The 72,089-nt window shown below is 32.8% G+C and overlaps 6 protein-coding genes and 1 non-coding gene across 7 annotated transcripts; 4 read left to right on the top strand and 3 right to left on the bottom strand.

Annotated features, from left to right (window-relative positions):
- Positions 1-2,511: 2,511 nt before the first annotated feature.
- Positions 2,512-3,427, bottom strand: LOC133795619 (uncharacterized). The gene is made up of 2 exons (XM_062233072.1): positions 3,302-3,427; positions 2,512-3,087 (listed from the first exon to the last, which is right to left on the bottom strand). Exons 1-2 carry the CDS (start codon positions 3,425-3,427, stop codon positions 2,512-2,514), a joined length of 702 nt encoding a protein of 233 aa, XP_062089056.1.
- A 14,695-nt stretch (positions 3,428-18,122) lies between these two features.
- On the top strand, positions 18,123-27,967 carry LOC133793881 (uncharacterized). Its single transcript, XM_062231126.1, has 8 exons — positions 18,123-18,179; positions 18,303-18,349; positions 22,962-23,034; positions 25,681-25,725; positions 26,506-26,598; positions 26,691-26,938; positions 27,018-27,233; positions 27,306-27,967. Exons 5-8 carry the CDS (start codon positions 26,508-26,510, stop codon positions 27,486-27,488), a joined length of 738 nt encoding a protein of 245 aa, XP_062087110.1. The 5' UTR covers positions 18,123-18,179; positions 18,303-18,349; positions 22,962-23,034; positions 25,681-25,725; positions 26,506-26,507; the 3' UTR covers positions 27,489-27,967.
- A 3,153-nt stretch (positions 27,968-31,120) lies between these two features.
- LOC133795618 (uncharacterized) lies at positions 31,121-32,449 on the top strand. Its single transcript, XM_062233071.1, has 5 exons — positions 31,121-31,463; positions 31,566-31,661; positions 31,746-31,987; positions 32,067-32,282; positions 32,348-32,449. Exons 2-5 carry the CDS (start codon positions 31,568-31,570, stop codon positions 32,447-32,449), a joined length of 654 nt encoding a protein of 217 aa, XP_062089055.1. The 5' UTR covers positions 31,121-31,463; positions 31,566-31,567.
- A 75-nt stretch (positions 32,450-32,524) lies between these two features.
- Positions 32,525-33,177, top strand: LOC133797793 (uncharacterized). Its single transcript, XM_062235845.1, has 2 exons — positions 32,525-32,627; positions 32,706-33,177. The coding sequence occupies exons 1-2, from the start codon at positions 32,568-32,570 to the stop codon at positions 33,048-33,050; spliced, it is 405 nt and encodes a 134-aa protein (XP_062091829.1). The 5' UTR covers positions 32,525-32,567; the 3' UTR covers positions 33,051-33,177.
- A 115-nt stretch (positions 33,178-33,292) lies between these two features.
- On the bottom strand, positions 33,293-37,096 carry LOC133797792 (uncharacterized). The gene is made up of 4 exons (XM_062235844.1): positions 36,943-37,096; positions 34,773-35,445; positions 33,956-34,681; positions 33,293-33,843 (listed from the first exon to the last, which is right to left on the bottom strand). The coding sequence occupies exons 1-4, from the start codon at positions 37,023-37,025 to the stop codon at positions 33,730-33,732; spliced, it is 1,596 nt and encodes a 531-aa protein (XP_062091828.1). The 5' UTR covers positions 37,026-37,096; the 3' UTR covers positions 33,293-33,729.
- Positions 37,097-41,740: 4,644 nt separating this feature from the next.
- Positions 41,741-41,847, bottom strand: LOC133799002 (small nucleolar RNA R71). Its single transcript, XR_009876212.1, has one exon. It is a non-coding gene; the product is annotated as a small nucleolar RNA R71 (small nucleolar RNA).
- Positions 41,848-43,148: 1,301 nt separating this feature from the next.
- On the top strand, positions 43,149-44,018 carry LOC133795617 (uncharacterized). Its single transcript, XM_062233070.1, has one exon. It carries the CDS (start codon positions 43,149-43,151, stop codon positions 44,016-44,018), a length of 870 nt encoding a protein of 289 aa, XP_062089054.1.
- Positions 44,019-72,089: the final 28,071 nt, after the last annotated feature.

The following is a 72,089-nucleotide window of genomic DNA, read 5'->3' as shown; positions in this document are numbered from 1 at the left end:
ATATTTAGCTACCAAAAACATATTATATATACATTTCAGTGTTATTAATGAAAATTCACAATTTAAATTTGCATATAATTTAGATTTTTAATTAAAATATTTAATTCTATTTAAAAAAAATTAATATATTTAATAATTAATATAATGAAAATAATTATTTAATTATTTTTTATTTAAAAAAATATAGAAACCAATGATGACTCGTGATATGAGATATCGAATGTATACAAAGTCTTCCCACGGGAGACATTGTAGGTACCCTATGATGACTCCCAGGGGGAGATGTGGAATGTCTACAATGTCTCCCCTAGGGGGAGACATTAAATGTCTACAATGTCTCCCCCATTTAGCCATTAAATGTCTATTTTGTTGTAGTGGTGGAGCAATTGAAAGCTTTGTTGAGTTTGCACACTTTGTGTGGAGAAAAAGAGTCAACAAAGCGAGATGGTTGAGGCATGTAAATTTCCTCTTGCGAGTCACCATTCAAGAAGGCATTATTGACATCAAGCTGCCATATCTTCCACCTTTTGGTAACAACAATAGTGAGAACAACTCTGATGGTAACCGGCTTGACCACAAGACTAAAAGTTTCATTACAGTTGAAACTAGTCTGTTGATGGTATCCTTTAGCAACAACACGAGCTTTGAACTTAGAAATAGAGCCATCATGATTCTCTTTAACCTTGTAGACCCATTTGCAACCAATTGGAGATCAGTCTTGAGGAAGATCAACTAATGAACAGGTGTTGTTTTCTTGAAAAGCCAACCCATTGTTGATTCTTTAAGGCAAACTTAATCGAAGATGGTTGTAGAGAAGCTATTAGAACCCGATGCTTGTGAATACCAGACTTGGCACGTGTTTGCATTGGATGAGCATTGGTAGCTGTAGGAAAAACATTAGTAACAACTGTTGCATTATCATGTTAAACAGTTGAACCAACCTCTTCACTCAAATGAGACACTATGGGAGAAAAAAAAGACAAAGACACAGAAGTTTCAGGCAATGGACTTGACTCAACTATGGAAGGAGGATGAGAAGAGGAAATAGAAAGAGATGAAGAAATACCTATTGTGGGAATAATAAGTGGCCTAGCTAAATTGGAAAACAAAGCAGACTAGACAAAATTTGGTTATGTTGGATCATTATGAGAAAATGGAAGAACAAATTCGTCAAACACGACAACACGAGAGATATACAACCAACCATCCTTAGCTAAGCATTTATACCATTTGTGAGATAGGCTACAACCAAGAAAGACACAAGGGACATACCTATATTGAAGCTTTACACAATTTTAAGATCTAAGATTAGGATAACACAAGCAACTAAAGACCCTTAACATTGTATAATCTGGCTTTGTATAAAACCAAAACCTCAAGAGGAGAACTGAAATGTAACTGAGGCATGGGCATTATATTGATTAAGAACATAGTAATACGGTATACTTCATCCCAGTATTTGTGAGGTAAAAAGGCTTGAGCTAATAGGGTTAGACCACTCTTAACAATATGTCTATGCTTTCTCTCATCCACCCCATTTCGCCCACTAGAGGAAGGTACAAGAGCAGTGCCTCACAAGTCAGAGCTATAATGGCTTAGTGTAAATAGTAGTAGAAATTGGAAATGGTAACTTGTGATGCTTACCATGACAACAAGTTGCACACAAATCATGATTTTTTTTATTACTAACTTTGATATTACAAGAGGACAATTTGTGCAGACGGATGACCAAGCCTATTGTGCCATAAAGAAAATGGAGACCTAGGTACAAACACGACATGAGTAAAGCAATTTTTATTACTTAAAGTACTGACAATAGGTACATCTACCATACTAGAACCATGGCAGGTCTTATTGCTTGCTAGACTTTGTACCAGAGTGGAGTCAAATTCGTAGAGCCCTTTATCAAGCTTCCAAACCAACAAAGTCTTCCGAGTATATCCTGAGCCTTGACACAACAATATGTTGGGTGAAATTCTAAGAAAAAATTATTGTTATTAGGAAACTAAGACACACCAAGTAAATTTTTTGTAATAACAGAGACATGGAACAAGTTATTTAAAACAAGTTGCTGAGATTGACAAGAAGAAGAGAAAAAAGATTGGAAAATGTTTTGGATATGCAAATCTGTGCCATTTCCCATATGTATTTGCTGATCTCCATTATACTCAGTGATGTGATTCAAATTATAGGCATCAGGAGTGAGGTGGTGTGTTGCCCCAGAGTCTAGATACCAACTCAAATCCATGAATATATCTGGTGAAACATGAAAAGCTTGAAGTTCGGCCACAACAGCACTTAGAGAAAAAGCTTGAAAGGATTCAGGACCAGTAAATGATTTATCAAATTGGTAGAAACATTGTTTGACTGTATGACCAACTTTGTGACACAGCTGGCATTGAGGTTTGTTACCCCACACATTGAATTGGCCACGTGAAGCTACTTTGTTGACCATGGTTGGCACTAGGTTGTCCACCACGTGAAGAAGGCTGAAAAGGATGCGGTCCATAGTTATATCCATAGGCGTGTGCCATAAGAAGGTTGACCAAAACCTGGTGGTCCATATCCAACTCCATAGATGGCATAACTTGGGTAAGGAGCTCTGCCCAAAGCTGATGGAGGTGTGTTAGAATGACCACTGGAAGAGCCAATACTGTAGCCACCACGAGATCCCGTCAAAGCTTTTGATTGAGAAATGTTAGTTTCACTTTTGAGAATGTCGAGCTCTTTGGCACCTTTCTCCATCTGAACTTCATGAGACATAAGAAGAGCTTCAATCTCTGCCACTGTATACGCATCAAATTTGGTGTTCACATAAGTGATGAAGACTTCATAATCTTTGGACAAACCATTGATGATGGCTTCAATGTGATCTTGAGCAAAAAGAAGATGACCAATAGAGGCTAAGGTATCAACTATTAATTTGATTTTGAGAAGATAATCATCAAGAGATCTGGTCATGCGAGTATTGCATAACATAGTCTTGTATTGCATGTTCTTAGCTTTATTTTGAGCTGTGTAGTATTCACAAAGAGAGTTCCAGATCTGAGCAGTGGTCTCAGATCCGACCATTCGAGTGAGTCTTTTCTAACATGGATGAAAGTAACCAAGTAACAAGGATACTATCTTGTTGATCCCAATATTCAAACTCAGTACTGATGCGATTTGCTTCACGATCAGCATAAGTGAGGTACTTTGGTGGTGCAAGCATCGGTTCAAGAAATTTTTGTAGTTGACTACCTTTCATTGCATGGAGCACTTGATGCTTTCATGGGAGGTAGTTTCGTTCATCAAGTCTCACAAAAAGAGAGTGCGTAAATGTAACACGAGAAGATTTAGGTAAAAGATTTGTGTTTTGAGGTTGAGCATAGATGGACGAATTAGGTTGAGACGGACTACCATTGTTAGCATTGAAAGAAGCCGCCATTGTTGGATCTTGAACGAGAAAGCTTTGATACCATATAAGAATAGAGAAAATCTAAATATAAACTTGTATCAGAATTGTATTATTTGGAATAATGAAATACGCGAGTTTAAATACAAGTAACAGAATCAGTTGCTGAAATAACAGAATTGCTACAAACTCTCTAACTAACTCTATACAACTCCAAACACAATATTACAATTAAGTATAAAGATCTAAGAACACAAAAGAGAACAAAAGGAGAATTACAAGACAAAACTGGAAAAAAAAAACAATTAAACAAACACAAAAAAGGAGGATGAATAAGGATTGAACAAGTACCAATAATTTCCAAAAGAAATTATTTCCACGCTCACAAGAACTCTAAGTATCTCTCATGGAAATGCTCTTTGGGATTAAACATGCCTAACACATTCTAAGCACATATATAAAAAAGACAAGAATGTAAAGTGTCTCACATGAACAAGTGGCCACTATTTATAGAGTTCAAAATTCATTTAAATGAAATCATCCAATGACAACCCTAGTTGTGACAAGCATGTTTTTATGAGTTGTTTATGGACATAAAAATGAGATTTGGGGTTTAGAACATCTCTAATGAGAGATGTAAATATTGTGCTATATTTGACAAAAAAAATCAACATATGATATATTTGGCACAATTTTAAGCACTATGCACAATTGTAAAAGTTGTGCAAAAATCAATATTTCGTTAATGCTCATTTGATATTTATTGAAACTATACAAAAAGTAATAATTTTTCTTGATATTTTATTACTGGCAGTTAAAAATTATATAAAAAAATAATAAGATAAAAAACATAGCATTTAATGCTAATAGATAAGAAAAGTTTACATAAATATGAGAAAAATAAATATATTTTATATATTAATGGGAAAAAAGAAATTATACAAAATATGGTAAGTTTTGAAAAGTTTAAAATATGACAATTCCATGAAATATAAAAATAGATTACCATTAACATAATTACATAAAACTTTCTCTCACTCTCTCCTTTCTCCCTCACGATGTCTCTCCCTCTTTTCTCCTTTCTTCCTCTCTCCTCCCCTATTTGGTTCTCTCATCTCAGTCCTCTGCCCCCTCCCCCGCACTTGATGGCGACGCACCTCCGCCCCTCTGGTTCTTCTACTTTTTCTTTTCTTTTCCAGATACGGTATTATTCTTATTCTTTTTGTTGTTGTTGTTGTTGTTATTCTTTTTCACATAAGATTTTGCCATTTCAAATGTGATTTTGCACATCATATTTGATTTTTTTTTCTTCTCGACCTAACTGTAACCGATTACTGTCATGTTTTATTTAATTTTTTTCGTTCAAATTTGGTTTTTTTTTTTCAGATCTGTTTAAATAATCAGGTACCATGACGACTGATTCTTTTTATTCATATTTGATTTTTTTTAGACCTAGTTGTAACCAATTACGATAACGATCAATTTAGATTTTATTTGTTTAGTTCTTATTTTGTTTTTACACCTAACTAAATAACTAGGTACTATGGCGATTGGTTTGTTTAGATCTGATTTATTTTTAAAACCTAGCTATAATTAGTTATGATTATGATTAGTTTAGATTTTCGCTTGGATATATTTTTCTAGGTCTGACTAAGTAACTGGTTACCATCACAACTGGTTCCTTTTTTTTCAGATCTATTTTTTTTTCTTCAGACCAAGCTGTAACCAGTTACCTTCACGATCAATTTAGTTTACTTTTTTCATATTAGTTTTTTTTTCCAAATCTCACTAATAGCCAGTTACAATTCAGTAGGTATTTTGATAAAGTAAATTACTAAAAAAATCAAAATTATTTTTATAGTTGTAACCAGTTACTACAACACCACTTCAAAATAAAACTAATTTTTATAGTTGTAACCAGTTACTACACATCACTAAAAAAAATTAACAGTGGCATACGATTACTACCACAAAAAAAATTCAAAATTGTTTTGATAGTGGTAACTGGTTACAACTACAGAGAAAAATGTTGATTGAAGAAGATAAAAAGAAAATTGAAGAAAAGGGAATAAAAAGCATGGTTACGAAGGACTCAATTTTTTTCGGAAGAAATAATGTAAAAAAAAAATGTTTTATAAAATATAAATGATAACAAATATTACAAATATATTAAAATTATAAAAATAACTTCAAAACATATTAAAACTAGCTACTAAAACTGTATAAAAATAAATTTTGGTACATAAATAAAATATTACAAATATATGGGAAAAAATTCCCATAAAAATGTAAACAAAAAAATATGCCATAAAACAAAATAATGCACATTTTTGGTTACTTATAATATCAATAAGATATATACCGATTGGTTAATTTTTCATAAAAGCTTAATTTTTAAACCATATTAATTCATATACATTTTAGTTATCTCCAAATCTTATATGTAGACATCTTAAGGTACCGATTAGCTATTTGTAAGTTATTATTTAAGATATAGTTCGGTAACCTTTAAACCTATTTTACAAACTAATTAGTTAACATATAGTATACCAAGTTGTCATATTTAGTAAATGGTTATACTTAGTACACTACATAGTAACCTATTTTTTTTCTTAAATATAATACATGCTTTAGTGACTCATGTTTTTTACATATGAATTATAGAGATATACTCATTAATTGAGAAAAAAAACTTACAAGTTACTTTAAAATCATAGCAAATAATGCATATGTTTGGGACTCTTTGATTTAACTTTTATTTAAATAAATTAAAAAGCATCTACAAAATTAGTTTTCATATATAATAGAAACTATCAACCAAATTTCAAAAATAAGCACGTAGTTAATTAACTAAAATAAAAAAAAAATTATAGAAGAGTAACTAATTAGTATCTAATTGGTATCATAAGCAACCAAATGGTTGCTTTTGATTTCGGCGACGACAATAAAATATATGTCTCCTACATATCAAAATGATCACCTTGAAGAGTAGGTCATAATTGTACCACTTAAGTCCAAACGACCAACGATGTAGTGAGAATTTTATTTTAAAATTGTGGAGAAGAGAGGGAGAGAAAGAAGTAATATAATGTTATATTGTTTGCAAAAAATGGTAAGAACAACAATATTTTTAGAATTAAGATGGGTCAAGACATTTTTAGAATTAAGATTATAGAAAAGGAGCCAAATGTAAATTTCTCTATATTATTATTTGCATGTCCAAAAAATGAAGATAAATGTAGTGTCAAAATTTCAATCCCATATATATATTATTAACCGGAAAAAGTTTAAAAATTAAATAATAAGTTTTAATTTTGAATATTTTCCTTCATCTTTTGACATATATAGGTATTTAATTCAAATATATTAAGAAAGATTTATCATTATTTTTTGTATTTTTTATGAATTTTAAAAGAAAAAAACATAGGGACTTAATTACAATTTGAAAAGATTGGGGATCCAACTCATAAATAATCAACCTTTGAGATCTAACTGAAATGATTTAGAAAGGTTGTGGATCCAATTGATAAAAAATAAACTTTTGGAATCTAAGAGCCTAATTATCTATTTCAGATACAATCTTTTGTTTTGGAATACTTAAATTATGTGGGGCACATCATAATTTTTGATTGGTTGACTGTTTTTTAGAATAAAATTCAAAATTATATCCTAATTTTACGAAGGAAAACTTAAAGTGAAAAAATCATGTTTTCTTACTTTTTAAATTTCTTTTCTAAAAACCCTAAAACCATGTTTTCTTACTTTTTCTAAAAACCCTAAAACTAAATTCTCATTATTTTCTTCTCTTTCTTTTTGCTCTCCTTCTCATCGTATTGGTTGCTTCCCAGATCTACTTCTCCTATGCCTATAACAACCCCCTAAGCTTTACTAGTTTTACTAGTGATTCTTCTCTTCTAAGTTCTACTACTAATTCTTCTCTACTCAACTTTAGTTTCGTTACTCGATCTTAAATCTGCACTCTAACTAGGTATTTTTAACTCTTCTTCGTCTGATCTCACTCTCTTTTGTGCTTTTTCTACATCTTATTTGATTTTTACTCATTATAAGCATGGTACTGTGATTGCTCATTTAGTTCATCTCCCTCTCTTTTAGAACATTTTAAATATGATTATTTTGTTTTGGATATGAAATTTTTGAGCTTCTTCTCTGTTTTGGGTCTTGGTATCTCATTATCTGTTAAATGTTTATTGTTAATTTATCTTCATCTTGTTGAAAGTTTTTTTACTAGTATTTGCAAAAATGAAAGAAACAATATATAAAAATAGTGAGAACTAGCCCACCTTTAAATATATGAATATGAGTTTTGTGTCAGTTTATTGTAAATATTAATTTCTTATTCGACCATGTTATGGGCTCTTCATAACATTTATTAAAAATTCCAGATTTGTCATCTTTATTGCTAAGTTCTGCAAGCTTGTCATACTGAAATTGAAGCTTTGTTACCAAGTGACATTATTCTTGGTTAATGTTCCCCATGCTTAGGATATAAAATTAATTCTAATAAATCAATTTATTATTTAATTTTCAATTGAGAATCAATTATATTAACAATTTTTTTTTTCAAATTTTTTTTATTTTAAATGAATTATGTTCGAGATTTGAGTACAGAACTACTAATTAACGATTGCCATTAGTCCAGAGTATAGATGCTACAGTCTTTAATGACTTCCATGCATGTCAACCTCCTTAGTTAATTTTGTTTGATTATACACCCTGTTAGTCTTTCATGTTTATTGTTTTTGTGCTAGTAGCCTTTCCTGTTCTAAGACTACGAGTAGTTTTTTTATATTGTTGTTGCTTTTTCAAAAAAATGTTGTCATTAGTCTGAGTTGGACACATTGCATACACGCACATGGAACTTAAATCCATATAACTATATAATATATTACCTGATACTTTTGTATTAAATAATACTGTTTAGTTGGAGACATTTGTATTTAATAAAGTTGTTTAAGAATATATACATTTTTTGCTACCAGTATCATTGCACACACACACACATATATATATATATATATATATAAACATTTGGAAAGGGACAACCAACTAACTTTATTCACATGGACTTTAAATTCATATAAAATATTAGTTGAAGACATTGATGTGTTGTTTCTATTTTAGTGTTGTTTTAGACTTTGTTTTGGGTATGTTTTTAGTCTTTTATTTTGTTTTGTGCAATGTTATGCTTGTTTTATTTATGTTTTCAGACTTAAGCAACGAATATGTGGTTTGGCATGGAATTGGTGAAAAGCAAGCTAAAATGATGATAAATATGACTATTTCTATCAAAGTTATCGTGCCAAAAAATCTCGGGAATTTTAGGAGATGGTGAAATGCAATTTGACATTGAAAAATGTTGAATTATGTGAAAAAAGTATTTTGAGCCACGACGCTTGCATAATGAACCGCGATGCGAGGACAAGTAGAGACAACCATTTTCTAGAAATGGTGGAGCCGCGACCCTTGGAGGTGCGCCGCGGCGCTGGAAAAAAAGTACCATTTTAAGCCGCGGCTCTTAAATGTCGAGTCATGCCGCTGTCGAAGTTAGGGGCAAATTGGTTTTGGGCATATCGCAGGGGCATCGCGATGCTTGAGCCCGTAGAAACCACGAAACCCTATTTTTACGAGGGCAAAGTGGTCTTTTCACAAGGAATAGCTAGAGTTATCATACAAGCATAATTATGAGCGATTCAAATCACTTCTAGCCGCTGGAGAACAAGAGGAACTTAGAGATCAAGAATGAGAAATTCATCGAGAGTTCTTTTTCTTTTCTTTTTTAATTTCTTTTTCTATGTTATTTTCTGAATCAATGAATGTTATGAATTTAATTATGAACTAGTTTTATTTCTAGGGTTTTAATGTAGTCTCTTGATACTTTATTATTAGTTAGTGCAATGTAATGCCCTAAACTCTAGGGACCGTTACGGTGTGCCTTATAAACAGTGCTAAACTCGCTAATCGAGTCATTTGGCTAAAATCGTGTAACTAAGTATGATTAGCGGTTTAGGGATTAAAATTTTTGGTTAAGATATAACGTTTCATTAGAACGTTTATTATATACATTGGGATCCTAAAAATATAATTTAAAGGTCTATTACAAGAAAATATTTACAACCAGCCGATCTAAGCGGCAAAACAGGGTTTAACCCTAGTTCCTCTTCAAACCTCGGCCGTGGTGGTCGGGCAGCTGCATATGTACACATCATCACCTAAGCTCTCCAACTCAAGGATGATCCAACTTTCTTTTGCCTTTACCTGCACCACAAAGCACCCGTGAGTCGAAGCCCAGCAAGAAAACTCAATATGCTCATGAACAGTAATAACATGTCATCAAATCATAAGGCACACGTCTAGCAGATATAGCCCTAATCAAGCAGGCAAATGAGTCCACGTAATGTTGAGTATAACACATCAACCAATGGTCATAATAATCATCCAAGGATTTTAGCCCAAAATAGAAGAGTGACAGTTGTAATAGTCACTAAGGTGGGTTTATTCCCAATAACCATGTGACGATAGGGTCACCGGGGCTTTATAGATAAGTGAACATTTCACTAGCTTAAACAAGATAGGTGCATGATGACTAGCCACCAACATAGGCTACCTCATGACCATAGAGTCATAACCTTATAGATAAGTGATCATTTCACTAGCTTAAACAGGATAGGTGCATGATGACTAGTCACCAACATAACCTTCCTCATGACCATAGAGTCATAACCATGGAACGTTGTTCCCTAGCCATGTGACAAGCAGTCACCTAGGCCTTAGGCTTTGGCTCTGAGTAACTAGCTTAGACTAGTCAAGCGCTTATAAGATTCATCGACCTTAGGGTCGGTCCAGCATTAATGCCCTAGAGTCATTCAACGCTGATATCGATTAGATCTAATCTTTAAATCGGTCCTGCGCTCAGGACGCTATGCCGTTCTCGGCTCTTATGTCTATGATACTCGACCAGTGCCGACGTTGACTAGTCAGTGTCATACACAAGTAAGAAATGCTACCAAACATATACCATATGTCAAATATCCGAATACAGGGCATTCAACATGCTTACTCAATAATTACTAGCACAATTAGGGTCATGCATAAACATAGAGGCTCAAGGTCTGAACAATCTCATATTTAATATACATAGCATGTCCTAATCACATGTTTCTTGTGCATTACATGCATCACATTTGGACATCCAACATGCATCAAGAATAACCATGCATGTCACATATATACAGGGTGCAGTTTTCTTACCTTTGGTCCAAGCACAGGTTACCAATAAACGAGCCACAAGCACGATCCTGATTCCAAGCTCCTAGTGATAACCTAGTCACAACCATAAACGGTGATCCATTAAGTTCAAGTTCTAAAACCATTCCCGGAACCAAGACCTAGCCTCCGAGACATCAAATCCCACTAAACCGGGTATTAGGAATGATCTCGAGGCCTAAGGTTTGAGTTCCCATGACTAAAAACCCACTTTGGTCACTTTTCCTCTTTTGAGCCGCGACCCCAACCATTAGAGCCGCAGCCCCACTCAAGTCAGGCCCAAAAACTCATCGCTGGCAGCAATTAGAGCCGCAGCTCAAATAGCCCATCAGCCCCAAACCACCAGCTTCTTGAAGCTTGAGCCGCATTGCCCAAGAACAGACCCGCGGCTCAACCTCGAACCCAGCCAAAAAAACTCCATTTCTTCATCTAAAAACCTTTCAAAAACATATCCAAACATCTCCAAACTCAAAAATCAAAGTTCCCAAACATACCCATTATCCAAAACCCATAAAACCCAACCTTCAAATCTAACAAAAACACATCAAAACACAACATCCAATTCAAGCTTAAAAACTTTAAAAACTTAAAACTTAGAACTTAAAACTTGAATTACCTCCGATTGAGTTGTTTCCCAACTAAATCCTCCGGCTAATAAGCTTCTAATCTTCCCTAGGATCGCTATGCCTCAACCCTCGTTTGAATCCGAGTCCTAGAACTCAAGTTTCCATCGAAAATACAATCGGGAGACGAAAATGGAACTTAGAGGGAGAGAGAACGTACAGAATGTTCTTTTTATTTCTTTAAAAGGTTACTTCAAGCTTAAGTAGTCTCAAACAAATCCTAACGCTCGGGGCCCTGAAAACACTCCCGGGGACAAAATAGTCAAAACCTCCAGAATTTCCCCCTGATCTTACTAACTCCCAATCTATCACCAAATATTTATTCCCATTACCCAATAACCAGGTAATGCTCTAAATACCCCTTGACTTACTCCAAATCAAGCTTAAATCTCGTTGCGAATTTCCCACTAGCTTATCCTCTCTTGTGCTGAGTAACCCTAGCATAACCAAACAATAATAAAACGCCACACACATATATCACATATATACCAAATATGCCCGAAATGGCCAAAATATGAGAATCACCCAATTACTCAGAAATGGGTTCACATGCATATTTAATACACCGAAACATGCATATTATCATTTAATCACATAATAAATCAATTATGGCCCTCCCGGCCTCCTAATCAAGGTCCTAAACCTTATTAGGAAATTTGGAGCATTACATGCAATCTCTATGATTTCTTTTTCATCATTGTGATCTATTCAATTTTGTGCTTAATGAATGTGAATAATTTGACGTCATTTGTAACGCCCTGGATAGCCAAGACCGCTACACTGTGTATTTATAAAGGTGCAGGACTTGCTAATCAAGTCATTTAGTTAAAAACGTGTCACTGAAATCATTAATGAACTCTGGTTAAAAGGTTTTTGTCACAAAGACACATTTCATATAATTAAACATTTTGAACAAGGGATCCCAAAAGAAGCAGTGTTTGAAAGTCAGTTTACAAAATTTCCAGAGTACAAACAACCACTAGCCACTCTAAGGGAAAAACAGACATTTGTGGTCCTCTTGTTCGTGTCTCCCCTCAACTGTGGTAGCCGAACAGCTGATCATGTACATTCTACCTTTAGAGCTCTCCGAATCAGGGCTGATCAAGCTTGCCCTTGCCTTTACCTGCACCACGTAGCACCCGTGAGCCAAGGCCCAACAAGAAAACATAACGTTATGAATAATCTTTTAAAGCACATTCATACACTTAGCATACCACATCGATCATATAGTCCATAGACACAACCAGAGAATCAACAAACCAATACTCAGCTATTCAACATGACAAGTCCATCAATCAATGATAATAATCAAATCACATGATAATCAGGGTCGACACCCTTAGGTCACACCCTCTGTTTACTCCACTGACTCCGATCCGCTTAAACCGAGCTCAATGCATAATAAGCTGTCCTCAGCTACTAGTGGCTAAGCCGTGCCCTGTGCGCTATTGTAAACTCCGACACTCTTAGACCATTTGTTTATTATTTACATGGCATAATACCATCCTTTATAAAGCATACAAAATAGGGAACCCTTAGTCCCATTATAAATCCACAACCGGGTGCAGTTCTCTTACCTTTAATTTCCAAGTGTATTGACTACGAGAGATGCCTCTTGAGCACGATCCGTTTCCCGAGCCCTAGCTTAGTACCTAGTCACAACCAACATAAGGGACAACATTAATAATTGTAAAAAGGCTTCAGGTTTAGGTTTTAGCCTCCGGAAGATCGAATTCCACCAAACACGATAGTAGAATCGATCCCGAGCACCCTAGGTTAAATTCCCATGCTTAAAATCCCAAAAACACAAATTTCCTTAAGGGCTGCAACTCAAGTTCCCTATGACACGAGCCGCGGCCCTACATGCCCCATGCTGCGGCCCGCCCTCCATCTTCAGCACCCATCAACTTTAGAGGGCCACGACACACCAAGAACTATGCCGCGGCCCAACCCCTTCGAACCCAGAAAAACCACCATTTTTAACACTTAAACCTCACTCAAAACCACCCAAAACCATCCCAATTCCACAACTCAATTATCACAAAACTTCTAACCTGTTTCCAGCAACACAATCCAGCAAAAACTTAGCCTAGAAACTCATCAAAATCCCACTTCAATCTCTGAAACCCAAAAGCTTAAAAACATCAAAACCAGTCAAGAAAACACTAAGATTCAGACATTAGATCATAAATTCGAGCTTACCTTCACTGATGAACCCATTCTCTAAGAAATTTCTGAGCTAACTCCCAAGTTCCAAGCTTCAATTCAGTCCTTCAATGTCAAAACCCATAAACACCTCAAAACTCAGCCATAACCACAAAATTTAACCACCATGCATAAAACTTATGGCTTACCTTAATTATTGAGTGAATCTTTAGCTAATCTCCTAAATCACAGCTCCAATTCTCTTAATTCCAGCCAAGTTCTTCTTGGTTCCTTGTGGTTTCCTTTGAGAGAAAAAGAGAAGAGGAGGGAAGGTCGGTTTGGCTTTTTGTTCCACCGTGTTCTATATTTTACTTAGTCTATCCTTAAGCAATTAAATCAATCTCGAGGCTCGGGATACCGAAAACGTCCCCGAGGGCAAAATGGTAAAATTCCCTAGTATTACTACCTAAGCTTCCTAACCTCAAACATATCTCCAATTGTTTATTTCCATAATCCGATAACCCAAATAACCATCTAATACATGAAATACCCCTTGACTTACCCCAAGTCAAGTATTAGGTCATGTTGTGACTCTCTCGCTAACTAGCTCCCTAGGATCGCCTCAAGTCGCATGCTGCAAATTTACCCACATAATAACGTGGTCCTCACAATTATAGCATATAATCACATTTACATTCATATAACCATACAAGGATGCTTATCACAAAATCATGCATTAAGCTAATAAATTCACACATAAACCAATTATGCCCTCCCGACACACTAATCAAGGCCCTTAAGCCTTATTAGTGATTTTGGGTTGTTACAACTATCCTCTCCTACTGAGAATTTCGTCCTCAAAATTTACCTGAATAGCTCGGGATACTGATCCCGCATCACCGTCTCAAGCTCTCCTAATGCTTGCCTTATGTTTGGAATTTATCTCAGAAATGTAGAAAATTCACATATAGGTTGAGAAATTTATATATCTTAATAAAAATATAGATTACTTTAGTAAATTTTCTATCACAATAAGAGAAAGAATAATGGAAATTGTATTGATGAAGTAATAAAGTGGATAGATGATGAAATTAAATGCCCTAGCTTTACATCCATTTGAATTAATTCGCCTATATTTTGTTTTATTATTTGTTAATTGTTAGTTTTGTTCATTTTTACTTTTGTTCTTGTTATTCTTGAATTCAAGATTTATTAGCCAAAAAGAATTAGGAAATTAATTATTGGTAGTTAATAAACAATCTTTGTGGGACGATATTCTACTTAACTCTATTATTACTTGTCTACGATTGTGTACTTGCACATTGTAATTATCACAACATGATGCTATCTATTGAATTTGAATTAGAATACTACGAGTATTATTGATTCCATGCTAACTTTATAAGTTCCAATCATTCCATGCAAATTTTTTTGTTGAAGGCAGAAGTATTTTTAGACTATAAAGACATATTTTGTGGTTATTAATATTATGATTAGATGGTTATTAATATTATGATTCCATGCTAACTTTATAAGTTCCAATCATTCCATGCAAATTTTTTTGTTGAAGGCAGAAGTATTTTTAGACTATAAAGACATATTTTGTGGTTATTAATATTATGATTAGATGGATACAAAGAATTTAGACATTGAGGGTCATGATTCTTGGCCCGAGGCTATTAAATCACATTTTATTGGTCTCTTGTATGAAGAGGCCAAAAAGGATTACAAACAACAACTCTGGACAAAAAAAGGGTAGCTAAAGATAGAAAATGACATATTTAACACTTTTGGAAAGAGATACAAAACCAATAATTAAGTAGAGTTAGGCAAACAAATACTATTACAGGAAGTGATGAAGTATGAGTTACTTATCTAAATGTAATAAACTTATATTATATTTGCATTGTTCATTACTTGATTATTTTGAATTCATGTTACATACTAATTCTGTGTGTTTTTAGATTTTGTAGAAGCATTCAAATGCAAAGAGGAATCGAAAAAGAAAGGATTGCAACATTATGAGATTCTTGGAGAAATATTTAATAACACAACATCCACTAGTGGGATGAGGTATGCATCCACTAAACTTCCGCCTACTTCAGCTGAGGAACGCCAACAAGATCGTCATTTTGTTGGCACTGGAGCACATGTTGATGTTGGTATTGAATGCGATGATGAAAATTTTGGAGAGGAAAAAGAAGTTATTGATGTACATCGTCGAGCTACTTTTGCTCCACCTGATGCACCAAGACCAAAAGAGAAAAAGAACAAATGGGTTGATTATGCCTTCGACCATGTGATGGAGGAACTTTCAAAAAGTATCAGTGCTAAGACCGAGGCCTCATTAGCACGGAGTGAGAGTATGCGTAAGTATATTGAATCAAGAGAAAAACAAATCAACGCAGAAGCTAACAATGTTACTGATTCATTTAGTGTGGAAGATTGTCAAAACATACTAGATGGTATTCCAGATTACTACATGCTCTTTTAATATGATGTTTACTTATGTCTACGCTGGATGGGAAGGAACAACCAATGATTCCCGAGTGCTTCTTGATGCAATGAGAAAAGATGATAACTTTCCTATGCCACCACAAGGTATTAAAATACACTTATCTTGATACATTATAATTTTATTTCAAATGATCTTATATTAATAATTTCTTTTAATATAGGAAAATGTCATGTTGTTGATTCTGGCTATCCAAATATGCCTGGGTTTCTAGTCCTATATCGTGGTGAACGTTATCATCTGCGTTATTTTAGAGGAAGAGGGAATCATCCCAGAGGTGCGATAGAGTTATTTAATTATAGACACTCATCATTGCATGATGTGATTGAACGTTGTTTTGGACTTTTGAAAGCTAGGTTCCCAATTTTGAAGTCAATGCCTCCATATATGCTCGGAAAGCAACGTTGAATACCAATAGCATATGTTGTGCTACCCACAACTGGAATAGAATGCACTCTATTAGTGATAGAATGTTTGAACCAATCATATTTTCATAAACATATTTGTAGTCACTAAATTCAAAATTTTCATTTTAGAATCATAGTTTTTAAAATTACAGTTTTTCAATCATGAACCAATCAACTCCTAAGTGTTACCAAGTGTAAAAATAAACACGATAGTTAAAAAGAAAAAAACCCTTGTTATATTTTGAATGGTCTTGCCTATTTGTTTATTGTCTCCAATGTGATTGGGCTTCGAATGGAATGGGGTCTCCAACATAAATGAACTTCAAATAAGGTTCGGGTAGCCAGCTGGATTGGGGCTTCTTTCTCGTTGTTCTTTCATGTTTTTCATGTTCACCCATTATTTAATTTTAAACTAAATTTGTGTTAACTTAAAACTAAATTTGAAAAAAAAAAACTTTAAAAAGTCATACAAAACTTGCAATAAAGTTAAAATCTAAAAAGAATAACATTAATTTGAATTGATGAACAAAAATTAAATATTTAGTTTAAATTTGTTTTATGATTTAAGTTTTAAAAAATATTATATATAATTTCTTATGTTTTTATGTTGGGATTATATATATATTTTACCTTGTGTTTTGTCTTATTATCTGATTGTATCCTATATTTTAATAAATTACTTTTTGGACTTTGTGTTTTGCAAAATGGTTCAAATAAACCCTTAAACCCAATTTTAATCAAATTTTTTTGAACTAACATAAAAAATAATTCACCAAACTAACAACTCTATACAAAATCACAACCATTTTTCCTAACAGCTGTGTTGTTATATTTAATTTTTTATTCATCAAATTGAATTTAAGGGTCTATTTGAACTATTTTATAAAACACGAGGTCCAAAAAAATAATTTTTCAAAATAACGTATCCAAATAGGTAATGGAATAAAACATAGGATCCAAAAACGTATAAACTTTTTCAAGTTTTATAATTTTATATGGAATTTGGGTTTATTTTTTGATTAATTATTTTTTTGTGCTACAAATTTTTTATTTTGTTATTTAGGCTACAAATTCAATTGCTTAAGAGAGTTTTGCTCTTAAATACCTTTTTGGGTCAACTAATAATTAAATTTGTATAATTATTGGCAATAATTAAAAAAAATTCATCAAATAATTCCATTCTTATATACACACAAATTAGATCATCTCCAATGGATGATGTATAATTTGTGCCAAATTTGGCACAAAATATGTATCAATGATATATTTGACTTACCTTTTGCATTTGTACTCACTACAGGAAAATTGGGTTCTAGCGACGACACATCTAGCGACGACATTCTGATTTTCGTCGCTAGATGTACTTTTAGACTTACTCCCCACCTCTACCCTATTTACCGCGAACCCAAATAAAAAAGCCCACCAAATTTTTGTTTTCCCCACCAAATTTTTTGTTTTCCCCAGTTTTTTTTCCCTTAGACCCATATATACCCCAAACCCCTTTCTCTCCCCTCTCAGACCGAAGCCCTTCTCTCAGACCTCAACCCCAAACCCCTTTCTCTCCCCTCTCAGACCGAAGCCCTTCTCTCAGACCTCAACCCCAAACCGTGAGAACCCCCATCCTCTCGAGCATCCTCCATCTGTGGCTCTTCCAAGCTCTGCCGGAGACGATCGTGAGAACCATCAGAGACGGAGACGACTGTGAGAACCCCCATCCTCTCGAGCATCCTCCATCTGTGGCTCTTCCAAGCTCTGCCGGAGACAACCGTGAGAACCATCAGAGACGGAGACGGTTCCTCTGAGCTCCATGGGTACATATATTTATATATATATAAATATTTAGTTTTTTATTATTAGTATTGTTCAGTTAATTTATATATATATATATTCTTTTGTGACTGAAGGTATCTCTCGACTCCTTCTCTGTTTTGCAGGTATCTCTCTATTTCAATGTTTCAAAACCTGTATTTGACTTGTTTGGGTAATGTCTTGACTCCCCTCATTTGTTCTTTTTTCCTTTTTACACTGATTTCTCTGTTACTATTAGAAAATTAGCTGTTACTATTACATATATATAGATAAAGTATATTCTTATCAGAATATTATATATGTTGCTTTACTTCTTTCTTTCTTATGGACCACTCTGATCGTTAAGCAGTGTACTGAAAATAAAATTATGATAATTTAACATGTCATGGAAGTAATTGACCAAATCAATCAATTTTATACAAAAAAAAATTGTAAATAATGGTCTTTATACAAAAGTCAGTAATAAATGACCAAGTTGCTTCGAATGGAATTTAAAGGTCGGTTCCCATACATGACATCCTTTGTGGTTTTTACCTCTGATAGGTTGAGAGTTTTTTATATTATATTACAATTCTTACCTTGATTAAGAATATTTGTCCCTTTTTCATGGGAATTAAGCTTTGTACTTATATGAGGTTAATTAGTTTACCAAAGTTGAAAAATTGTTCAATAGGTTGTGCTTGGGTCATCATTAATGGTTTGTAGCTCTTTCAACATCATTTTAGCCACATCAACTCACTAGTGCCTTGAGCATGTGCTCTCAAGGCAGCTCCTGCTTTACTGCTAGACACCATATACTGCTTCTTCACATTACAAGTTTTTTCCAAACAAAAGAACAATGTACTGATGTAGTTCTTCTATCTTCAATCGAACCAGCCCAATCTACATCTTTTTACCCTGCCACCTTTTTATTTCTATTTTTCTTATAACCAATCTAGAGGCAGTCTTCAAGTATCTCAAAAATTTTGTATACAACATCATGATGTTATTTACAAGGAGCATGCATATATTGATTGACAGCACCTCAACATATGCAATATCAGTGGACCCCTTTTACAACTTACCGTACTCTTTTTGCTTTATCCTTAAACCCATTGTTTGGTAATCATTTTGCTGCGTTAAAGATGTTTTGTGTTCTGAATATGAAAATTAATGGGAAGAAAGTAAAAGTTCATTTAAAAAAATAACTATGCTTCATTTTTTTTTGTTAGCAAAACTGCAGTATTATTGTTGATGTTAAAATATGAAATTTAAATCTTGTTCTCTTTATGTTGATGGTTTATGGAAGTTCCAGCAAATGCTTTAGGAAGCCAATGGCAAGCAAATTGAACTGTTTGCCCCTCTCTCCCTAATTTAATTAATCATGCAAAGCAGTTGTTTTCAATTTAAAGTATGGTTTGTGAGCATTAATAATTTAAACCCGTTACACATACAAACAAACTATTATAAAGGGTTGGAATAGATTGGCCAAATTTGGATGATTTAACCATTGACATATGCTTTTATGTTTTACCCCTGTGTTGGTAAATCAGGGAAAGAGAACCAAATTTTAACAGAAACCCAGTTTGAAAGGATTCACTATTTTTACTAAGATTGGATGCCCAGTAGTAAAGACTCACTCAATGCTATTCTTTTTTTTTTTTGTCTAAGTTAAACAACACTAAACAATAAAATAACAAGCCTTTCTTTAGGTCTAGCTATGTGTGTGTTATTTGAGAATAATATCCTCTTTTATCTATGAAAAATAACAAGTTTGGGCCCCTCAGTCCTCATCTGACAGACACCAAATTATCTTGTCAAATAGTCACTGTGAAATAGTGAGTTTCATTGAATTACTTCCACTCTTGCATACAGGATCACCAGAGAACAGAGGCCAAATGAAGCAAGTTGATATAATAATCTCTCACATTAACTTTTGCTTTGTAACGCCCTACTTCCTTAGAGCCGTTACTAAGTGAGTTTTAAGACAAAACAGTGTGCAATGAACTCGCTAACCGAGGTTTTGAAACAAAAGTGTGCTTAATTAAAAGTTAGGGCTGTAATCTTTGAAAATGCGTTGACTCAATAAAAAAACTTCTAGTATTAAACACTTGGGATCCCAAAATAAGGTTTGAAAACTATTTACATATTGAAATAAGTTTACAGTTGTTTAATCATAAAATCATAGATTATTACAGCCATTTTGGAATAAACCCCCAACCAAAGCAGTCGGGCAGGCCAAACATGTACGCGTCGCTTCACGCTCTCCGTACTCATGGTTGGTTGACTCAGTCTTTGCCTTACCTGCAACACAGAGCACCTGTGAGCCGAAGCCCAGCAAGAAAACTCATGCAGAACATAACATATGCCAATATATATAGTTAACCATATCAGATAGCCCACAGATAAACAAGTCAATCATTAGACTAAGCAAACACGGCCAAGCTTCCCCAGAGCCTTACCGAAGCCTGGGGTATCGGTTCTCACCGCGAGGATAACTCATGTATCCCTTGGGTCCCACCCTGAATATAGCATAACACATGTATCCACCGGGCCCCGCCCTGACTATAGCATCCCATGTGCTAGGTGTTACTTTCGGCCCCACGGCCGCCCCGGCCTACGCCGTACTCGGCCCCACGGCCGCCCCGGCCTACGCCGTACTCGGCCCTTGCCGTTCATTTCATCATAATCACACATATAGTACATTCGAAATGAACATTCACACACATCACGGTTCATTTAAGGTTAAACATTTTCACATAATACAATCCGGGGCCATGCCCTATTAACGGGTGTTACGGTTTTCTTACCTTTCCAATCAATAGCTTAGATCACCTGACTCCTTGAGCACGATCCCACTCGAGCCTTAGCGCACACCTAGGCACAAACATAGGTCAAAGTCAACACTGAACCCCAAGTCCGAATACCTAGCCTCGGGACCAATCCCGAGCCCCTGGGAAGTCCCAAATCCCCAAAACAAAGTGGCGGAAACAAGCCCCGAACCCTAGGTCAAAATCCCTCATCAAAACTCAAAAATTCCCCTCTGTGAACAGTGCAGCGCTACAGCGCTCTAAAGAGGGCGCTGTAGCGCTACAAGCATAATGCACCCCCCAGAAACAGGGACTAGCGCTACAACGCCCACTGACTAGCGCTGTAGCGCTAGTTGCAGCCCAGAAAACCCAAAATCGCATTTCTGCGATTTCTTTCACCCAATCTCAAACCAAACTTCCCCAAATCTTTACCAAACTCAAAATCAAGCTTATGAACACTCTTCATTCATCCCAAGCATCCCAAATCCTCAAATCCCAAGATCATTTATCCCAAATCTCAAAATCTACCATGAACAACCCTAAACCAGAAATTCATGCAAACCGCAGAGATAGAGTCTTAGAAATCTTACCATTGCTGCAAATTTCGACCTTGATTCAACCCTAAGCCTCCTTAGCTTGCTCTCCCTCAAAGCTTGCCCAGAAATCCCTAAAATTCCCATCAACTCAGCTCAAAACACAGCTTAAACCATCAAAACCCTTAAAACCGAAAATCTCTAAAACTTACCTCAAACATTGATGTGTTCTTGCCAAATCTTCAAGTCTAACCCAAGATCCTTGATGCTCAGCCTATCCTTGCTCTCCACTAAGCTTTGCCCCAAGAAAAATGGAGTGGAATGGTGTAAAAATGCACAAACCGACCCTTTGGAAAACCCACCTGTTTTTCCCTCTTTTCTTTCTTTCCTTTTCCTTCTTTTCTTTCTTTCCTTTTCCTTCTTTTCTTTCTTTCTCTCCACAGCCAACACTCTCTATAAATCCCACTAAGTGTAAAGCCTCATAAATCAATTTCTAAAAGCCAAATGACCAAAATGCCCTTCCTATTAATTCTCAATCCTTTTTGTCCAAATAGGGCCATTTTAGTCATTTTACCCAATTCCCGCTAATCCTCAAGTGTCTTTAATATTTTCCCGTTGCTTTCCAACACCCGATAAACCACCAAATAAATATCCCCCATCATCAAAATAAATCTCAATCTATTATCTGAATTCCTGCTTATACCCCCAGGCTCGCCCCGAGCCGGGTATAAATTCCTGTCATCACTTTCCGCTAGCCTGCTCACTGGGATCGCCTCGAGTCACAAAGCACAGATACATCCACATACCACTGTGGCCTCAACAATCAACACATATCAATACAGTTACGCCCAATCATGGCCAAAATTACAATTATACCCTTCTAACACGATCCGGGCCTACATGCATACTAACATACATAGTCATGCATCTCAGATAAACAAATAGTCATATAACATGCTTTAAATCATAACCATGCATTTAAATCATTAAAATCACACATAAATCCCATCATGCCCTCCTGGCACGCTAATCAAGGCCCTTAAGCCTTATTAGCGAATTTGGGTCGTTACATGCTTTCTGTGTTTTTTTATCACCCGTGATTTAAAAACATGTACAAATTTTTTGGGCAATAAAAAATATTAGGCACCACAATAAGGAGAATAGTGGTGGTTGGTCCCTATCAACTTAAGGGGGCTGTTAGTACATATGGTTAGGCTTCTATTTAACTGCAAATTAGTTTATTTCAACTGTATTTTCAGCTGTCTTAACAGCCTCTTTCTTGGACATATATATATTCTGTTGGTTTATAACAGAACTCAGTTGTATCTATTCTATATAAATAATACAAGTTCTATTCAGTCTTTTTCACTGATTTAGAACTCTTTTTCACTAAAACACTTTTGTATTCACACCCAGAAGCTCAACAACTTCATTATTTTTCTCTGCCTTTCCTTTAATCCAGGTTCTTCTGGTACATGCACCAAACAACACATTAACTGCAAGACAGTGTACTCATTATGAATTCCGGGCAAAAGGTTTGTCTTATTAACTCAACGACTTTTTTCTTCACTATATTATAAAATGCTTATTTTCACTTTTAAAAATAAAAACAAAAACCTTATTTTTAGTCACAACAAATTTAAGTTTGTAAAACTCACACTTATTCTGTATCTTGAACATTTCTTTTGCATAATTATAGCTATTTTGAATCCTTCTAGAAAGACAAAATAAATTAGCTTAGAGTATATAGTTCGCTTTGATTTCAGCTGCATCTTTTTTTTTTATCACAGATAGATAACTGAGAATTGAGTTAAACTGCTTTAGGATTCTGTATATAGTCTAGTAGATTCGTAGTAGGTTAAGAAGGGCTATCTATTACTATAAAATTATATTACTGAAAAAATAAAAGTGCATATGAGCTATTATAATAATGCTTTTAAGAATGTAAAACATACCAAAAATCTTCATGATTAAAATCAAAGATAGTTCATTGACATAGAAATTATATATTGGTATACCTTCTGTTGACTGCGTTTTTAGCCAACGACGTGAGCACGTCAATAACGACAAGCCTTCAAGAGAAATCAAAACGCAACAAACGGTATAAACAAGAAAAGTAAAGAACACATGAGATTTTTATAGTGGTTCAGCCTCGATTGTCGGTAATAGCCTAATCCACTTAGAGTTGTGATTTATAAATCTATACTCAAGATCAGATGGACTGTGCCAACTGAGTTTCTTCAGTACAGATTGTGAAAATACAAGAATTCTCTCTAATTTCAGCACTTTCTCTCTCTAGAATAGACAGACCCAATTTTATCTCTCTAGAAAGAAGAAGCAGAAGGAACCCCTTCTCTCATCCCATAAACTCTCTATTTATAGGCATGGGATCCTTAACTGATATCCCCTTATAATAGGGATATTTTATTATATTTATTACATTTATATTACAAATAAACATTCAAAATTCGAAATGTAACAAACTCCCCATTTGTGGGAAGAATGAGAGATTCCCGCGTATGTTGTTGGAGTTGTGTCTGACTTAGTCTCCTCTAGCTAGTTGGTCCACCTCCTACCCACTACCCATGCAAGTGCTGGTTGAACATGCATGGTGGTAGGACATATTTTTGGTGTGTTGAACGTGCATGGTGGTAGGAGATGCACTTCTCTCCTCTAACATGCACTCTCCTCTAGCATGCCATGTTCCTCCTTGAACCAATCTCCTTGGCTTCTCCTCGGACCAAGGTGGTCCGAGGCAACCTCCTTGGCACCTCACCTTGAACAACATTGAGGCAACCTCACCTTGAACAACATTGAGGGAACCTCACCTTGGACAACATTGAGGGAACCTCACCTTGGACAACATTGAGGCAACCTCCTTTAGCATCTCCCAAACATGTCCGATCGAACATTGTATAGACTTTCCTTATGAAAGTCTAAGTCTCCATTCTCTTGCATGAGACTCCTCCTCCTTAGCTATTTACCTTGGACACGTTCGAGCCAACACTTAGAAAACCTTGGGAGGCTTACCTCCAACACACCCTTGGGGTCTCCTAGGACCACACCCTCCTTGGGGTCTCCTAGGACCATTCCCCTTAACTCTCCTAGAATGCACCTTCCTATTTTTTGGGTATAACACCTTCTGTTCCCATGATTTTCTTGACTTGGTGTCTGTTCTTAGAATTTCATGCAACAGCCCTAACAATTATTATATCACCGAGTTGGATATAAATCAGTGAAACATATAATCATAACATATATAAGAACAACATTATATACATATATATATTATTACGGTTAAGGGTGATTTTCTTGAAATTCGTATGGATGCCGCCATGTGACTGAGATGATGTTACAGAGGCCATAATAGTTGTTTGAAAAGAAAAAATCTGTAACAGAAAGTGAAAGAAATAAAAAAAAATCAGTAAAAAGTAGTTTTTTTTATTTAGATTTTAAATATGTATTACAACTATCTATTAGTTTCTGGTTTTTTGCACCAATACCCTCTATCCATGAACACTCATTTTAGTCCCTGAGCTTTTGTTTTTGAGCAACAATGGTTGAATTTGTTAAATTGGGTTCAGTAGCAAAGAAGACAGTACAGACAAAAAGAAAGATAACGATTACCTCAGCGACTAGTCCAGTATGGGTGTTGTATCCATTTTTAGAAAGAAACCCAGTGGAGCATTTTAGTGAACAAATCATGAACTAAAAATCCAAGCTAAATAAAAGTCATAGTTACAGAGTACTTACTGGCTAGAGATAGAGATTCCAGTGGTGCAGTTAAACTAGGACGAAGATCAAACCCATATATACATATACATATACATATATATATATGACTGAAGAATCTTAAGGATCAGTGGGCACACGGGTACCCCTGAATTTTTTTAGAAAAAATAATCATCTATGACTATACATGCATGGACAATAGATTTTTCTATTAATTTGGAAACTACATGGAAATGTCCAAGCCAATTATCTCCAAGTAATTGAAAAGTAACAATATCGTGCCCAAGTTTACCAAGTTATGTCATTTTCACTTGTAATTGTTGTCAAAAATAAATCACTATTGCATTACTCTTCTTTTTATTAATTTGTACTCTCTTGACTAACCACGACATTTTTAATTTTCAGGATTAATTGTTGATTGTAATTTGAGCAGGAGCTTGGTTTTGCAGGATTTTCTATAATAAAAGACTTTGGATTTTGATTGATTTATTGAGGTATTTACTCTTCAAATGTGTTTATTCTCTATATTTAGTATTGTTTATTTTGGTTTTTTTTTTCATTATGTGCTATAAGTTGAAGAGAATACATGTTTCAACTGAATTTTTGTAAAACTTTAATGTATGTAGAAAAATATATGTTGTTCTAAGAGAACCCAATATAGAGTCAAGTGGAGGTTAATCCAATTCCATGTAATTAATACAATATGTTTAAGATATAGCTACCTATAACTAGATTGATATTTACACATATTTAGTCCTATTTAAAATAGTATATTTGTTTTTTATCAAGAAAAAGAAGTCTTACCATTTTTACAAGTTTTGAGTTTCTCATAATAATATGTATATTTGTTGCTCTTTGTGATGTTATTTTTCTTTAATTACTTCCCATCCTTTTGTAATAGTCTATCAATTTTCTTGATGCAACTATTTTTCCTCAAGAAATATGGAGTCAGGTTTACCCAAGAAAAAATATGATATATTTCTAATTAAGATGTATGGTACATGTGTGTGTTTTTTTAGGGAAATTTATGTATATATGTACCATACATCAACTCTGAGCAAGCAATTTGCGTTCATTAAAAAAAATAGAAAGAAAAAAGTAGTAATGAGTGAATCAATAAAATTATACAATAAATAATAACCATAAGATTTATGTTATTCATTTTGTGGTTTTCTCTTTCATAAATATTTTATAAATGGTCAATATGAAATTTTATAATATTTAAATTTGATTGTACAAATTTATCAATGCATATATATCATCAATTTTTTTAGATATGTCTTCTGCGGTTATGCAACATCACGGAGGGGATGGTGGGGCAAATCCTCCTCCAGATCCAACGCAGATACAGGCTGATTGTGAGAGAGGTAACACATGCAATTATTTTTTTTGGATGAATATATTGAATTAATTTATTTATGTGTATATAATAATTATATGTATTTGCGAGAAATAATAGTGACGACTAAAACGAAAAGGCGCGGCATCAACAAGGGGTTTTCAACTCGAGAAGCTAGAGTTGCATTAGGTAGACCACTACCACTGGAGTGGGATGTTCGAGGGAAGACTTACAAAGAAATTGGTAATTATTCCCAACATTTCTCTAGAGAGATCGGCATTCTCATTCGACAATATGCCGATCCTGACTACGACCGATGGGATAAAGTACCCAGCGAAGTTAGAGATCGCATACTTCCTCGTCTAGAGGTAATTTATTTCTATAATTTTTTTATTGGGTTCACTTTAATATTAAATCTAGCTAATTTATTTTATATTTTTGATTCAGGATGATTTATTCGACATTGGTCGAAGTCGATATGCCTCAGAGAACCTCCCCGGCATTCTTTTGGGCACTCAACGGTCGTGCGCTGATCGTTACTCGGAGTGGAAGAATGACTTGTCCACTCATTTAAAAAAGAATGGTCGAGCACATCCTCCTGATGGTTTGGTGGTGGAGAAATGGCAGAAGGCGCTCCAGTATTTTGATCGCCCTGAAGTGAAGGTATTCACAAAAATATTATTTTTTAATTTATTTTTGTTAATTTAACATATGGTTAACACAAGTTCTTTGCAGAGGCGTTCTGAGACTAACTCTGCGAACCGTGCAAAACAAAAACAGAGAAGCGTGCAGGGTTCACAGTCTACGCCAGCCCTTCTTTACAAGAAGGTACTTTCTTTTTTACATAATTTTTATTTATGTTTTTTTATAATGATTTTTTTTCTTAATTTTTTTCAAACTTCTTGTATTGTAGCGTGATTTACAAACTGGGTGTCTTGCTGGGGTTCCAGAGATTTGGATGGCGACTAAGTATATAGACGGGGAAGGTTGGGTGAGCAAGGCAGCAAAAGATAACTATGTAAGTAAATTTATATTTTATGATGTTCTTACTTTATTGTGTTGTAAATTCTAATATTCTTGAAAATTGTGTGATACAGGAAAAGATGATAGAGAAACGTGACACTCTGCAGTCACAATCATCTACGAGCGCCTCTGCCTCGAGTACTATCCCGAGAGAAGATGATGACATTATTCTTGTTGAGACGATCTTTGGACGTCGTCGAGGCTATCAGCCGGGTCTTGGTCGTAGGATTCGCACGAGGGCGAATTGTGAAGCGGCTGAGGTACCTCTACCAGCCCAACCACCTCCTACCGCACAAGACATGCAAGAGGTGAGGGAGCGACTCCAAGCCATAGAGGAGCACTTGGCTAGGATTGGTGGAGTCTCGGGATCTGGATCTTCTCAGCAAGGTCCTGGTGCCGAGTACAAGTTCTCGGTATAGATCTTTTACACACCTGCCTCCTTCACGCGGTTCTTTTCATTCTAGTATGTGTACCGATGACCCTATACCGAGAACATATTCTCGGTATAGGGTCTTTACCGAGGTCTTTACCGAGGACGTGTACTCGGTATAGTTAATTCAGACTCCCGCCTTTTTTACGCGGTTATTTCATTTAGTGTGTGTACCGAGGACCCTATACCGAGAACATGTTCTCGGTATAGGGTCTTTATAATCTTCATCTTCCCCAAACAGAGAGCTCATTTCTCTGAAACGGAAAACCTTCAAACCCCGTTTTCTCCGCCCCCCATTTCTGTTTTGCTGAATTTCGGCCCCCACAAACTTTGTTTTTGGTCAAATTTTCCCTTCCAAAGGTGATTTATGTGGCTATAAGGCTTATTGAGGTAATGATTTACAAATATTTCAGTTTTTTTTTTTTTGTATAAATTGTTAAAAAAATTTCAGTTTTGATTTTTTATAATGAGTTTTTCGTGGTATTTTTTCAGGTTTTGCATTGTATACCAGCGGTTTTAGAGGTATTTCACATTTTCTTTGTAATTTTTTGGTTTTATTTATATTTTTTGCATAAATATATTTAGGGTTTTATTTATAATTTGTTTAATATTGTTAATATATTGTTATTTGTTATATTATATATATAATTTCTGATTATGTAATTAAAATAGGTAAAAATAATAATTTGTGATGAAAATTAGTTAAAAATTTAGTGATATCCAATTTAGAGGAAATAATATATTGTGTAGTATTTTTGTAAAATACATATATAGTTTTAAGATTTAGTTAGTTTAATCCTATAATAAATAATTAATTTATTAGTATGAAAATTTATTAATTTAATAATTTATTTTTTAGGTATATAATTTGACTTTTAGTTATAAATATATGTTTATATGAAAATTTAATATTTGATTGTTTGTTTTTTAGATTGAGTTAAATAATTTTAGTTTTAGATTATTAGATTTGGTTAATAAATTTTGATTATTAGAGTGAGTTTTGTTTATTTAATTTGAATTTTGTTGTTGTTGTTAATTTTTTTATTCTTAGTGTTGATGAATATTGATGCTTTGTTTTTGTTGTTAATTTTTAGTAGAATTATGATATTTTAAATAGAAAATTGAATAATTAATAAAATTTAGAGTAATAATTATAAATTATATAGTCATTTACAATGTATTTGTATTACTTTGTGTATGTTCTGCGACTGGATATTTTTTTATGTATTATTTACAGGTTTTTAAATTTTGGGATATATGAAAATACAGCCGTTATGCTGCCCAATTTTTTTTAGAATTAAAAATACTCAATAAAATTTATAATTTAAGAAATAGTGAATTGATAAGTTGTATAATATATTATTAATCATGATTAAATCAAATTAGCAATAACATTATGTAACCAAATTTTAATAAAAATAAACATTAATCCTGAAATTTTATTTAAATAAGTAATAAATCTTAAAGTAATTCTAACGATTTATTCATTTTATATATATATATATATTTATGAAATTGTATAATGATATTTTGTAATTTTTGTTTGAAGGTTGGGTATTCGGTTTTTGTTGGACTAAAGAGATTGCTAGCAAGATATTGAAGGCATTGGTAAGTTTTTTTTTTTATTTTTCTGTATTTTTTTAATTTTTTTTTCAATTTTTGAATAATTTATGTTTTTTTATATAAATAATATAATTTTAATTTTAATAAAAGTATGAAATTATTATATTAGATAGAATGTATTTATTTTTAGGTTTTCAAAATATGTATTAGTAAAAATGATATTAGGAATTGGAAAATTGTTATATGATTGATTAGTATTTTTTTAAAATTAAATTCTATGTTGTTTTGGTGAATTTTATGTGTATTAAACATATTAGTAAACATATTTAATATTTTTTTAGAATTGTAAAATTTAGAGATATTGTGAATATTAGTAGAAGTACTCAATAAAATTTCTAATTTAATAAATAGTGAATTGATAAGTAAAATAATATATTTTAAAATTAACATTAAAAAAATTAACATTAACATTATGCAACTAAATTTTAATAAAAATAAACATTAATTAAATAATTTAAGTAATAATTAAATCCTAAAGTAGTTAAATAAATTTTAAACAAATCTTAGAATTTTTTTTTAAATTAATCAAACTATTCAATAAAGCATAAGTAAAATATGTAATTTAATAAATACTAAATTAATATGTAAAAAAATAATATGTGTTAGTTCTGATTAAATAAAATTAACAAATATATTATTAGAAAACCATTATTAAAATTAAAATTAAAATTAAAATTAAAATTAAAAAAATTAAATTTAATATTTGTTAGTTTTAATCATTATTAAAATTAAAATTAAAAAAATATGTTTTTAATATTATTTGTTAGTTGTTTTTAATTTTTCTGTATTTTTTTTAATATTTTTTTTCAATTTTTGAATAATTTATGTTTTTTATATAAATAATATATTTTAAAATTAAGAATAAAAAAAATTAACATTAACATTATGCAACTAAATTTTAATAAAAATAAAAATTAATCCTAAAGTAGTTAAATAAATTTTAAACAAATTTTAGAAATTTTGTTTAAATTAATCAAACTATTCAATAAAGCATAAGTAAAATATGTAATTTAATAAATACTAAATTAATATGTCAAATTTAAATAAGTTTAATAATATTTACACTGAAATATATTATAGTTAGATATCATAAAACAACATAATTAACTTCAAAAAGCATAAGATATTAAAAAAACATATTTAATTATATTTGCTTTTTTCTTTGGTAATAAGAAATTATTACCAAAGATATGATAGTATTATTATCACATAGTGATAATATTATATTTTTTTAGTGTTCATCACAAGAAGCCTTAGACCTGTTTAGAGAGGGTGAGTCATTGAAGACTCTTACATTTGCCTCTCTCTGAATTAGGACACACATAAATTGATTGTAAGTTTGATGATTAGTGTTCCGTGCAGTGCTACATTCATACAATGTCGATAAATTTATCTTAGCAACTCAGGCTAACCAAGTTTTCTACATTGAAGACCTTAAAAATAAATCTCATTGGAAAGTCGTCCAAGAAGTGCATCACAGAAATGTGTGGGACATCCCACTAGTTGAAGAACAAGCGGAGGATGTAGAAGTAGATGTTATGCACGACACTAGTTCCTCTAATTTCCAATTATTCGTTGATCTTGGACCGTTGCCACAAATCAGCTTTGAACGTACGGGGGCTCCATTACAATTTGTTGAGATAGATAATGTTGCAATTGAGGAGGAGAGGGAGGAGGAAATGGAAGAAGAAGAGGAGGAGGAGGAAGAGGAAGTGGAGGAGGAGGAGGAGGAGGTTGAATATGAAGATGATGAAGAGGAAGATGAACACATAGAAACCGATGATGATAGTGAAGATTATTATAGTGATAATTAAGTGGTAATTTTATAATATGTTGAAGTAATTATTTTTAACAATAAATAATTTTATATTGTCATTTTTAACTGATAAATGTAATTTTAATATCGATTAATTTGACAGATATGGCTGATGTTATTGCTCAATCTCACGGGGGTGATGGTGGAGGATGCGATCCTCCACGTGGACCGGCAGATATCCCAGCTGATTGTGAACGAGGTAATATTTTACACATTGATATACTCCTTAAAATTTAACAATTAATCCATATTAATTTTAAAATATTGAATTTGCATACAATAGCGCCTCCAAGTAAACGTGGACGCCATAAGGGATTGAACACGCGGGAAAAGAGGGAACAGTTGGGGCGTCCTCTCCCTCTCGAGTGGGATGTGCGGGGGAGAACATATAAAGAGATCGGAGAGTACAGCTCAAATTTCTCAAGAGAGCTCGGATTACTTGTTCGACAGTACACAGATCCGGACTGTCCTCAATGGTCAAAAGTACCAAATGCCTCGAAAGAAAGAATACTTGCACATTTGGAAGTAAGTAGTTTATGTATTTTTATGTTAATTCTCATTTTATGTTATATATGATATTTACTAATAAATGTTTGTAAATTAGGATGATTTGTTTGATATTGGGCGTACTAGATATGGAGAAGGGCATATGCCTGGGATCTTGAGAGGCATTGATACTTCGTGTGCTAAAAAGTATTCTGACTGGAAGTACGATATTAAAGAGCACTTAACGATTAATGGGCCACAAAATCGTTATGGTGGTTGCACGGATACGCAGTGGCAAAAAGCAATTGATTTTTTCCGTCGCCCAGAAATTACGGTATTAATTTCTTGCTAAACTTAACTATCTTAATTAAATATATTACTAACGATAACTTTTTGCAGAAACGTTCTGTGGTCAACAAGGAAAATAGAAAGAAATTGAAAGAGCTTAGCTATGGAGGTTCTCAGTCAATCTCAGCCTTACGCTATAAAAAGGTTAGTTAATTAATTATTTTTTAGTTTATTTTTCTTATTTACGTTTAATTATTAATTTTATAAAAATATATGTACGTGACAGCGCAATTTAGAGACTGGGCAACTTGAGTCCATCCCGGATAGCTGGATGGATACTCACCATAAATCAGGCACAGGGTGGGTGACAGAGACAGCAAAAAATACTTGGGTACGTTAAGTTTTTTTAAACATTTTTCAAATTTTTAATTGTTTCAAAATTTTAATTACATTATACATTGTATCACAGGAGGAATTGCGTGCATACCGCGACACACAGCAGACACAGGCAACTGATACTGAGAGTTCCACACCAGTTTCGAGTGCGCCTGAAGATGAAGACATATCTTTGGTACAAAATGTCTTCGGAAAACGACGGGGCCACCAGAAAGGATATGGACGTATCCTTAACATAAGGGACCGAACTCCATTTGATTTTCGTCCTTCACAAACTAGAGATGAAGAGTTGTCTGAGATGAGAGAGCGTCTTCGACAGTTAGAGGAGCATGTCCGGACTCATTGTATCACCCCGGGATCTCAATCTGCCCCACCACCACCACCCGATGATCCTGATGTTGGAGCACCGACTCAGTAGGACTTATGTATGAATTTTATTACAATTGACTATTACATTATCATGTTTAAGACAAGTCTTTATTTTAATTCAACGAATACACTCTTATGTTTTTATTTATATCTTTAATATAAGTGTTTTAATTTTATTCTATTTTCTTATATTTAATTCAAAATAAATAAATAAATAAGGGAATAACAAATATAAAAAAAAATTGGGGACAAGTCTATACCGAGGACATTGTCCTCGGTATATACCACCAAGATGTCGGTATATACCAGTACGATGAGAAATTGAGGTTTGTTGTACCGAGGACATTTGTCACTTTCTACCGAGGACATTATCCTCGGTAAAACGTATACCGAGAACATTTTGAATGTCGTCGGTAGACGTTTTGTTTTACCGACGCGGCTGTACCGACAACTTTATACCGACGACATTGTCTCGGTATAAGATATACCGAGGACATTTCGGCTTATACCGAGGACATTTGTTCTCGGTATAGGCCCTGATTTTTGTAGTGGTAACATTTTCTACTTAACTACAAAACATATACCTATCATGTTAATTAGCTTTTTTTTTAAAAATAGCCATATAAACTTAAATAGACATAGTATTGGCAACGCCGAACAAGCAAATAAACTCTATTAGTCGTCGCTCCAAACAAGTCAATCCAGAACCGAGTATTTACTGGACACAATCACACCCTCGAATAATTATTCAAATACAGATTACTGAAGTTGTTCACTATTGGGCTAAAAGCTTGAGTGAGAACACTTCGAGTGGTCATAGCTGCTTTGAGAATAGCTAAAGCCTGCACAATGTGAGAGTTTCTCAATTAGTGACAGCTTCAAAAAAAGTTGGATAGCACCACTCACTTTTGTTATATAAGACATCACAAAGAAAAAATTAATAGTTGACTATACCTCTTCTCTTCCAACTGCTATGGGCAGCTCCTCCAAGTCTGAAAAGGGAATCTCAAGTCTGCTCATGCCAGATGCTGGTGAAAGGAGTTCTACTTCAAGACTATCAGTGACCAAATAGCACCCTTGTTCTCTAACGAAACCACCACCCGTTTTTGTACTGCCTGGACATTTGGGGTTCATTATTTTCAATCTCTGATTTTGAGTGTGACAGCATGCAGTTTTGTTTTGCAAACAACAAGCATAGCACTTGTTGTAAGCAAACTCCGCTGGAGTCACCTCTTCATTCACTTCAAGCAATTGGCTTTCACAACCAAACATGCGTTCAATCTTAGGACTAAGAAGCATCTCCTTACATCTTGTGGATATAGCATTACTTTCTTGTACACTCTTGTACAAGTTATCTATGCTTCCCAATAAGGAATTCCCTTTGAATAGCTTGATGACAGAACCTAAGGGAATGGTGAGGAAGGAGAACAGAAAATCTACGAAATCTTCTTCTGCTTCAATGCATATTACCCTCTTGGTTGACTTGCTAAACCATAGTTTCACATTCATCTCCTGTTGAGAGCTGGAACTATTGTTCAGCAGCAGATATTGGTAAAGCCAAGACGTGTGAAGTGATGAGTTCGGCGAGAGAATGATATCCATGTTCTGATGAGCCTTTGGTAGAAAAGCATCTGTGAAGGGTGTCTTGGAGAGTAGTGACCGATGAAGTAGCTGCAAAACCTGACCAAACGAAGATAGTTGAGAATGTAAAGGCAAGTATCTATAACTTAATTCACTTGTACATGACTATATTTCAATACAAATGACTCACCTCTTGGATACCAACATTAATCTTCCACTCATCGACACTGTTATTGTCTGTGATTCCTTGTCTTAGAAACAACAAACGAGCATTAGATATTGATGCTGGTAGTACTTGCAAATCATCACTTATAATAAACCTTTTTGCTCTACTAATGAAACTCCCATAATCATTTCCATCTGCATACTTCATTCGAAGGTAATTGTCCATTGTTTTTCCACAAGCACAAATTGAGTTCCTTAAAAAACTAACAAAAGCCAAGGACTCGTAGTTCAAGCATGGAGTTTTTGAGCAAGTGTAGAATTTTGTGTAATCTATTCCATCAATCTTTACAGCTAAGTTATTCAAACGCAACCCATAAGCGCTTCTAGGTTCAAGCAACATGCTCTTGCAAGCTTTGGTCCAAAAACACTTTCGATTCATAGCCTCTACACTCTTATACAATTTATCCATAGATCCAATTCCAGATTTCTTATTATCAGCAACCCTTATAATTGTTCCCATTGGTAATGTTAGAAAGCTAAGCAGCACATCCACAAATTCATTGTCGCACTCCACAAACACAACTTGTTTCCTATTCTTATCTATAACAAGCTTCAATATTATTTGTGTTTGAGTTTCATGTTGAGAAGGCCTGTTTTCAGGTTGGGATCTTGAGCCAAAGTCAACGGAGTCCCACAACCTGACAATGATCAAGTTATTACTTAGGGCATGTTTGGCATGCGATAATGTAGTGTATTGTATGGTATTATTTTTATACAACACTTTGTTTGGTTTCACTTATATGAAGATATTATATTATACTTAGTATGCAATTATATTGTGTTAATTAAAACTAAATAAAATAAATATCTTCAATCGATATCCTTTGTGATACTACCCCCACCCCAACCCCGACCCCTAACCTTGAACCCTGACCCCTAACCCCGATCCCAACCCCAGCCCCAGCCCCGACCCTGACCTCGACCTCAGCCCCGACTCCTGACCTCGACCCCTGACCACGACCCTCTGCCCCGATTGTGACCCCACGACCTCGACCATGACACAAACCCAACCCCCAGCCCGAACATGGACCTATGACCCTAGCCTCGCGCCCGGCCCTAGCCCTGACCCCAGCTCCTACTTCGACCCCATGACCCTGATGTCGGCCCTAACCCGGCCCTGACCCAGACCTCGAACCCCGTCCCTCGACTCCCGACCCCGTCCCCCGACCTTGATCCCTTCCTTGGTCTCAGCCCCGGAACCAAACCCCGACCCCGACCTCAGCCCCCGCACCGAACGTCAATCCCTGACTCTGGATCCCGGACTGTGACCACCCGACTACGACCCCAACCTTGACCACAACCCTAACCCCACGACCTCGATCCTCGATCCTGGCCCCGGCCCGGCCCCAATCCCAACCCTGACCCTGATCTCGATTCCAATCCTGACCTGGACCTTACGTACCACAATACAACCTAATTTAAAAAATATTACAATGCAAGCTAACATATACTATTTCTTATATATTGAATAAAGAGTTGATATTATATTAAAATTTGTCATTGTAATAATTAATACAATACAAACATAATGTTCTACTTTTTTAATTCAATACAACCTCGCATGCTAAAAACATGCCCTTAGATGTTAATAATCCACCAATCTTTTTTATTATTGAGCTAATCAAGAAATGAGAAAATTGAATATTTCATTTACATATAAAAATAAAAGTAATTTGGAAATTTTGCTAATTAGACTCCATTACTCAAGTTGACCTGATCGATCATTTAAACAAGTTGTTAAAATATATTAAAAAAATAATTAAATAGTTTTTATATTCCTTTTTCACATAAATAAAATAAAAAAAAATTAATTTAATAAACAAACTTAACTTATATATTACAACTACACAATGAAATCTATAACTAATAATTAGTTAGTTATTATATTTTATAACAATTAATGACTATTTTATTAAATAGATCATAAATAAATTACAGAATTACTATTCTAAATTGCCGCACATCCAAGAAAAACAATAAACATAAAGAACATATATACTGTATACATATGAAGATGACTAAAACCAGTTTTTTTATAATACGTTTGTTATAGTGTTTAAGACTTTATGCATATATATAGAGGAAAAAAAACACACACTACACACATATAACTACTGTATTATGTACGTATGTACCTTCGAAGTTGGTTGAGAAGTAAGATTAATGGTAAGAAAGAGATAATGATTGCTACTACCACAGCACTGATGTTGTTCGACATATATATATTAAGGTTGCAGAAGAAAAGGAAGCAATAAACGAAGCTGTCTTTATATTCAAAAACATAATCTATCGATCTTTATATAGAGAGGCCATAAAAGTGTGTTGTGACCGGGGATATAACAAAGAAGTTGCGCAACAATTGCAGAGGTTAATGGCGTTGTATTTGACCAAAGGATATGATTATAGATGCAAATAGTCAAATGCAATGATGTTAATGAGAGTTCTTTTTTATGGTTTTGTTGCATTAATAGTTTTAAATAAGACTGAAAATGATTAGCCAACGCGTATGCAAACAAAACACGTAGTGTTAAGTTAATTAAATAAAATATACAACGTTATTATTAATTATAAGCTTTGACTATATAATCTCTAAACATACATTAGCATATATAATACGTAGTTTTCATACGCGTTAGTGGACGAGTATATATATTACCGGGAAAGTCCATGATCATAACAAATAATAATAGCTTAGCTTTCAAGATTTTGGTTTTGTAACTATTTTTTCAAACGATATCAATTGAGGCATTATTATAAACGAAAAATAACTATTATTATAGTTGACACATTCAAAGAGATGACTTGATTATTTGGATTAGTTACACAAATGAAATACAAACGCCACGAAATCTCCTATATATGTTTTGTTTCATTCTAGTCGGCAGTACTATAATCTGATCTATGTATGTACTCATCCAAACACGCACCGACCTAGCTAGCTAATTTGTAAACTTTCTTTTAGAAACAAATCCCTAATATTAAGAAAATTACATCCAAGCCCCTCTAATGACAGACTTTAAACAGCAAGTCTAAACACAATATATATGATTGTAACTTCCAGTTAGTTGTGCCCAACTAACTTGCTGATGTGGAACATAACTAATCTTGGACTGACCATGGTGTGCATGAGTATATGTTCAACTACCCATAGAACACGAAAGTATATATATATATATATATATATATATATGGCCAATAGATTAGGTGAATGTAACCAGCAGACAAATTAAGATGAAATTACATGAGTATATGCCTCGAATATTATGCCCTTATGGCATTTTTACCAACAAAAAAAAAAAGAGCATATAGCAAAGGAAATTGCATCCAAATAACTTCAACAATTTTATTTGTATATGTTAGTCTTTCAAATGCTTTAAACTCAAATAGTTTTGTGGTTATTAATATATAAAAATATATGTATTTATTTATTTATTGCGAGAGATTTGACTGATAATTCCTTATAGTAGTGTAGCCATATGTATTCCAATATACTTAATATAAAGAATTTCATCATGTTCTATCATATTATGCCAGCCTCATAAGTAGTGATGACGATGGATTCTCATTTATATCCATTTGGCATGTGCAAAGGCATATATTTTAGTTGTATATTTATGATTGGGACTTAATATATATAATATCAAAAAAATATATATATATCCATATTTTCAATAACTTAAAGAAAATTTAATTAAACTTAAACTTAATATTATATTAAACATCTTTTCTATAAAAAAAAAAAAAAAAAAAGTGTGTAGATAAGGGAAATTTTTTATTTTAATAGTTTTTTATTTTTTTCACTTAACTTTGACTTAATATTTTTATATTTAACATAATATTCTTATATTTAACAGTAGATTATAAATCTAACTTAAACTTAAATAAATTAAATAAATAAACAAATTAAAATATGATATTTTTTAGATATTTTACAATGATAATTATTTAAAAATAATAAAACCATACATTTTATAACTTAAATAAAATTTAATTAAACCTAAACTTAATATTATATTAAACATATAATATATAATATTTTGTTGTCACTACCAAATTTAAAAACTATAACAAACATAAACTTAAACAAAAATTAATTAATTAAAATAGAATATTTTGATGATATTTTATGATAATTTTTAGGCTAGTTTTAGCCTACTTTTTAAGTGTTTCAATCATTGTTTTCTTCTTTGGTTTGCACGATTTTGGAGCGGACTTATGCTTGTTTTTCTTGATTTCAAGTTTATGCATAGTTTTTGGGAAATTGGAGTGAAAAGTGGAGATTGAGTGCCAAACTGGAACCAAAAACGTGTTAACCTGAATTTCAAATTAGGGCTGCGGTGTTACTGATGGCGCCGTGGCGCTGGTATCCATTACAGCCGCAGCGAGGTAAAAATTCCAGTTTGAGTCGATTCCCAGGAGGAATTAGGGCCGCAGCACGGCCTTTGGAGCTACGACGCTAAGGTGTATTACGGCTGCGGTGAGCCCCTTTACAGAAAGTTTGAAATTTCTCAATCATGCTATAGCGCCACGGCGCTGCTGTCCATACGTGTCAGAATTTTTAAGGGTAATTTCGTCATTTTTAGGAGAGAAAGGAGGAGGTTTTCGTTTTTAATAGGGGAAATCGAAATTTGAAGAGATTCAGACTTCTCTAACCTTAGAAAAAGAAGCAAAAGAAGATTGGAGTAGACATTGGCGGATCGTGACAATCCCAAACTAGTTCTTCTCTTCTCTATTTATTTTTCTGCCTTTGATTATGTTTGTTTGTGAATCAATTAAGAACATGTTAATGGAGATTATGAGCTAGCTAAACTCCAATTTAGGGATTTTAATGGAGATTGTTTGAAATTATCTATGGATTAATGCAATTTCGATATCTTTCTTTCTTCTATTGATATGTGATTTATTCATATTTGAGCTCAATACATGTTTTAGATTGGTCATCTTTTACATGATCTATGATTCTAATATGAAATCTGAAAAGTGAATATTAGGAATGCTCTAATTGAATAAACATAAGTTTTGATGCAAAACGAAAGTATTTGTGTAGCTTTTGTGGCTTTAGATTATTGCTTAATGTTGATTGCTCGTGTAATTTATCTCAGAAATGCAGTATTTTACCTTGCAATTTAGTACATTTATGTCTTAATTGGAATATTGGTAATTTTATAATCTGCCGTCACATTAGAAGAAGAAGGAAAATTATTTTGCATTATTGAAATAGATAATTGTAGCAATTGAAATTATTTTTCCCTAATTTTCATCTCTTGATTGAATATTGTTATTTGTCTAGTTTTATTTCCTTGCTTAATTAAATTAGTCTCAAAACAAATTTGTATTTGCCAAATAGAACTATAGATTCAATTTAATTGGTAATTAGCTACAGTCCTTGTGGGAACGATCTCACTCACGTGAGTTATTACTTGGGAAACGATACGTATACTTGTGTGTTGAATTTTCACAACAAGCTTTTGGCGCCATTGCCGGGGGACTGTTTTTAACTAATATTAATATAGTTGAATTTTATTCTAATTTGGTATTTTATTCTCAATTTTACTAATTCTGTCATTATCTCAATTTTTCTCATCTCAGGTTACAGGTAGTTTATGCGACGCCAAGGCCCTGCTATTCGAGTGCCTATTGATCCTGAAATAGAGAAGACTTGTAGACTGAATCGACGGAATAAGAGGTTGGAAAGAAGGGTTGACACCACCATGGCTGATCCAGTGAATAACAACAATGGGTTGAACGAGGGTGTTGTTGAGGATCAAGCTTAGCAAGGTAATGGTCAGAACCTAGCAGCCAGAAGCTTGAGAGATTATGTGTTGCCTACTGAGACAGGGGTTCAGTCTTTTATCAGACCGCTCGCTGTCGATGCTAACAATTTTGAAATCAAGTCTGCCATACTCCAAATGGTTCAATCCACTGTTCAATTTGGGGGATTGCCAACAGAAGACCCCAACATGCATCTTGCTAACTTCGTTGAGCTCTGCCAGACATTTAAAATGAATGGAGTTTGTAAGGACCAATATTTTCAGTATGAAAAATTAGGTCCAGTCGTGTCTGGAATGGTCTTATGTTGTGTCTGGAGTTTGTTCGTTTTAGTAAGTGTCCACATCAGCATGTGTGTACAGCAAGGTTGTTAGTGATTAACAATTGTTGGTTGTTTCTCGGTTATACCTAATTTTAGCTAAGTATATATACTGACCTGGTTTATTAGTTACATCTAACATCTCAAATTGGACAGTCGTATATTGTGCTTTATATTACTTTTTTCTTTGTTCTGTTGATTTTTTGCAGGTTCTTGCAAGAAACTCCATTGATGGTGATTCAAGGTTTCTGTGCAAGCTCTGAAATCAAGCTGTGACAGTTGAAGGGATTTCAGCTAAGTCTTGGCGCCATAGATCTGAAGGTTTTCAGATCTGAAATATTGTTGAAGGGAGTTCAACATTGAAGCAAGGGGATCTTGCATTCATAAGCATGGGATTTGGTTATTTAGGGTAAAAAGCTTCACTGTATGTCAAGAAAGATTGTATAGTTTACAGGTTTAATCTTGAACTGGTTATTGTAAAGTTACATCTTGATATAGTAAGAGTTATTACCCTGGTTCAGGGAACCCAAGCACTAGTCGGCTGGAATATGTTTTCAGTGCAGACGAAGCTTGTAATTTCGTGTGTTGATTCTTATGATTTAGTTTTTGATGTTCAAGCATAAATCAAGATAAAATCAATATGAATATTGTAAAATTGGAAAGACAGGTAAAAACATAGGTTTTTCAGCGTTAGATATGATGCCATCAGATTAAGGTTATTTCCATTTTCTTTGAGGGACCAAGCTAAGAGTTGGTTGGTATCTTTGCCACCCAATTTGATCACTACATGGAATGACCTCGCTCAGAAATTTCTCTCAAAGTTTTTCCCTCCTGCGAAGGCAGCTAAGTTGAGAGGAGAGATCAACATTTTTTATCAGTTGGAGGGTGAGTCTCTTTATGATGCTTGGGAGAGATTTAAAGACTTGTTGAGAAAGTGTCCCCACCATGGTATTGAGAAGTGGATGCTAGTCCACAATTTCTATAATTTTTTGTGCGGTACTACTCGTACCATTATTGATGCAGCAGCAGGGGCGCTTTTATGAGCAAGAGTGCCAATGAGGCATACGAACTGTTGGAAGAAATGGACATGAACAATTATCAGTGGCCTAGTGAGAGGGGAAATCCAAAGAGAATGGCTGGAATGCATGAGATTGATGCCATCTCTATGCTTAGTGCTCAGGTAGTTGCTCTTACAAAACAGCTACAAAACAATATTGTGGCAGCCCCGCTAATGCAAGCTCAAGTGATGTGTGAACTATGTGGGGGATCCTATTCTTTTGAACAGTGCTGTTGACCCACGATTTGGCCAACTGACACGGAGTCGAAACGTGATTGATATGAACGATTGTATAGAGAAGAACGTAATGACAAAAGTAAAGAAAACACAGCAATTTATAGTGGTTCGGCCCCAAGATCTGGTAACGACCTACGTCCACTTAGACTGATATTGATATAAGAATCAGAAGGGTGATCAAAGAACCAGGGTTCAATGAGTTTCACTAACCTCTAAAGAACAATACAAGTTTACTTGGAGAATTACTATAGTTTCGAATGATTCAAAAGCCAAAAGCCCCTTCCTTTGAGCTATCTCTTGCTATTTATAGGCTCAAGGAGGGTTACAAAAGATTGTTACATATATTCTTTCCTGAATAATCGGATACCCAGAAGATTGTATGAGATAAATTCAGGATTCATAAAGATCTTCCCATAAATGTTGCCTTGTATACGGAACCATCGACCAGACTGATCGCGGGTAAGACTGGGTTACCCTGCTTCTACGGTGTCTTCTGGTCGATGCTCTAGCAGACGCTTCCTGATGTCAGCCACGTGTCCAGAGATTACTGGCACGTCACCAATGCTAATTTATTGGATAACAAGTGCCAATTTGGGGATGTGAACAATTTGCCATTAGAACAAGCACAAGCTATTGGGAATTTTCCAAGACAGCCTAATAATCTGTACTCTAATTTCTATAATCAAGGATGGCGGAATCACCCAAACTTTTCTTGGAAGAATGACCAACAACCCCAATCATCAATTCAACAACTACAACAGTCATTTTAGCAACCACCTCCGGGGTTTTATCAACAAAGATTCAAGCCTCAACAACAACCACCTTAGCCGCCTATACAACAACAACAGAATCCTATGAGACAGCCTGATACTGAGTCTGATGTTCTTAATCAATTCATGACTGAAATGCGTTCTTCTATTAGAAACTTGGAGACCTAAATAGGGAAATTGGCTACTCATATGGCCAACAGAGCTCAAGGTAATTTGCCTAGCACCACTGAAGTCAATCCAAAAGAACATTGCCAGGCTATTACTCTGAGTAGTGGGAAGAAGTATGAAGGGCCAAGCATAGAGCAGTCAGTTGAAGACAAGGATCAGGATCAACAGGCACATGGCACAGTGGATCAGAAGCAAAGTGAAGACAAGGTTACTGAAGACCTCCCAACCAAAGCAGCTACACCACAAGTGAGCATTGACCATCACATCAAGATTCCCTACCCTCAAAGGCTCTGCAAGAACAACTTGGATAAGCAATTTTCTAAGTTCCTTGAAGTATTCAAGAAACTGCATATCAACATCTCATTTGCGGAGGCCTGGGAGCAAATGCCAAGTTATGTTAAATTCATGAAGGACATCCTATCTAAGAAGAGAAAGATGGGAGAGTATGAAACTGTGGCATTGACAGAAGAGTGTAGCGCCATTCTGCAAAGGAAGCTTCCTCAGAAACTGAGAGATCCTAGGAGTTTCACAATACCCTGCACTATTGAGAATTTTGAGAGCATGAATACTCTATGTGATATGGGGGCGAGCATTAATCTAATGTCGCATTCTGTTTTCAGAAGATTGAAGCTTGGGGAAGCAAGACCCACAACAGTGACTCTTCAGTTGGCAGATAGATCAATAGCACATCCTCGGGGTATTATTAAACATGTTCTGGTAAAAGTGGACAAGTTCATCTTCCCGGCAGACTTTATTGTACTTGATATGGAGGAGGATGCCAACATCCCAATCATTCTTGGACGGCCATTTTTAGCAATTGGTAGGGCCTTTAATAGATGTGCAAAAAGGCGAGTTGAAGTTGCGAGTGCAAAAAGAAGAGGTAACATTTAATGTTTTTGCAGCAACGGAGGTTCCAACTTGTTGTAGAGTTGATGTGGTGGAAAGTGAGGGTAATAAGCTTGAAGTTACAAAGAAGAAATCTATGGTTGAAGGTGGAAAGCAAATAGTTCGTCAAAAAGTGAAAAGGATGTTTAGTGAGAAAGTTCGATTGATTTATGAGCGGTGGAAAGTTAAAAAAATGTGCAGTATCAAGAAACGAGTATCATCTCATAATACTATGGCTCTTAAGGACGCGAGTGGTGGTTTGGATCCGAGTTGAATTTAAGAAAGTGGCCAGTGTTCGGCTAAATGACGTTAACGAAAACGCCCTTGAGAGGCATCTCAAGTTTATGTTTTCGTTATTTTTTATTTTATGCTATTTTCAGTTGAACAATTTTATTTTATTTTAGTTTTTGTAAATATGTTATGTAATTAGAACCGTGAAAAACGTGAAAAAAAAATTAAAAATTGACAATTTATGGCTTTCAATTAGGGTCGCGGCACAGTCTGTTGCGTCGTGGCACCTAGGGGTATTAGCATCGTGGCAAGGTCCCATGACAGATTGGGCAGGGCAGCGGAGCGCTTATGATACGAACCATATTCATCCGCTGAATAATTTGGTATCTTGGTGGTCTTTGCATGAAGAGGATGAGAATTATTTTGCACTACCACCGCGTTTTACTCCATATGATCAGCCACCGCCACCGAACCCCTTCTGAGGGGGTTGTTGTTGGGGTTTTATGCCCTAATTAAAACTCAAATTCTTTGTAATCTCATTTTATTATCAATAAAAGAATAGAAATCATTTTTTGACTTGGTCAATCACTTTGCTCACATGTTTTATTTTCATGATTATTTGTTTAATATAAACTTCTATTAAATCCCGAGCATATAGCTAATCTTATTTATAGTGACGTAATCACAGTGGAATATAAATATGATTATATGTTCAAAAATAAGTTAGTCCTAAGATTAGTCAGTGCACCGGATTTACACTGACTTGCCAATCTACGATATGATCTACTTACACATTACAGTGTTATGTTCTTTCCAAGACATTAGCAAAGTAGATAAGATCGGATGTATTTGTTACATCGGACAGGACCGATATGGACAGTTGATAAGATAAGTAAACATACCGTTATTATCTATTCTAGTCATATCATATAGTTGACCATAGGTCAATTCAATCTCAATTCTGAGTGGTTAGTATTCTAACTGATTGTATTATTTGAGTTCTTTGACTTGTTCGTTACCAGCTTACCCTACGGACTAGCCCATACTTACATCTTGGGAACTCGGTAGTATAATTGAGTGGGAGTGTTAATCATAGATATGAACATCTATAGCTTTTGATGAAGAAGTGAAACGATGGTTTCCTTTTAGTTTGGTTCAAGGTGTTAAATGATAGAGATCTCATTTCAGTAATTAAATTAGTTTACTGAAATATCATTTACAAGGAACTGGGTGTTTTAAGGATAAAATACAATGAGGGGTAAAACGATATTTTAGTCCTATCTCATTGTAGACCGTCTATAGAGGATTGAGTGACAATTATGGTTGTAACAATGGATAATTAATAGCGTATCTATATTTGTTATAGAGCGTTCTATGAATTCAAGAGTGCAATTCCAAGTCTATAGTGGAGTCACGAGGAATTAATAAGTTAGTAAATTTATTTGTTAAATTTATGATAACTTATTGGAGCTTGATTTCATAGGCCCATGGTCCCCATTGTACCTTGGATAAAATCATCTAGATAGTCTCAATTAATTGATTTAATCATCAATTAGAATTATCAAAGTTGACCATGTCAACTTTGGATAGTTTCACAGAGTTGTGTAATTTTGAGAAGAAAAGAGAAATTATGGCAGATTTATTAATTAAGATAAATTGGTATCTAAATTAATAAATAAGTTTAAATCAAGGTTCAAATTATAAATAATTAATTTGATAAAGGATTTAAATAATTATTTAATTAATTAAATCAATAGAAAATAATACAGGCCTTGATTTTAAGTCCAATGGGCTTATAATCAAATGGGAAATTTCACGGGCCTATAGCCCATGATAATTTCGACCTAGGGCTTCAAAATGGCTGTTATTTTATTGATTTTTTAATTAAATTAAATGGCCTAATTGAGTCTATAAAAGGAGTGCTTAGAGAGAAGATTTAAGAGACGACAGATAAGTCATAAGTCAGATTTTCTGATAGTTTTATATTCTCTCTAAACACAATTCTTTTTCTAAACCTCTTTGTTATTTTCTCTTCTTCTCTCTATATCTATCTCATGTGTTGAGAATTGCCCCCACACTAGTCTAGGTGGTTCTAAGGATACATTGGAAGATCGTGAAGAAAATAGAAGATCGGTTCAGTTTCTTGATAATAATCTGCGACAGAGAGGATACAAGAGTTAGAGAAACTGAAGGAAGGACTCTTAATTCCGCTGCGTATACTATAAGTATTATATTATTTATTTCTCTTTGAATTCAATTTTAGAAACATGTTTTAGGATATCTTGTATTAATTTGTTTAATATTAGATATACATGAAAATAAATAAAGATCATGTATAAGCTTTTTCCAACAACTGGCCTCAGAGCCTTTGGTAATCTTTATTTTCATGCATGAACATGTTTAAAATTGGATTATATGATATGTTTGAATAATTGGATGGTTTTTCATGTTTTTATGAACATATTGATTTTATGTGAATTTTAGCAATTTTTAGGTTATTTTTGTTGTGTTTTCTATGCTATTAGTTTTTATATATGCTTTATTTTGTGTAAAACATGTTAAAAATTAATTAGAAAATGGTTTTGGTTGAAAAAATTGCACAAAATATTTTTTCAAAATTTTTTGTTCTGGTTGCCATGCGCACGCACACACGCGCGCACACAGCGCGCCCAGCACGCCTCCGCGCGCACGCCCCTGCAGCCGCGCACACCAGCGCAAACGCACGCGCGCGCGCACCCCAGCCTCGCGCGCGCGCCACCAGCAGCCAAAGCACTCGGGTGAACAGTACCCGATACGGGTACTGTTCATCCAGAATTTTTTTTTTGATATTTTTTTTTTTGAAAAATAAATAAAATTAAAATTGTAGAAATTTATTATGTATAATCAAAACCAAAAATATCTTTCTTTTTTTTTATCATTTAAATTTTTTAAAATAAGATATTTTGGTTAGTAGAGATTTAAATATATAGATTTTTCTACAAAGATTCAAATTCAAATTTAAAATTAGACTAACAACTTAATTTTAAATCTTGTAATATATTAAAATATTAGAATTATGATATCAGATATTTAAGATATTTTCATTTAAATTCTTGATATTTTTATTAAATCTTTATTTGAAAATACAAATATCTTTTTATTCTATAGTTTTTAATATTTAAATTATTTGAAATTTAATATTGTTAGTTAGATATTTTTATGGATATTTGAATTTTTTTAACTATTTGAGATATTTTAGGCTTGTTATAACTATTTGTATTTTATTATTTTTAAATGGTTAAAATATTAGATAATAGTTGTAACAACACAAGATATTTTTTGGAAAATAGTTTTGTTGACGCGGTTCTTCGGCAACAGATAATTAAGAGAAGAAGAGAAAGAGATTAGTACTAAAAGTAGAACCGTCGCAGATATGAAATCTTTTGGAAAGAACTAGGTGACTCAAGACACGTTTTTAAGTGGTTCGAAGGTTAAAATCCATCTACTCCACTAGTCAATATTATTGATCTTCTCTGGGTATTTGGTTTACAAAGTATATAGTTCTTCAAAGACTATTTTTTCCAACCCCTATCAACTCCCAAGGTCTCCCTATTTATAGGAGAAGGCACCTGGAAGTTGGTAGGGAGGTCATCCCGTGACCTTACCATTTGTCATATCAAATCTATGACATTCATGATTAATTCCTAAACCTGACACACAAGTGTGGTCTAATCAGTATGGAAGGAGATAATGGGCCGCACGGCCCAACCCGTCCGTGGGTGTCTGAATACGCACGTTCCTGCTGCGTGTCCGAGAAGTCAGGGGGATATCGGACACGTGATGGCAGGAATATGCACGTTTATCTTGCGTGTTGACTTCCCATAGGGTCGGAGCTTCCTGAGAAGCTCGTGACCGGAGCAGTTCGTAACCCGAGCTGCTCCCGTCCGTGGCCTTCGGATGTCATTCTCAGCTCCTGGGCAACAAATGCGAGCTGGAAACAGGACCCCCTCGAGCTGACAAGGGTCCGTCCTGGAAATAGAGCCTCCGGCCTGCGGGAGCCTCGGACTAAACCTGATTAGTCTGAGGCTCGCCCTGCTAAACAGCCCGTGGGAAAACCAGGGCGTACAAGTTTAGATATTGATTTTAAAATTTAAAATTGGTTAAATTTTGAAAAATATCATGTTTTTCAGCCAATTAATAAAATATTTTTTTAATAAATGGGATTTAAATTAACTTTGGTTAATTGTTGATAAATCCTATTTAAATTAAATTAATATTTTTTTTTCAAATTAACTTAAAACCAAGTTGATTGTTGATAAATGAAATTTAAATTAACTATTGTTAATTGTTGATAAATTTCATTTAAATTGACTTATTTTTTGTAAAAATTTAATTAATTTGATTTTTTTTGTGTGGATAAATTCTAGATAATTAATTGTGGTATTTTTACAAATGAAATAAATTGTGGTATTTTTGCATAAATTCATAGAATTGCTCATATAGTAACATGATTAGGCTCATCCAATTATAACATGTCTGTTTGCACTATATGTGGTATTTTTGTAATTGGGCTTAGATGCATATAGTGGCTCATATGTTTGTTAGATATTTGGTATTTTGCCAAATAAAATATTCATAAAATGATAGGTTTTATTTGGGCCCATTAGAAAATGTAAAGTTTAAATTCCTCTCTTGTGGGTGATTCCACTTGTGAATGCCCATTTGCTTTGCATGACTATAGTGGGCGTAATCAATTAATAACAATTAATAAAACGAATGTTTAAATTCCTGTCTTTTGGACCTTGTATGGAAGATAGGGGGCCTTTGTAGTGGGAACGACATACTGGACCCAGCCCTCCTCCATACAAGCCCAATTGTTAAGGCCCATTTACCTGAGTTGGACTTAATTGTATAGGTTCATTATATTAGTTAAACCTAAATATTGATTAGCAACAAATTAATTCTAAATTAATTGAATTTGTTTCAATGTGACACTTTAGAATTAATAAGAAATTATAGGACTTTGGTTTTAAAATTTTTAATCTGTTTAATTTTTCTTTTGGAAAACCATAGTCATTAATTTTCTAAAAATAAATAATAAAAATACTAATTTTAAATTTATAATGAGCTTATTTTAAGAATTTTATTCGATCTCCACCGTTGGTTTAACATAGTCAATAGCTTAATGGGGCCTCGAGGCGCTTTGATTCGTCCCCCTACGGAAGGTGTTCATTAGTTATTTTGACAAGGTTAGATTTCGAAAGATAGATAATTATAGGTCAAATTCTACTAGACTCACCCTTACGGTGACTACTAGGACTAAATCTATGATTATTGAAACTGTGGGTCTAGCTCATAAAATAAGAGATTTTGTTTTCTTATTTTGATCGAATAGTAGGTTGTTAATAATGGTGTCCATTATTAAATGAGTTTACAACTCTATTTAACAAGTGGTATTTTTGACTCTCGCCAACCAGGACAAGGATATCATAGATTAGTTAAAAACCTAAAGAAATAGAGATATGATTGTTTTTGGTATTTTTTTCTCATATCTTACATATTTTTTGTATATGTTGTGCTATTTCTTGAAATTTGTGTGATTAGAAGTTTTATTGAGCAAATGTGATTGATTTCTATTTTATTGATAATTTGTAGTTTTAAGCTAAGTAGTGTCTGTGTCTATTCCCATCCTTTCTCAACTTTCGATGGAGAAACTCACTGGAGAAAACTTCCTTAATTGGAAGCAGAATATCAACATAGAGTTGATTGGTGACAACTCTGAATTCGTCATGATTGAGGAATCCCCAGAACGAGCACCATGTCTGCACGTTAGTGATGGCACCGTCAATGCTCGTGATGGCACCGTAAATGCTTGGATAGCACTGTCTCCACACGTACGTGATGGCACCGTGAATTCTCGGAAGGCATCGTGTCTGCACGTTCGTGCTCAACTCAACTATGGTCTGACGCAGCTCATGAACGAGCTTGAGATTATTGAACCTGTCATGGGTGGACCTAGTAAAGGAGATGAAAATAAGACTACTGATGTTGTTGCTCATCTAGCTAAGGCTGAAGCTAACCGAGCTTCGTCTTCGAAAGTTGGAAACAAGAGGAAAGGTGGACAAATAAACAACCCCAAGCCTGCAAAGGCTGCAAAGACGAGTGCACAACCACGTGCACACACGCCTAAGGGGAAGAACAAGAAAAACAAGAAAGGTAAAGATAAGTGCTTTCACTGCAAAGAGAAGGGGCATTGGAAACGAGATTACCCTAAGTTTTTAGCAGCGAAAAACAAAAGTAATGATTATAGTTCATTTATCTTGGAAACATGTGTTTTAGAGAATGATAAATCCGTTTGGATTAATGATTCTGGAACTATTAATCATGTTTGTAACTCTTTACAGCTTCTTGAATCGTGGGAGGAAGTGAACGAAGGCGGCTTAAAGCTTAGAGTTGGGAACAGAGCATTCATTAAGGTCCAAGCTAGAGGAATAGCTCGTCTGAAGTTCGGAAATAAATTTTTAATTTTAAAAGATGTATTTTTTATTCCGGATTTTAGTAGAAATTTAATTTCAGTTTCCATGTTGCAATTAGAAAAATTTGTTATGACTTTCACAAGTTTTAATATATCTATTTCTTTCAATGGATCACAATTGTGTATTGCATGTTTGGAAAACGGGCTTTATATTCTGCGACCTAATGAACCCCTCGCTCTTAACAATGATTTATTCAAAGTAGCTAAACCTAGGACCAATAAACGTCAAAAGACCGATAACAATAATATGACGTATTTATGGCACTTGAGACTATGTCACATTGGCTATGATATGATTCAAAGACTTACAAAGGATGGACCTTTGAGGGAACTCACCTTAGGTGAATTACCTGTCTGTGAATCTTGTCTAGAAGGCAAACTGACCAAGCATCCATTCTCTGCAAAGGGTGATAGGGCCAGAGAACCACTTGGTCTTGTGCATTCAGATGTTTGTGGACCTTTGAATGTACAAGCCAGGGGTGGTTTTGAGTATTTCGTCACTTTCATTGACGATTACTCTAGATACTCATGTCTTTACCTAATGCATAGGAAATCAGAAAACATTTTCAAAGTTTCAGGAATTCCTAGCTATGGCTCAGAACCAATTAGGTAAAAGGTTAAAGATCTTGCGATCTGATAGGGGTAGAGAATATTTGGATATGCAGTTCCAAGATCATTTAACTGAACTTGGGATTTTATCACAACTTACTGCCCCAGGTACTCCGCAACAAAATGGTGTAGCGGAACGCTGAAAACAGAACTTTATTGGAAATGGTTAGATGCATGCTTAGTTACTCAACTCTACCAACTTCGTTCTGGGGACATGCAATTGCAACCACAAATGACATTCTCAATGTCGTGCCGTCAAAATCAATCCCCAAAACACCTTTAGAATGCTGGAATGGTCGTGAACCTAGTTTACGCCATTATAGAATCTGGGGGTGTCCCGCTCACGTCCTGAGGAAAAAGGAGGGAAAGCTAGAACTGCGAACTGAAGTTTGCATGTTTGTTGGCTATCCTAAAGGTACTCGGGGTGGACTTTTCTATAGTTAATCAGAAAAGAAAGTGTTTACTTCTACAAATGCTACTTTTCTGGAAAATGACTATGTCCAGAACTTTAAACCTCGCAGCAAAGTAGTTTTAGAGGAGGTGGTTAAAGAATTGACTCCAACCAATGTTCCATCGTCATCAACGCAAGTTGATGATGAAATTCCCACTCTTCATGTACAACCGACGCAAGTCAATTTAAATGAAGAAAGTACCACTGTTCCTGAGCAAACAGTCACGGAGCCTCGTCGTAGTGGGAGGGTTTCTAGAAACCCAGTTCGCTATGGTTTGGATGGTGAAACCAATATGGTTGTTGGTGACACTAGTGATGATGATCCATTGTCTTTCAAACAGGCAATGGCTAGCCCTGAAAAGGAACTATGGCTCGAAGCCATGAAACAGGAAATGGAGTCTATGTACTCAAATTTCGTCTGGGATCTTGTGGAAGCACCTAGTGACTTTAGGGCCATTGGGTGCAAGTGGATCTACAAGAAGAAATGAGGTGTTGATGGAAATATCGAGACTTATAAAGCTCGATTAGTGGCAAAGGGTTATACCCAAAGAGAAGGCGTGGACTATGAGGAAAATTTTAGTCCGGTAGCCATGCTCAAATCCATTCGCATCCTCCTATCCATAGCAGCCACTCTCGACTATGAGATTTGGAAAATGGACGTCAAGACAGCTTTTCTTAATGGAAAGCTTGACGAGGTCATTTATATGGATCAGCCAGAAGGATTTAAAGTATCTGGACAAGAAGGAAAAGTTTGTAAGTTAAATAGGTCTATCTATGGACTTAAGCAAGCTTCTCGTTCCTGGAATCTTAGGTTTGATGAAATAATCAAAACCTATGGCTTTGAACAAAATATTGATGAGCCCTGTGTTTACCAACTGAAGGCAAATCAAATAGTGGTATTCCTGGTTCTTTATGTAGATGATATCTTACTCATTGGAAACAATGTTAAGAAATTATCAGATGTGAAGAATTGGCTGAGCACTCAATTCCAGATGAAGGATTTGGGTGATGCAAGTTATGTTCTAGGTATCCAGATCATCAGGGATAGAAAGAACAGACTTTTAGCTCTATCTCAAGCAGCTTACATTGATAAAGTGCTTGAACGTTTCTCAATGACAAATTCCAAGAAAGGGCGTCTACCGTCCCGCCATGGAATTCATCTTTCAAAGAAGCAGTCTCCCCAGACTCTTGAAGAGGAATATGCAATGAGAAAAGTTCCTTACGCATCTGCAGTTGGAAGTCTGATGTATGCCATGTTGCGTACTATACCAGATATCTGCTATGCAGTGGGAGTAGTGAGCAGGTATCAGTCAAACCCAGGACCGGAACATTGGATAGCAGTTAAGCATATCCTGAAGTATTTGAGACGGACTAGGGATTATATGTTAGTCTACAAGGGTGGTGTTCTGAACCCTGTAGGCTACACCGATTCAGATTTTCAGACTGATGTCGATGACAGAAAGTCTACTTCTGGAATGGTGTTTACTCTTGGGGGTGGAGCTGTGATTTGGAGAAGCGTAAAGCAGTCTGCAATCTCAGATTCCACCATGGAGGCTGAGTACATAGCTGCGTCAGAAGCAGCTAAGGAAATAGTCTGGCTAAAGAAGTTCTATTCGGATCTTGGTGTTATTCCAGAAATGGATAAACCGCTTGTGTTGTTTTGTGACAATACAGGAGCGATAGCCAACTCGAAAGAACCTCGAAGTCACAAGAGGAGTAAGCATATAGAAAGGAAGTATCACATTATTCGAGAATATGTGGCCAGGGGAGATGTGAATTTTATGAAGATTGCAACTGAAGACAATCTTGCAGATCCGTTTACAAAGACACTACCAAAAGCTACATTTGATAAGCATATCAAGGAGATGGGATTAGTAGAATTAAGGCATTAGTTTCAATTAGTGCAAGTGGGAGTTTGTTGAGGTTTTATGCCCTAATTAAAACCCAAATTCTTTGTAATCTCATTTTATTATCAATAAAAGAATAGAAATCATTTTTTGACTTGGTCAATCACTTTGCTCACATGTTTTATTTTCATGATTATTTGTTTAATATAAACTTCTATTAAATCCCGAGCATATAGCTAATCTTATTTATAGTGACGTAATCACAGTGGAATATAAATATGATTATATGTTCAAAAATAAGTTAGTCCTAAGATTAGTCAGTGCACCGGATTTACACTGACTTGCCAATCTACGATATGATCTACTTACACATTACAGTGTTATGTTCTTTCCAAAACATTAGCAAAGTAGATAAGATCGGATGTATTTGTTACATCGGACAGGACCGATATGGACAGTTGATAAGATAAGTAAACATACCGTTATTATCTATTCTAGTCATATCATATAGTTGACCATAGGTCAATTCAATCTCAATTCTGAGTGGTTAGTATTCTAACTGATTGTATTATTTGAGTTCTTTGACTTGTTCGTTACCAGCTTACCCTACGGACTAGCCCATACTTACATCTTGGGAACTCGGTAGTATAATTGAGTGGGAGTGTTAATCATAGATATGAACATCTATAGCTTTTGATGAAGAAGTGAAACGATGGTTTCCTTTTAGTTTGGTTCAAGGTGTTAAATGATAGAGATCTCATTTCAGTAATTAAATTAGTTTACTGAAATATCATTTACAAGGAACTGGGTGTTTTAAGGATAAAATACAATGAGGGGTAAAACGATATTTTAGTCCTATCTCATTGTAGACCGTCTATAGAGGATTGAGTGACAATTATGGTTGTAACAATGGATAATTAATAGCGTATCTATATTTGTTATAGAGCGTTCTATGAATTCAAGAGTGCAATTCCAAGTCTATAGTGGAGTCACGAGGAATTAATAAGTTAGTAAATTTATTTGTTAAATTTATGATAACTTATTGGAGCTTGATTTCATAGGCCCATGGTCCCCATTGTACCTTGGATAAAATCATCTAGATAGTCTCAATTAATTGATTTAATCATCAATTAGAATTATCAAAGTTGACCATGTCAACTTTGGATAGTTTCACAGAGTTGTGTAATTTTGAGAAGAAAAGAGAAATTATGGCAGATTTATTAATTAAGATAAATTGGTATCTAAATTAATAAATAAGTTTAAATCAAGGTTCAAATTATAAATAACTAATTTGATAAAGGATTTAAATAATTATTTAATTAATTAAATCAATAGAAAATAATACAGGCCTTGATTTTAAGTCCAATGGGCTTATAATCAAATGGGAAATTTCACGGGCCTATAGCCCATGATAATTTCGACCTAGGGCTTCAAAATGGCTGTTATTTTATTGATTTTTTAATTAAATTAAATGGCCTAATTGAGTCTATAAAAGGAGTGCTTAGAGAGAAGATTTAAGAGACGACAGATAAGTCACAAGTCAGATTTTCTGATAGTTTTATATTCTCTCTAAACACAAGTTCTTTTCTAAACCTCTTTGTTATTTTCTCTTCTTCTCTCTATATCTATCTCATGTGTTGAGAATTGCCCACACTAGTCTAGGTGGTTCTAAGGATACATTGGAAGATCGTGAAGAAAATAGAAGATCGGTTCAGTTTCTTGATAATAATCTGCGACAGAGAGGATACAAGAGTTAGAGAAACTGAAGGAAGGACTCTTAATTCCGCTGCGTATACTATAAGTATTATATTATTTGTTTCTCTTTGAATTCAATTTTAGAAACATGTTTTAGGCTATCTTGTATTAATTTGTTTAATATTAGATATACATGAAAATAAATAAAGATCCCGTATAAGCTTTTTCCAATAGTTTTCAGATAAGTTTTTCTCTCTTGGGTTATAGTGTTCACATTGGGGACAATGTGGAATTAAGTTTGGGGGAGAGACTTATTTTTATCTTTCTGTTTATTTTAGTTAGTTTTAATTGTTTCTCAGTGTTGTCGTGTGTTGTTTGTTGTGTTTGTGTGTTTAGAGTTAAGCCGATGATATGAATAAATGTCGCTGTTGTCACTTGTAAAATGGAAATTTTAAATGGACCGTGTGTTTGACTTGATTACACTTTGGATTACTTTGGATGCCTTCTGGAAATTTGTGTATATTTGCAAATTTTAATAATTGGATTGTGTCATACATGTTTTACTTTGGTTTGAGGTATGAATTGTTGAATATGATAGAACTTACATGATCTGCCTTTTGAGACGAAATTCTTTACAATGCATGTTTTGGAAAATTATTTTGGCGATTTATTGTGTTATCCCTAGTTTCCCCTTTGTGCCTAGCATATTTATTGTTGTTAAACCACTTTTATTAAGCCAAAACTTCTATCTATTATTATTTACTTTCCCTTTTGTCTTAAAAATTATACCATAAGCTTAAAAGTAAGTTTGGGGGAGGGAATTGTAATTGAGTAAATTTTTTTATATGAGTGGTTAAACAATGTAAATTCTTGATTGAGAAAAGTATCTTAAAAAAAAAAAGTGAATGTGTTTACATTTGTGAAACTTTTCTCAATCATTGGAAGATGGGGAATTGGGGATGGTTGTAAAAGTTTAAGGTTTGATTGGTTTTAGTAAGCTTATGGAATAATGGTGCCTAAATGAATTTTCAACCACCTTTTACCGAAGCAAAAATGTTATAACCTTGAAAGTCCTTTTGATTCCAAAGCTTGAATTGTTGACACTAGTGGAGAAAGGTAAGTGTGCAAGCTTATTGAATATTGGTTTGTGGAGTGTTGGAAAGAGTAAGGCATGTATGATGTTGTCCAATTGTTGATTTGTAATCTGCAAGTATATTCTTATTTCCAAATAAGGCATTTGGATTCATTGTTAGAGTAATTGAGTTGAAATTCTGGTTGTTTAATGGTTGAAGTTTTATAGGTGATGACGGCGTGCTATGAATACTAATGGAGGCTTAATTTGTCGTGGTGTATTTGTTTTAGTTTTGTGAGTTGTTTCCTTACTCGAGGGCGAGCAAGAAGCAAGTTTGGGGTAATTTTTCAGACTAGTTTTAGCCTACTTTTTAAGTGTTTCGATTATTGTTTTCTACTTTGGTTTGCACGATTTTGGAGCGGACTTATGCTTGTTTTTCTTGATTTCAGGTTTATGCACAGTAATTGGGCAATTGGAGTGAAAAGTGGAGATTGAGTGCTAAACCGAAACCAAAAGCGTGTTAACCTAAATTTCAAATTAGGGCCACAGCGTTACTGATGGCGCTGGTATCCATTACAGCCGCGACGAGGTAAAAATTCCAGTTTGCGAGTCGAGTCCCAGGAGGAATTAGGGCCGCGACGCAGCCTTTGGAGTCGCGGCGCTAAGATGTATTACAGCCGCGGCGAGCCCCTTCACAGAAAGTTTGAAATTTCTCAATCATGTTATAGCGCCGCGGCGCTGCCGTCCGTACGTGTCAGAATTTTTAAGGGTAATTTCGTCATTTTTAGGAGAGAAAAGAGGAGGTTTTCATTTTTAGGGGGAAATTGTAATTTGAAGAGATTCAGACTTCTCTAACCTTAGAAAAAGAAGGAAAAGAAAATTGGACCAGACATTGGTGGATCGTGACAATCCCAAACTAGTTCTTCTCTTCTCTATTTATTTTTCTGCCTTTGATTATGTTTGTTTGTGAATCAGTTAAGAACATGTTAATGGAGATTATGAGCTAAACTCCAATTTAGGAATTTTAATGGAGATTGTCTGAAATTATCTATGGATTAATGCAATTTTGATATTTTTCTTTCTTCTATTGATATGTGATTTATTCATATTTGTGCTCAATATGTGTTTTAGATTGGCCATCTTTTACATGATCTATGATTCTAATATGAAATCTAAAAAGTGAATATTAGGAATGCTCTAATTGAATAAACATAAGTTTTGATGCAAAACGAAAGAATTTGTGTAGCTTTTGTGGCTTTAGATTATTGCTTAATGTTGATTGCTTGTGTAATTTATCTCAGAAATGCAGTATTTTACCTTGCAATTTAGTACCTTTATCTCTTAATAGGAATATTAGTAATTTTATAATCTGCCGTCACATTAGAAGAAGAAGGAAAATTATTTTGCATTATTGAAATAGATAATTGATGCAATTGAAATTATTTTTCCCTAATCTTCATCTCTTGATTGAATATTGTTATTTGTCTAGTTTTATTTCCTTGCTTAATTAAATTAGTCTCAAAACAAATTTTTATTTGCCAAATAGAACTATAGATTCAATTTAATTGGTAATTAGCTACAGTCCTTGTGGGAACGATCTCACTCACGTGAGTTATTACTTGGGAAACGATACGTATACTTGTGTGTTGAATTTTTGCAACAATAATTTAAATACTTAAATCATATTTATTTTTTTATCTTATAAATTTGTGTGATAGTTTGTTTTTTTTTATCAAGTGATTGAAGCTCTTTTTCTTCATCAAATTCACCAAAGGACATTGCGAGATATATTAGAAACTAAAAATAATTTATGCATATATGCTACTGTTTACACTATGACTTTTTATATTCTTATTTAATTTCTATTATTAATTTATTTTTAAATATTATTGTATTATATATATGTAATGTAGTCATGTAAATATATATCTATGTCAATGTTGTGTTTAGATGTCATATACGTAGAGATCATTGATATAAAATATATATTCTTAAAAAAATAGTGAACAAGTTTTTATTAAAATTATAGATAATGTTTACAATTTTAAAACTAAGCAAACGTGCATTGGACAGTGCTTTTACCTAGTATAATATATAATTTTTTATTGTCACTGTTAAATTAAAAAACTAGAACAAACATAAACTTAAACAAAAATTAATTAATTAATTAAAATAGAATATTTTAAATATATTTTATGATAATTTAAATAATTAAATCATATTTATTTAAAAATAATAAAGACATACATATCATTTTTTTATCTTATAAATTGTGTGATAGTTTGTTTTTTATCAAGTGATTTGAGCTCTTTTTCTTCATCAAATTCACCAAAGGACATTGTGAGATACATTAGAAACTAAAAATAATTGATGTATGTATACTACTACCTACACTATGAATTTTTCTATTCTTATTTTATTTCTATTATTAATTTCCTTTTAAATATTATAGTATTTTATATATATGTCATGTAGTCATGTAAATATATATCTATGCCAACGTTGTGTTCAAATGTCATATATGTAGAGATTATTGATATAAATATTTATATATCCTATACAACTATAATTCATTCTATTATATATATTTTTTTCTAAAAAAACAATGAACTAGTTTTTATTAAAATTATAGACAATATTTACAACTTTACAACTAAGCAACGTGCAATCCACGTTTATTTAGTTTTAAAGTTGTAAACATTGTCTATAATTTTAATAAATACTGGTTCACTGTTTTGTGTTTTTTTTAAATATATATAAAATAGAATGAATTATATTTCTATAGTATATATAAATATTTATATCAATAATCTCTACACATATGACATCTAAACTCAATGTTGACATAGATATATATTTACATGGTTACATGACATATATATATATAATACAATAATGTTTAAAAGGATATTAATAATAGAAATAAAATAAGAAAATAAAAAGTCAGTGTAGACAGTAGTATACATGTATCAACTATTTTTTGTTTTTAATGTATCTCACAATATTTTTTGGTAAATTTGATGAAGAAAAAAAGATCAAATCACTTGATAAAAAACAAACTATCACACAATAAGATAAAATAATGATATGTATGTCGTTATTATTTTTAAATAAATATGATTTAATTATTTAAATTATCATAAAATGTCTTAAAAATATTCTACTTTAATTAATTAATTTATTTATTTTTATTTAAGTTTATGTTTATTTTAGATTTTGAATTTGGCAGTCACAATAAAAGATTATATAATATATGTTTAATATGATATTAAGTTTAAATTTAAATAAATTTTATTTAAATTATTAAATATATAATTTTATTATTTTAAATAATAAAATTATATATTTAATAATTTAAATAAAATTTAATTTTTTATTTATTTAAGTTTATGTCAGGTTTACAATCTACCATTAAATATAAGAATATTCCATTAAAGTTAAGTTAAAACAAAAAATTTCCGTCATCTACGTAATTTTTATATAGATGAGATATATTTAAACATGCCCCATCACATTATTATTAAATCATTCTTTGAATTAGAAACGATTAAAAAATAGAACCTTCCAATGCAAATCAAGTTGAAAAAGTTCGTAAAGTGGGTTTATACCTAATAACTTCTTATCTTTTTTATTTTTCAAATATTAATATGTAAAGATGGCTCAAGTTAAATTAAGTAATAAGAATATTGCACTTGAATTTTCTATATATGTATATTAAATAATTATTTATATATATGCCTGCTATATTATATTAGGTAGTTGCAATAGTTTGGAATTAAGTTGGTTGCTAACTTCTTTGATTATTATTAATTAAGAGAAGAAAAAAAGTGAACTACTAGCCAGTACGTACCCATAAATTTAGAGAAAGGAGAGTTAAAGAAGAACAAATAAAAGTTAAAGAAATGTACTATAGCAATGTTGAGTATTAAGAAATCTCCAATATTCGAGACGTCCAAGTGGTTAATTACCTTTATATATATATATAGAATTGTTTGAAAAGAATAAAAGAATTATTTTCTTTAACTTACACCCCACAATTATGATGAATATTATTTGTAGATTCGACCACTACATTATAAAAAGGAGAGATTATCTTACCATAAGTAGGTTCAGAGAATATGGACCATACCACTATTTTATATCCTCTAAATTCAAGTGGGCATCTTGTTTATATCATTGCAGTATATTTATATTTACGTGGGCATCTTTTTTTATTGGCTTGTTTACGTGGTTTTTTAGAACTATATCATGCCTATATAAATGGATCAATATTTGGGATAATCCTCAAGAAACATACATATATATTATTCAAAGCCATACATATATATATAGAGAGAGAGTAATAATGTCAAGAACACCAGGCATCATTAGTATTAGTAGTAATACAACTTCATTACAAGTGAGTCTTGAAGCAGCACCGCAGAGCATGCTCTGCTCAGAAAGAAGGCCAAGTTATCAGAGAAGACTGGATACCATTCAAGAAGAGACTAGTAGCACTACTACTACTACTAATCCTACTCCTCATCCTCATGGCCATAGTCATCCTCAAAAACGCTCTATATAATCCGCCAGCCTTTGGTTTCGCCCGTACGTAGGCAAATATGAAGGATTTTTGTAAATATTTGCAGTACTTGTATAAATAAGTATTCATTTGATAACACATCATGTCATCATGAATAGCATTATGTAAGGCATATGGGCTAGGCCAAGCTACTTAACTCTCTATATAAGGTTGTTAATTTTCATATATAATAATATGACTGTTGATTGCAGTGATTCTTTGTGATTGGTTTATAATACTTATTAAATTTAAAAATAAGAACTCATATTAGATTGGATCAATAAGGATATGCAATCTTCTTATATGCAGTACTAATTCTCGTTACGCAATAAATATTTGCAATGGATTACGTATAGAAGAAATAAAAGTGATATGTATATAAATATAGTTCCTGTTATTAACTAGTTGACCAAGAAATCATCTTCTTAACGTGGTGAAAAAAAAAAGGGGAAATGAAAATCTCTTATGCTGTATATGTTTTTATTATATAGCTAATAAATTTCTTATATATATATATAAAAGGGAGAGTTTATCAGCTAATTTATTATTTATTTATTAGATTTTTAATTACGTGCAGATGTTGTGTATTGAATAAGTTAGAAGTAATTTAATTGCGTGCCGACTTGAACGGATCTTTTAATAGTAGTACTACTGTAGTATCTTTACTCTGAGAAGAGCATATATATCTGATCTTCTATAATAGAGATATGACATAAAGAGATGTCAAATATAAATATGGAGTCGGATTCGAGAGGGGGTGGCTCCCGAATAATAATAAAAGTTATGCACCATATTTTTTTAAAAAATTTTATAATATATTTTCTATTTTTTTAATATTTTTTTGTGTATTATCATAAAATATATATATCACATTAATTAGCAAATAAAAATTAAAAAAAGATAAATAAAGTTAATGGATAATAATGTATTAGAGAGGGGGAGATTGTATACATATTTAAATATCAAAACGGTTTATTAATAAATATTATTGTTCGACTTAATATGAGTAGATATAAATTTTAGAATTTTAAGAATGATGGAAGAAAGAAAAAAAAATTGAAAAAAAAGCATTTAATTCTTTTTTCTGTTTCATTTATAAATTCAAATCATATTTTATTTTAAATAACTAAAAGAAGGATAGAGAACATTTCAAAAAAGAAGAAGAACAAGGATAGAGAAAATAAAATAAATTTTGGTCACTGATTATCATTCTTTTAGAGATTTTTATTTAGCTATATTTTTTTAGTTTTATAAATGTAATATTCATTTTTATAAGATAATTTATAGTAAATGACCCAAAACAATGGTATTAAGAAGCTAATGTCTTTATTTTTAAAATTGTAGATAAATGATAATTTTACATTGTTGATTACTTAAATTTTTATTTTTATTCTATAATTTATTTATTTAGAAGTGTATGACTTTAATGCAGTGGTATATGTATATTAGTTTTGTTTAATTAGTTTTTATTTTAAAGTTATATTGATTTTTTAAGTTTTTATGGGTTGTTGATATATTATTTTCCAATTAGTTTATATGTTTTTTGTGGTATGGTATATATTTATTTTTATGATATTTAGATTCTATCTTATTATACATAATGGTAGTATATAATTTTGAATAATATTGTATATACATTTTAATGGTAATATATAATTTTGTTTGTATTGTATATATATTTTCGAGTAATAATTTTGTAAGTTTTATTGGTATATTATTTTTCAGCTCAATACTATTCAACAATTCATAAAAAAATCAAAATAACTTTAAAATAAAAATTAATTAAACAAAATTAATAATATACTATAATATTAAAATATTTAGAATAAAATAGTAATTTGCTAAATGACATATTTGATCATATGTAATAAGAAATATGTGGTTAGACTATTTTACTAAAATGTTAAAAACATTGTCATTTACTTACTTGCACATACTATTAATGATCATTTTGCACCAAATTCGTTTTTATAATTTTATTCAATGATATTTTGGTCATTTAAATATAAATTTTGATGAATAATTTTTTTAGTTTGAGACCTATTTAATGTTTATTGGAATAAATACTTTTTTAGGTGTATCCTTTAGGTTTATAATTTTTTTTTCATACTTATTGCTTAGGTCCTTATGTATATGTACCAGTACTTAACGAATCTAAGGTGATATAAAAATAAAATTACAAATTTGTAAGTCCCAACAGCTTAAAATATAAGTTTAGGGGCTTAAACAATACACTTAAAAAAATTGGAGACTTCGAATAGTACTTACTATTCTTTTATTATATACTATACATATTTTTCAATTTAAATCTTACTATAAACAAGTGAATAATTTTGTAACGTAACTTTCAGTTAAAAATGTGATTTACTTACCTGTTCATGTCATGAAGTCATTGGCAGTTATTTTATTTTATTTTTTTCCTTCAAGAAATTATTAGCTGTTTGGTTCTCGTTCGTTCCTTGTGCTAAGTATGATATGTATGCGATTAATATACTTTATAATTATAGGAAATTTCTTCCGTACAAACTTAGAAAACGGATCAACAAAGCTTCCGTTTTTAACAGACAGGTGTCTAGTCATTGTGGTGCCATGTGGAAAAGTGAGTCAATTTTTTTAGAAATGACAAGTGCATGTGTCATAGTCCATAGTCAACCTCTTTCTCTTTTCACGTTTAAGTCTTTCTCTCTTTCGTCCCTCACTTTCTCTCCGTTGGCCGGTTATGGCAGCTCCGCCAACAGGCCTTGATCGAAAACACACCACGGTTCATTATGGTCCTATCGCCGTCGTAAGCCAAAGCGTGTAGTGTGGCGGTTCATCTCGGCGTTTTCGCCGTGTGTGGGGCTCTCGAAATTGCCCGACTGTTAGGCTTTCCGGCGTCGTTTCGGACCACCTTGAATTGCATAGGACGATAAGGTCGTGCATCTAAATTATAGGGGAGCATGAACCAGACAGTGATTGCGGACAATTCTCCATGAGCGGAGGAGAAAAGCTGGTCGGAGTCATGGTGCTCTCAGCATAGATCCGACTACCGCAGACGGCGGTGAGCTTCAATGGAACCATCATTGTCTTCCCTATCCATTGTTGTAGAGTGGTAGGGCTGCCACCAACCGCCACCAGCACCACCTTCGACGTAGGTGCAGTGCATAGTTTTCAATTGACGTTGGTTTTATAGAGTGGTGTATTAATTGTTATGACACTATATTTATTTTGTTTTGAAAGAAAGACTTTATTCATTGGGATACCACTGGAATCATTCCAAACGCCTCCTGGGACCCCAGATTTCACAAACGGAACCAATCACATTCAATCGACTCAGAACACAGAAGCAATAGTACCTCAGATCTCGAACACGACACATGATTGTCAATAAAAACCTTTTGGGCTAACAAGCAAATTAGCCCTCAGACATTATTTAAATAAATGTCTATGTTTCAAAAATTATCAATAAATGGTTTCTTATAAATTAATACTGTGAAATTATATATGTGCCATTTCTTCTTTATCGGACAAAATAGAGGAAAGTAGATTGAGATTCAATTGTCCGCGACTACAGAAGAAAACAATCGATTTCTCCCTTTCTTTCTCGTTGTTGTTTTTTTTTGCCGAATTTTTTTTTAGTAATATTACTCTCACTCACGTTGTTTTGCTAAAAAATATAATAAAAATGATACAATAAAAGTAATTTAGTAAATTAATAATTTAAAAGGCCACTTTTCTACTATTTTTAAAAGGGATTTTTTCATAAATATGGCTTTTTACCCATTATTGTGCAAAAATATGGGAATTAAACTTTCCCTAATCTGTATGGAAAAATTTAATCAACAAAAAGTTAATTTATGGGAAAACTAACTACATATGGTAATTAAAATTTAAGCAAAGACAAATCAGCCCAAGGAGGGGTAGAATCGTAATAAATAATACAACACTTCTCAAAATCAATCAAACCCATTACCGTAACATTGCCTTTCCTTTGCCGTAACTCTGTCCAATTTCTGCTTCCATCTACAGCTTCTTTCTCCAGCGATACCTTCCTTCTCCGGTGAAAACTTCTATCTCCGACGACCACCTCAACATTTGATCAACAATAGTTAATTTCGAACTCATCTCAAGCAAAAACACTTCAAGAAAATCTGATCACTTTTGCAAGAAAATTGGTGATCATCTTCTGCAAAAATCAATTCAAATTCAAGAAATCTTCCAATCAGTTCTGCTGCAATCTTTGGCATTTCCAACAACTTGCATCTCTGGTATACAATCAAGAAACAAGGTATGCAAAAATCATCACCTCTCTCAATTCTATTATATTGTCATTTGCTTCTATTTCAGAATATTAATTTCCTAAACCTACTGATATATGTAGATTGGTTGATCAAAAATAGACAAAAAACAAGAACTATGAAAGTTTTAGGTTCTAACTTGTCTTTTCAATAAAAAAATCATTTGATATTGGTGTGAATTTTAACTGTCAAAACATTCAGTAACAACAAGGTAACTAGTTACCTTGAAAAACAGTCAATACTTTCAATTAAGTGTTTCAGTAGTTTATGTGATTACAGACTAAGGTAATTAGCTACCTTAATATATTCAATTATATTCTATTGTCATCTTCTTCTATTTCAAAACTATTAGTTTCCTAAATGTTCTACATAAATCTATTTTGTTTGCATAAAAATTTGAAATTATTTTTTAACTATTATCTTGAATATAATGATAATAGTGATGATCATAGTGTGCTTTCTAAAAACACAAACAATTTATAAACTAAAAAAATTAAAAATATATATATATTTAAACCTACTGATATATGTAGATTGGTTGATCAAAAATAGACAAAAAACAAGAACTATGAAAGTTTTAGGTTCTAACTTGTCTTTTCAATAAAAAAATCATTTGATATTGGTGTGAATTTTAACTGTCAAAACATTCAGTAACAACAAGGTAACCAGTTACCTTGAAAAACAGTCAATACTTTCAATTAAGTGTTTCAGTAGTTTCTGTGATTACAGACTAAGGTAATTAGCTACCTTAATATATTCAATTATATTCTATTGTCATCTTCTTCTATTTCAAAACTATTAGTTTCCTAAATGTTCTACATAAATTTATTTTTGTTTGCATAAAAATTCGAAATTATTTTTTAACTATTATCTTGAATATAATGATAATAGTGATGATCATGATGTCCTTTCTAAAAACACAAACAATTTATAAACTAAAAAATTAAAAAAAATTATTTAATCATACTGATATATGTACATTGATTGATAAAAAATAGACAAAAAACAAGAACTATGAAAATTTTAGATTCTAACTTGTCTTTTCAATAAAAAAAATTCATTTGATATTGGTGTGAATTTTAACTGCAAAAACATTCAGTAACAACAAGGTAACCAGTTACCTTGAAAAACAGTTAATATTTTCAATTAAGTGTTTCAGTAGGGTATGTGATTACAGACTAAGGTAACCAGTTACCTTCCCCAGTTACAACCAACTAACTCTTGAAAAATTTGCCAAATTTTGCAGGTATGGACAATACTATTTTTTTGGTTCAATTTGGAGGCAAGTGGATTGGAAAAAACGAGTATGAAGGGAACACAATGACTGGGATATTGATTTCACCAAATTGTTCTCTTGACAACTTGGTGAATTTGATAAAAGAGGATATAAAGGAAACAAGATCAACTATTGAAGTTTATTATCAAGTAGCCAAAGGAACACCACCAATGAATGTTGAAACACACAATTAAGTGTTGTTCTACATGGAAATAAAGAAAAAAGTTGCTGCAAAAATAACAAACTTACCATTGTGTGTCACTATAGTTCAAGAATTAAGCAATGAAAATAACCTTATTCTACTAACAAATCAGAAAGTTACAGCAGAAGAAATGGAGGTGGGGGCATTATTAATGCAAGCAAACAATGCTTCCATAAATGAAAATATGTTAACTTGATATTTTAACAATCAGAAAAAGCAAAAGACATAACTTGATATTTTACAGCAAAACAACCATATCATAACTTTATTCATTAAAGGAGTGACTTTCATATTCATAAATTATTATTGAGTATTATATTAAGTCTGGTACAAATTCAAATACATTGAATGATTACACAAACATATAAAATTCATTTTAGAATAAATTGTTGGTTTTTTTGTTGCCATTTATATATTTATGCCACCAACACCTGAAAAACATGTTTTTTAAAAATTAAACACAATAATCTGGGTAATTGGTTACATTTAATATATCACAGTTGCTTTAAAAAGTGGAATATATATTATATATAATTATTAAACGTAAAATACATAAAAAAATAAACAAGAAACTAGACACTTTGCTCTAACAATTACCAAAAAAAGGAATAGCAAAAACATCAAGTACCAAAGATAACCAATTACCCTTTGTATATAAGATGAAGACCAAACTAAGTACCTAGTTACCATTAAAGTGTCTCAGTTGCTTTAAAAAGTAGAATATTATAATATATAGTTATTAAACGTGAAATACAAAAAAACACAAGAAATTGGGTACTTTTCTCTAACAATTGCCACAAAAAAAAATAGCAAAAACATCAAGCATCAAAGGTAACAAGCTACCCTTTTATATATAAGATGAAGACCAAAAAAAGTACCTAGTTACCATTAAAATATCCCTGAAAACAAATTAAATATATCAGATAAAGAACACAAAAAAGATCAAAAGATATATAAAATAGTTTTAAGTAACCATGGTCTTACAATATTAGCAATTTAACATATACAAGTATCCAACTAACTATCTGTCATCATTTCCAAAAGTCAAATATCATTTCCAAAAGCTGATATAGTCTAGAGTATAGAAAAAATAAAAAAAGTCTAATATCATTTCCTAAAGCTTCCTAAATAACATATGCACCAGTCTTCCTCCTCTTCTGCCTCTTATCCAAAAGCTTTTCACTAAACTCATTGTTAGTCAAATATCCATCTTCTTGTTTCTTCTTCCCATGAAAATACAAGCTAACAGCAATGTCTTGGCGAAGCAACTGAGTATCAAGTTCTTTTGGCATCTCGGCATTCGCCATTCGCCACTCAAAACCCCCACTCTTTGAAGCTGCAGCACTCCGTACGCCGAAGTAAGTCGGCTCCGATTGACGACTATGAAGACCACAACTTGCCTCTGTTCACCTGCACCCAACTCCGATGGTCGCCCGCCTTCAAGCTCGTGGTCGGATTGCCCCAATATTGCAAAAAGCCCCAAATCACCACATATGGGTATGAAGCTTTTGTAAAAAGTAAATGAAAACAAGAAGTGAAAGAGTCGGTTTTGTAAAAAGTAAATAAAAACAAAATGTTTTAATATATAAAATAATATAAAATCAAAAAGTTAAAATACTGAACATTGATTTTTTTTTTTAACTAAATAGCCAATTTAAAATACTTGAAATAACATGTAAATTACATGATTACCCTTCTACTTTTATAAAATATCATTAGTAATCAAAATATGGCATAATGATAACTTAATACAAAATTATGGGGAAAAAAACCCATAATAGTGAATAAAATGTGTCAAAAGCCATAAAATAACACTTGTAAAAAAAAAGCTATATTTTTGAAAACTTTCTTAAAAAAGCCATATAAAATGTAATTTCCTCTTTTTAAAATAGGAATATTGAGCAAATGCACTTTGCGTCATTTGATATAAATTCTCAAATCTTTTCTCTCACTAATTGCTTGACCCGGCCCATTAAAAATATCTGACCCAATACCGTTTCCAAGGCCACGTGTGCATAGAAGTTAGTGGAAATTGTACTTCATATGGATTTTTTATTTAGGTTTACAAAAATATTGCTTTTTTGAAAAATATTTTTTTTATGGCATTTTATAAATTTAATAACTGTTATGGGTTTTTTTCTTCATATTTTTGTAACAAATCATGATTGTGTCATATTTTTATAACTAGTAAAAGTTTATTAAAGTCGAAGGGTAGTTACGTAAATTTCTTTTCATTTTATTTATTTTAACTATTTTAGTTTACCTATTCACTAACCATTATTTCCTTTACAATTTTTACATTTTTTTTATTTGCTTTAATGTTTTTTTATTACTTTATTACTTAAAATATTTCCTTTCTCATATTTCATTTTTACCTTGTGACAAAACTGACCCTTCTTCCTTGTATGTGCGATTTTGGGGTTATCTTTCCTGCATCTTTGGTGAACGAAGGGGACGGAAGTGAAGAGTGGTGAACGGAGGGAACAGGCAGAACGAAGGTCTTCACGATTGGGGAATGGAGGCGAATAGAAATGAAAGGGCAGAACAGGGGTCTTCAACATCGGCAAGCAGAGGTGAACGGGTAGATCAGAGGTCTTCAAGGTCGGCCAATGGATTGGTAAATCATGCATTCTTTTAAGATTTGCTTTAAGTTGTCCATTTTGCACACAGAGCTTGTTTATTTGTTTTTTTTTATGTATTGCTAATATGTCTCTCTTGGTGATTTTGTGTTCATTGAGTGATATTTTGTGTTCATTGCTATTACTTTCCATAGATTTTACAATTTATGGAAAGATATTGTTGTTTGGTTATTTCTCCTCGAGCTAAATGTGAACAATACTATTTTTTAGAGGATATTTACATCTAATACATGATTATTATGTTATTAAAAAAATTTATTGTGATCCTTTTATATTGTTTCAAACAATGTGGCCTAATGTTTATTTATTTGCAATTGCAGTTCCACATTAAGAAATTATATACATATTGCAAAATATGTTAATTTTTAGGTGACCTTTGGTTATAGTTGCCCAAAAAAATAAAGAAATGGGTTTCACATTTAACTCTAAAAGTGTTTTTTTAAAAGAAATATCATTGCTAGAAAAAACTACAACTCTGAGCAAGTCAGCTTGAACAGCTGAAATTACATGAAGAGGAAACTCATTGTACCAAATTAACTAATAATGGGCACGTTTGGTAAAATTTTTGTTTTTGAATTTTTTAAACACAAAAATAGAAATATTATTTTATTTTTTAAAAATAAAAATATGTTTGGTAACTATTTTTGTTTTTAAAAACAAAAAATAATAAACATGTTTGATAACTTTTATTTTTATTTTTTGTTTAACAGTATAAGGTGTTGATTTGAAGAAGAGAAGAAAAAAATGAAAGGAAAAAATGAAAACTGTTTAAAAAAATTTTGAAAGTGAAAATTTTTTATTTTCAAAATTTAATAAATTTTAATTAAAATTTAAAAAAATAATAAATAAAAATAGAGTTATCAAACACATTTTTTGTTTAATTTTTAAATTTCTAATTAATTAAATAAAAAACTATTTTTTTAAGTGTTACCAAATAGCCCCTAGTTTAGGATTTTTTTTTTTTGGATCTTAATTATTATTTTTTATTTATATACAATGTGATTAATTAATAAAATATTTCATTTTACCAAGCATTGAACAATACTAAACACTTTTTTTTAAGCAACTATACTAAAAACTTTTGAAGAAGCTTTGTTTATGGTAACTATTTGGTATTCTATTGGGCTGTTCGGTAAGCATTAATTTAATGAGTTTTTTATTTATTTGAATAGATTTTAGATAATAAAAATACAAAACGTGTTCAGTAAAATATTTTCATCTTTTGTTTTTATAATTCACAATAGAATTAATTAATTTTTTGAAAACATACTTTTTTAACTTTCAAATTTTTTAATTTTTTTTTATTTTGCTTTCTTCTTCCCGATTTCTTCAAGCAGTCATGGGTATTTCCTTTCAACCATCCATAGTTTCAAGTAACTATTAGGTTAATGGAAATTACCAAATGCTTTTTTTTTCAAAAACAAAAAATAAAAATAGTTATCAAACATATTTTTTATTATTTAAAAATCCAAAAATAAAAATAAAAATATATTTCAATTTTTGTATTTAAAAAATTCAAAAATAAAAATTTTACCAAACAGAACCTATGTTTTTGTAAAGACCATTTGAGATTTTTGCAGCCCAAACTATAATCTATATATTATTGTGCTTCCTGATTTGTTCATGTCATTGAAAATTCTACCCAAACTATGACCTATATATAATGTCATTAATTAATAAAATATTTAATTTTACCAAACATTGTACAATACTCAACACTTTTTTTTAAGCAACTATACTAAAAGCTTTTGAAGAATCTTTGATTATGGTAACTATTTGGTACCTCGTGCTTTTGTAAAGGTTGTTTACGATTTTCGTCCCTCGAACTATGATTTATATTGTGCTTCCTGATTTTTTCAGGCCGTTAAAACTTCTCCTCGAACTATTCAGAGTGTTGTAAAGTGGGACTTCCGTCCAATTTTGTCCAATGTGGCTAACGATATGTTGACGTGGCTCTTTACTTGCTAATGTGTCTTGGTCACGTTAGCGCCACATGTGTAATTAAAAAATATTAAAAATCTCTTTTTTATAAAAAAATTAATAAATTTAAAATAAATCATTACACTAAAAATAATTTAAATTAAATAAAATCTTACAAATTATTAAATTTTTTATAGACTAGGATTTATTTTAAATATATTAATTTTCATTAAAAAGAGAGATTTTTAATATTTTTAAATTAACATTTTTTTAAAATATACATGTGGTGCTGACATGGTCAAGACATGTCAACAAGCAAAGAGTCACATCAGTATGTCGTTAACTACATTGGACACAACTGGACAAAATTCTCACTTTACAAAACTCTGAAATTTCAGAGGAAATTTTTAATAGCCCAAAAAAATTAGGAGGCACGATAATGTTTAAGTCATAGTTCGGGGAGCAAAAATCATAAATAGTCTTTTGTAAAATATCGTTTTGGTATCATGTGTTTACATTAATGCTCATTTGGTACTATGTATCTTGAAATCGTATAATTTGGTACCTTGTATTTTAAAATCGTACATCTTTAGTATTATAAACTTAAATTTAATTAATAAAAATTTACCAATTTAATCACATTGCTCTCAATTATATGAGTTTCAATTAAAATTTAATTGTTTAATTACATATAACTAATAACACTTTAGTTATTTTGATAAAATTTTATTTATCAAATCTGATTCTCGGTACTAAATATATATGATTTTAAAATACATCATA

Source organism: Humulus lupulus, chromosome 8 (genome assembly GCF_963169125.1).
Source record: "Humulus lupulus chromosome 8, drHumLupu1.1, whole genome shotgun sequence".
NCBI classification, from domain to species: domain Eukaryota; kingdom Viridiplantae; phylum Streptophyta; class Magnoliopsida; order Rosales; family Cannabaceae; genus Humulus; species Humulus lupulus.
The sequence above is the reverse complement of the archived record's forward strand: the minus strand, read 5'-3'. Positions and strand labels throughout refer to the sequence as shown.

What these genes read in the sequence shown, in the direction of transcription:
- LOC133795619 (XM_062233072.1), bottom strand. Translation starts at nt 3,427, where the DNA reads ATGGCGGCTTCTTTCAATGCTAACAATGGTAGTCCGTCTCAACCTAAT. An exon ending in CATTTACGCACTCTCTTTTT is followed by an intron (nt 3,088 to 3,301) that starts GTGAGACTTGAT and finishes CATCCATGTTAG; the next exon opens with AAAAGACTCACTCGAATGGT.
- LOC133793881 (XM_062231126.1), top strand. Translation starts at nt 26,508, where the DNA reads ATGTCTTCTGCGGTTATGCAACATCACGGAGGGGATGGTGGGGCAAAT. An exon ending in ACAGGCTGATTGTGAGAGAG is followed by an intron (nt 26,599 to 26,690) that starts GTAACACATGCA and finishes GAGAAATAATAG; the next exon opens with TGACGACTAAAACGAAAAGG. An exon ending in GCATACTTCCTCGTCTAGAG is followed by an intron (nt 26,939 to 27,017) that starts GTAATTTATTTC and finishes TTTTTGATTCAG; the next exon opens with GATGATTTATTCGACATTGG.
- LOC133795618 (XM_062233071.1), top strand. Translation starts at nt 31,568, where the DNA reads ATGGCTGATGTTATTGCTCAATCTCACGGGGGTGATGGTGGAGGATGC. An exon ending in GAATACTTGCACATTTGGAA is followed by an intron (nt 31,988 to 32,066) that starts GTAAGTAGTTTA and finishes TTTGTAAATTAG; the next exon opens with GATGATTTGTTTGATATTGG. An exon ending in TCCGTCGCCCAGAAATTACG is followed by an intron (nt 32,283 to 32,347) that starts GTATTAATTTCT and finishes AACTTTTTGCAG; the next exon opens with AAACGTTCTGTGGTCAACAA.
- LOC133797793 (XM_062235845.1), top strand. Translation starts at nt 32,568, where the DNA reads ATGGATACTCACCATAAATCAGGCACAGGGTGGGTGACAGAGACAGCA. An exon ending in AGACAGCAAAAAATACTTGG is followed by an intron (nt 32,628 to 32,705) that starts GTACGTTAAGTT and finishes ATTGTATCACAG; the next exon opens with GAGGAATTGCGTGCATACCG.
- LOC133797792 (XM_062235844.1), bottom strand. Translation starts at nt 37,025, where the DNA reads ATGTCGAACAACATCAGTGCTGTGGTAGTAGCAATCATTATCTCTTTC. An exon ending in CTTCTCAACCAACTTCGAAG is followed by an intron (nt 35,446 to 36,942) that starts GTACATACGTAC and finishes GATCATTGTCAG; the next exon opens with GTTGTGGGACTCCGTTGACT. An exon ending in TAGCAGTTGGAAGAGAAGAG is followed by an intron (nt 33,844 to 33,955) that starts GTATAGTCAACT and finishes CACATTGTGCAG; the next exon opens with GCTTTAGCTATTCTCAAAGC.
- LOC133795617 (XM_062233070.1), top strand. Translation starts at nt 43,149, where the DNA reads ATGGCCAACAGAGCTCAAGGTAATTTGCCTAGCACCACTGAAGTCAAT.